Here is a 72,089-nt window from a genome sequence, read left to right as displayed (position 1 = left end):
CTCTGAATCGTAATCGAATCTAATCGTGAGGTGCCTAGAGATTCCCACTCCTACTTCAGACACACACATAAAACAAAAATTTCACCCGGCACTTCACCGAGTGAAGGGAGTGGATCGGTGACCATCTCCCAAGAGCATTCCTCCATCCCTGGGTGAACCGCTCACGAACACCGCTTCTGCAGCCGGCTCCACACTGAGACCTGGGTGGAGGCTGCTACGACGGTCCAGTGGGAGTGGAGGCGACTGCAGGCAAAAGCCCTCTGTGACGAGCAGGCGGAGGATCTGCCACCGGCATATATGGGTGGAGGCAGCAGCAGGCCGCCGGGGCAGGATGTGCCAAATGGCCTCGATCTGCTTCTGGGCGGCAGAAAACTGCTGGGCAAAGTTCTCTACCGAGTCGCCGAATTGCCCAACCTGTGAAATGGGAGAAACCGAACCTTGTCCGCTTCTCTCATGTCAGCCAGGTTAAGCCAGAGATGGCGCTCAAGGTGGACATCACCAGACCGATCCCGCGAGCTGCAACCTTCGTGCCCTGGAGGGCGAAGTCGGTTGCAGTGTGAGTCTGGGCCTGGTGGACCTGAAGCAACGCCATGGCATGCAGAGATGAAGCGGCTTGCCCACAGCCTTTGTAAGCCTTGCCCGTCAGAACAGACGAAAACTTACAGGCCTTAGAGGTGAGACGAGGATCCCCCTTCCACAAGGTAGTGGTCGCTGGACACAGTTGCATCGCAACAGACTGCTCCACTGGAGGGATAGCCTCGTAACCCTTCACCGCTCCCCCATCAAGTGTAGTGAAAGGGGAGGACCTACTCAGGTGTTTTCTGGCAGAGAAAGTTGACGTCCATGCCCTTGTCAACTCCTCATGCACTTCAGGAAAGAAAAGTACACGGTGGTACAAAGGTACGGATTACCCGTTACTGAAATCCTCAGGTCACCCAGCCCAGACGGCACTACAGGCTTCTTCTGGGAAGGTAACCCAGAAGAATCACTGTACAACTCTTGTGACCATCAGAGGGGGACAGAGCCCTACCGCACCCAGAAACGCACGGATGGAATGGCATCTTGAAAAAGACGCAAACTCAACTGTGTTTCCCTTCTAGACATGGGACCCGTCACCAGTGCCGGAGCACACAGGGAATGACCACGGCAACACTAGATCAGCGAACTGAAATAGTGAAGCACTCACTTTTCCGCCCTCAACTTCCCGTCAACACTCAGAAACACAGAAATCTGCTTGCTGTAAAAAAGCAGTTGAGAGCTTAAAAGCTCGCGATCACCGCTGCACTGCACTGTAGAACGTCTCGGTTACGTATGTAACCCTCGTTCCCTGAGTACAGGGAACGGAGACGTGTCGTCGGGGGAGTTCCCTGACGAATTGGGATCACGCTAGGGAGACCAATTGCCTTCGAGTGAATTAAAACGAGCCAATGAAAATTGGCATGCAAGATTTGCATTCCGCGACCCGCCTACCAGCGCGGGTATAAAAGGCGGAAGTAAACATTGCGCAATGCTTTTCGCTGAGGAGCCGAACAGTGTCCAGTCCTCCGCGAAGGTACAGCGACATGGCGAAGGGACGACACGTCTCCGTTCCCTGTACTCAGGGAATGAGGGTTACATACGTAACCGAGACGTTCCCTTTCGTCCTGGGAACTCCGACGTGTCGTCGGGGGAGTTCCCTGACGAATTGGGATCCCTAATAAAGCGCCATGGTGCTGGCCCCTTCCAGCGCCCGGCTAAGCTACCCTGCAGCAGTTTCTTGAAATAAGTTGCGGGAGCTAGCACGGGAACCACACTGCTGTTCCGCAAGACCCGCACAGTGGACATTGGATAACACTGGGAAAGCGTTCCCCAAGAGAGGGGGAAAGCTGCGGAAGGCCCAGCCTGACTGACCAGGAATACACATATGTACTAGCCCAATGGGGTAGTGAAACATATGGCAGTCCCTGAGGTGGTCCCAATCCAAGGGAAATGGGAGCGCACTCAACAGGGATGACGAACGAGTCCGTCAAGGGGAAGACACTGCTAAACTGCACGTGGCAAGATGGTTCACAGTAGAGATCACTGGAGCACCCAGTCTACTAACAACTCCTCACTAGAGGTAGCAGACCTGGCGCCGGGCAGTCCGCCACGCCCAGCACCGGAGGGGTGAAGGAGGAACTCACGAGGCTCACCAACGTAGGGCGCCATACGGAGCAAGAAAGCACGTATCCGCTGTTCGAGGCGGAGTGGCGTAGCAAGCCGACACAACTTATTCCCTCGACCCACTGGCCGTAGCCAGAACTCGGGAGGAAACAGGTTCCACACGAAGGCTATAGAACCTAGCGAACGTGTTCGGTGTCGCCCAGCCCGCAGCTCTACAGATGTCTGTCAGCGAGGCGCCTTGAGCCAAAGCCCAGGAAGCGGCAGCACCTCTAGAGGAGTGAGCGCGCAACCTGGGAGGACAAGGCTCACCCAGAGACTCATATGCTCGGGTGATAGCATCCACTAACCAGTGGGCTAACCTCTGCTTGGAGACGGCCTTCCCCTTCTGCCGGCCTCCGTAACAGACAAAGAGCTGATCTGAGGTTCTGAAGCTTTGCGTTCTGTCAATATAAACCCGCAGGGCGCGGACAGGACAGAGAAAAGCTAGGGCTGGGTCTGCCTCCTCCTGGGGCAGCGCTTGCAGGTTCACTACCTGGTCCACGAAGGTAGTGGTAGGAACCTTGGGCACATATCCGAGCCGGGGTCTCAACACAACGTGAGAAAGGCCTGGCCCGAACTCTAGGCACGATTCGTCGACCGAAAAAGCCTGCAGATCCCCGACCCTCTTGAAAGAGGCCAATGCCAACAGGAGCGCTGTCTTAATGGACAGGATATTAAGCTCTACCGTCAGCAAAGGCTCAAAGGGAGGACTTTGAAGAGCTCTAAGTACCAGAGCAAGGTCCCAAGAGGGTACCGAGTGCAAAACACGAGGTGGATTTAACCTCCTGGCACCCTTAAGGAATCTCGACCAGGTCGTGCTTCCCCAAGGACTTACCTTCCAGTGCATCGTGATGCGCGGCTATTGCGGCGACATACACTTTGAGGGTGGAGGGAGACAGTCTTCGCTCCAACCCATCTTGCAGGAAGGAAAGCACGACTCCGATCGGGCAAGTTCGGGGGTCCTCCTGACGGGAGAAACACCAATCGACGAACAGGTTCCACTTCAACGCATAGAGGCGCCTCGTAGAGGGGGCTCTAGCGGAAGTGATGGTGTCTACCACTGCCTGTGGCAGACCACCTAGAACCTCCGCGTCCCGTCCAGGGACCAGACATGGAGTTTCCAGAGGTCTGGACGCGGGTGCCATAGAGTGCCCCGTCTCTGAGAAAGAAGGTCCTTCCTCAGAGGAATCGGCCAAGGAGGGGCTGTCGCGAGGAGCATGAATTCGGTGAACCAAGTCCTGGTGGGCCAATACGGCGCCACAAGAAGGACCTGCTGCTCGTCCTCCCTGACCTTGCACAGAGTCTGTGCAAGAAGGCTCACTGGGGGAAACGCATACTTGCGCAGGTCCCGGGGCCAGCTGTGAGCCAGGGCGTCCGTGCCGAGGGTCCCCTCGGACAGGGAATAAAACCACTGGCAATGGGTCGTGTCCGGAGAGGCAAACAGGTCTACCTGTGCGACTCCGAAGACACTCCAAATCAGCTGGACCGACTGGGGATGGAGTCGCCATTCTCCTGGCAGGGGAGGCAGCCGTGAGAGCTCGTCTGCCCCACGGTTGAGCTCCCCTGGAATGTGAATGGTACGAAGCGACCTCAGATGCTTCTGACTCCATAGGAGGAGGTGGGAGGCGAGTCGCGACATACGACAGGAGCGTAGACCACCTTGATGTTTGATGTACGCAACGGTCGCAGTGCTGTCCGTACGGACCAGTACGTGCTTGTGTCTGAGAACCCCTTTGAGGCGACGCAAGGCTAAGCGTACTGCCTGCAACTCTAGGCAGTTGATATGCCAATGCAGTTGAGGCCCTGTCCACAGACCTGAAACTGCATGCCCGTTGTACGTGGCCCCCCATCCGGTGGCAGAGGCATCTGTGAAAACCACAGCATGCCTGGAAACCTGGACTAAGGGCACTCCGGCCCGTAGAAACGCAGGATCCGACCACGGGGAGAAGGTTTGGCGACAGTGCGGGGTCACTTTGACCCGGAACGTGCCGCTGTGCCACGCCCACCTCGGGACTCGATCGTGAAGCCAGCGCTGAAGCGGTCTCATATGTAACAGGCCGAGCGGCGTTACTGCGGCTGCGGCTGCCATATGCCCCAGGAGCCTCTGAAATTGTTTCAGTGGAACCGCTGTCCTGCCTCGAAAAGACCTGAGGCAGGTGAGCACTGACTGGACGCGTTCCTCCGTGAGGCGCGCAGTCCGGGCGACCGAGTCCAGCTCCATACCGAGATAAGAGATCCTCTGCACGGGGCAGAGTTTGCTCTTGTCCCAGTTGACCTGAAGCCCCAACCGGCTGAGGTGCCGAAGCACCATGTCCCTGTGATCGCACAACACATCTCGCGAGTGAGCTAAAATGAGCCAGTCGTCGAGGTAGTTGAGGATGCGAACGCCTTGTTCTCTCATGGGAACAAAGGCCGCCTCCGCGACTTTCGTGAAGACGCGGGGTGACAGGGCCAGCCCGAAGGGTAGGACTTTGTACTGATACGCCCGACCCTCGAAAGCAAACTGAAGAAACGGTCTGTGTCGAAGGAGAATCGAGACGTGAAAGTACGCGTCCTTCAGGTCGATCGCTGCAAACCAATCCTGGGGACGGATGCATTCGAAAATGCGCTTCTGCGTGAGCATCTTGAACGGGAGTTTGTGCAGGGCCCGATTCAAGACCCGCAGGTCCAGGATTGGCCGTAACCCACCGCCTTTCTTGGGTACAATGAAGTAGGGGCTGTAAAACCCGGACCTCATCTCGGCAGGAGGGACCGGCTCGATCGCGTCCTTCGCCAGCAGGACATCGAACTCTTTCCGCAAGACAGGGGCGTCCATCGACCGCACACGGGTAAAGTGGACGCCTCTGAACTTGGGAGGCCGGCGTGCAAACTGAATTGCATAGCCGAACCAGATGGTGCGGATGAGCCATCGGGACGGACCCGGAAGCGCTTCTAGCCAGGCTTCCAGATACCGTCCCAATGAACCCACCCGAACCACCGGCGTACCCGCGGAGGGGCAGCGAGGTGGAAGACAGGGACCCGGCTCTGGTGGCGTTGTAGCGACCGAGAGCGGGGGTCTGGGTGCGCCTGACACCAACCTGCTTCCACCGAGGGGCAGACGGCAGAGAAGGCTCGTGGGCGTTCTGCTGCGGACTGCCCGGTGGCGAGGGGAGGGGGAGAGACGAGGAACGAGGCCCTGACTCCTCGTATGCTGGTCTCTGCGCCTCCGGGCCCAGCTGCAGACCGGAGCGACGCAGCTGAGGCTGCGTCACTGCTATCTGCAAGCTGGGGAGAGGGGAACGGGAGTGGTGCAGCTCGGGGGCGGCACGCACTGCCATTCTGACCCTCTCGGACGGAGGAAACTGGTCTTATTATACTGCCAGTCTCGACCGTGAGGGGAAACGAGGGACGAGGCCCGGGGGCATTGAGTCCTGGTTTCCCCTCACCCAGCGAGAGACGAGAGTGACAAGGCCGTAGCCCTCACTGCCATCTGAGCGCTGGGGCCCGTGAACGACTCAGAGGAAGTGGACTGCTCAAACTTTGGGTACCGCTGATTACTGGATAACCAGCGGCGGAACAGAAACTAAATTCTCCACCCGGCCCTCCCCCGGGGGAAGGAGTGGTGATGACACGCACTCCCAAAGAGCAGATCGTCACATACTCTGGGTCGCTCCTCTCAGGGTTGCTTCCCTTCCCTTGGGAAAAACAAACTCCGAGCGGGCTGGTTTTAAGGTGCTTCTGGACCACCAGTGTGGACATCGTCTAACCGAGGGCCAGCGCTGTGACTAATCACGGTCAGTCACTAAGCACAGCTCAACCCCGAGTTAGAACTACGCACGTGCAGTGGTAGTGAGAGAGGAAAAACTTCTGCAGATTTAGGCATGTTTGGCTTGCCATATTGGCACCAAAACGCTTCCATACTGCCAAAATTCTTCACACACATCCAGGCGCTTTAGAACAGCCCAGGAAAGTGTGGCTGTTAAGTCTGAATCTTCAGCATGAGAACACGACATTATAGTAGGAACTCAGCATCATTTTCAGAGTATAACAGCCCTCTCTCCGATGTAGCGATCGACATCTGTCCTCCCTGGGGCCCCGAATGAAATGCTTGGTCCCTCATGAGAAGGACCAGAATCCCATCCGAAAGCCTCGACGGCACACGGCACGCTGAGCGGCTCAAGCCTTTACGAGAAAGGGGAGACGAGCAGCACGCCGACGTGGTCATGCACTCCTGAGAGAACATGAACCACCCACGAACGCAGTCTCAACACACTGATTAGGCATGTGAAACAGTGATCGCGGCCGTCAACCAGGCATGCAAGATAGTGAACGTGGCCATCGCTTCGATGACACACGGCACGCTGGGCGCTCAAGCCTTCAGGCAAGGCGAACAACGTGCCGACGTGGTCATGCTCTCATAAGAAAGCATAAACCACCCACGAACACAGTCTCAGCATGTTTGCGATGCGCTAGAGGAGTGAGTGGTTCGTGCTCACTGAAACCCTCAGATCACCAATGTTATTCGCCAAAGTAGCCCTCCTCTGGTGCACCAGAAGAGAAACTAGATCGGGAAATAAGCAAAGGGACTCACCTCATAGAGGCACGCGAGTTTTGATCTTGACCACGCATCTTGAGCGCCGAATGACGCGCGCTGGGTTGCCGTGACAACCCGCGCTGTCAGCCGGCGCTAGACGGCACACGGCACGCTGAGCGGCTCAAGCCTTTACGAGAAAGGGGAGACGAACAACGTGCCGACGTGGTCATGCACCCCTGAGAGAACATGAACCACCCACGAACGTAGTCTCACACACGGATTAGGCATGTGAAACAATGAACGTGGCCGTCAAATAAGGACAGGGAACGATCGCATCCAGAAACACACGAGTGAAACGTCATCCTGAAAAGGACGCGATCTTCACTCGTGTTGCTCTTTCAGGAAGAAAGTACTCTCTCTATCGTGCTGAAGCACACAGGGACCCAACGCGGCAACACAGCGGGGAAACTGCAAGCCCGCTGTGCGCACTCAACCGTTTACCAGCTGTGAAAACAGCTTTTGAATTAACAGCATATAGACGCAGCCGGCAGACAGGAACCGCGCGGTCACTGAAACGCCATCTCACCAACACAGAGAGATCCCCTCCCGAAACAGCAGACTCGTAGCAGTAAGAAAAATACAATCTTAAAGCTCACTCACTCAGAGAGGACACAATCGGTCGGCTCCGAAGCTAAAAGCATTGCGCAATGTTTACTTCCGCCTTTTATACCCGCGCTGGTAGGCGGGTCGCGGAATGCAAATCTTGCATGCCAATTTTCATTGGCTCGTTTTAATTCACTCGAAGGCAATTGGTCTCCCTAGCGTGATCCCAATTCGTCAGGGAACTCCCACGACGACACGTCGGAGTTCCCAGGACGAAAGGGAACAACTAGCACCGGGAGTCTTTCCAGAAGAACACCGACACACTTGATCGTTGTATAACAAGAGCACTCTTTAGAGACACAAAAGATCGGCTCAGAAGCGAAAGACAACTAGTGCCAGCATCCACTTCCGTATTTATACTCGCGCCACGGGGGAGGAGTGTGTGATGCATTTCACGCACGCCAATGTGCATTGGCTCGTTTTACCAGTACTCGAAGATGACAGGGTCCCTGGCGTGATCCCAATCAGTCAACACGTCATCTACGTCGAACGTGATCGACTGAAAGGGAACCATGGTTAATTTTCATACGATGGAAATACAAATTTACGGAATAAATCCGGCGTTATGCAAAAAAAAAAAAAAAAAAAAAACTCACGTGACTTAGCCTCAACAGAGGATGTGACTGATAACTAGTCTCATTGGAATCATAGGGGTTGTTTGTAATAGCCTATTTTTAATAAACGGCTAACAACTATCCCCACCCCAAACAGCCATAACATAGCTATCTGTTTTAGCATGTGAGTTTGGAGTTAGAATAAATACAAAGCATCAAATTAAACTAGAGAAACAGTTACTACAGGGCATGTAAGTTAAATAATTGCATCTACAATTCAATGATTGCTTGGCAAAAAATAATCTTGATGAAAAATTACTTTCTTACCTAAATAATTTTTTTTGTCATAAAATGTACAAATATGCTCTCAGTTTGTGCAATTTCTCCTGTTATCTCAAAAATAAGATTGGAGTGTATGATATTGATAACGTCACCACAGCTCTTTTCTGACCTGTCAAATGGACAGTTTTACATCTGACCCCATGTTACAACTCCCCGTTCTCCCCTTTATAACAGAAAACATCCACACATACTGTGTAAAAGAATTTCCTCCTTGAGGTGAATTGAAAGTAATCTAACCTAATACTAACTCCCCTGAAAAAAAGTGACTTTCACTCCTTTTGTGCTCATAGTGTAAAAGATGTAATGTACAATAAATTGTAATTATATTAAATTACTAGAATGCTAGACCTACAAAATGCTATTAACATATTTCTCACTACTGTGACTTTCATTCCACACCCACCCAAAGCAGATTTTCCTCAGAGTAGGTACACACAGTTCCTGGTAAGAATAATTTTTTTCTGTACACACAATCCTGCTTATTTTAAGTCACTAAAAGCTGTGTCCTGTATTGACGATGATGAATATAACTCTAATATTTATTATTACTATTAGAAACTTTAAAAACAAAATTTGGTTTTGTCCACTTATTTCTCTGCTCACTCCCAGCAGCCAGAAAGTCGATTACTTGTACCAAGTTAATTGGACACCAATATTATACAGTGAATAGCAGTGTACAAAAGAACAAATTTCATATTTTTCCTTTTAACTGTTTTTACTGAGTAACAAATTTCCTAAAACTTCTGTAATGAATCAATTCAAATATCAACTCATAAAGCCCCATTTGTAATAGCTATTCTATTATTTAATTTGATCAATCACAATAATATTGTGATTACAGTTTCCAACTGACTCTATGCGATTGTGGATAGTTTGTGTGATGTGTGAAATTACTTGGCAGAGTATGATACTCGGTTACTAACGTAACCTCGGTTCTCTCTAGAGAGGGAACGAGTATTGCGTAAGTTTAGCTTACGCTACGGGGAAAGATTCATCTTCTCGAGAAATTGAAGCCAAAAAATGATCCTTAATTTTGTATTCATTGTCAACACAGTGCAGCAGCTAGCAGACCTAGAGCAAGCCATCTCGCGTGCTCATTGGCTTCCCTGCGGGCAACTGCTGCAGCCTACCAGTGAGCCCGGCGTGACGTCACGCCCAATGAAGGGCGCCCGCGCCTTCATAGCGTCACAGCCCGCCGGAATGGGCGTGGCTTAGCTTATAAAAGTATGGGCTGTAGGCTGACTTCTCTGGTTTTTCGTCGACTGAAGCGAAGTCGCACGGCCGGTTACGCAATACTCGTTCCCTCTCTAGAGAGAACCGAGGTTACGTTAGTAACCAAGTATCGTTCTCTTACAAGAGGTTCTTTCGTATTGCGTAAGTTTAGCTTACGCTACGGGAACACTTTGTCAACGCCGTGCGCGCCAAGCATCCACCATGAGACCCCGAACTTTCAGGGGAAACCCATAAGTGGAAAAAATAAGGTGGCCAGCCACGCGGGCCATTACTTGTACATAAGCACACATAGGGAATACAGAGCAGCGCGCCGGTCTGTATAGGCACATGGCACATACCCTACTAGTGCTGATCAACCAGGACAGCTGAGTCACGTGAGAGTGATCTGAGCAGGAAGATCTGAGCAGAATACACCTCTCCTTCAAACTGACAAAAGTTTTGCCTGCAAGGCAGGAACTTCTAGGTTATAACACCTGACAAAGGTAGACGGAGAGCTCCAGCCCGCCGCTACACATATGTAATGGATAGAAATCCCACTGGACCACCCCCATGACGAGGCCACGCCTCTCGTGGAATGAGCCCTGATGCCCAGAGGGCATTGCAGACCTTTTGAGCAGCTGCTATAGCATCCACTATCCATCTGGACAGGCTCTGTTTCTAGGAGGCGAGACCCTTGGTGCGCCCACCAAACGAAACAAAAGCTGCTCTGAACGCCTGAAGGAGGCGGAGCGCTTAATGTAAAATGTCAGCGCCCTGACAGGGCAGAGGAGATTCACCTCACCTTCGCTGTCAGATGCTGGCAGAGCTGACAGCGAAATAACTTGCGCTCTGAATGGAGTGCCCATCACTTTAGGAACATAGCCATGTCTAGGTCTGAGGATGACTTTAGAGTCATTTGGCCAGAACTCAAGACACGACGCGCTGACAGACAGCGCATGGAGGTCCCCCAGACGTTTTACTGACGACAGTGCAGTCAGAAAGACAGTTTTCAGTGATAGATATTTCAACACCACGGAGTCTAGTGGTTCAAATGGAAAGGCTTTCAGGGCCTCAAGGACCAATGAAAGATCCCACATAGGAACCGACGGGGGGCGCTGCGGGTGTTTCATCCTTCTAGCTCCTCTAAGGAAGCGGATGACCAACTCATCTCTTCCCAGTGACTGGCCGTGCGTCGATTCTGCGAACGCTGCCACGGCCACCACGTATACTTTGAGCGTGGATGGGGACCTCCCCTTATCCAACAGCTCTTGTAGGAAGATGAACAGATGCGCCACCCCGCATGTCCGTGGGTCCAGACCTCTGTCGGTGCACCATCCGGAGAACACCGACCATTTAGACGCGTAGAGCCTTCTCGTGGAAGGAGCTCTAGACTGCGTGATCCTGTTCATCACTCCTTCTGGCAGGGCAACGAGTACCCGTTGATCAACCATGCGTGCAGAGACCAGCGCTCTGGATGGGGATGCCAGATCGCGCTGCGAGCCTGAGAGAGGAGATCCGCCCTCACCGGAATCGGCCACGGAGCTGTAAGTGACAGCCGTGCTAGTTCCGGGAACCAAATCTGATTCTCCCAACGCGGTGCTATGAGGAGCACCGAGTGGCGCGTTTCCCTGATTCTCTTGATCACCTGTGGTAACAGAGAGACCGAAGGGAAAGCATATAGCAGGAGGCTGGGCCAAACCTGGGCCAGCGCGTCCTCGTCCTTTGAGAAGAACGTCGGGCATTGAGCGTTGTCTTTTGACGCAAATAGGTCAACTTCCGCTCTGCCGAATAGGTTAATAATTTCTGGACCATTTGGGGGTGCAGGGACCATTCCCCTGGGGGAACATTGTCCCTGGACAGCTTGTCTGGGCCGTCGTTCAAATGGCCAGGCACATGTGCTGCCCTCAGCGAACGCAGGTGCATCTGAGACAAATAAGGAGGTGTTCCGTCAGATTGCAGAGATTTCTGGATCTGACACCGCCCTGACGGTTTACATAGGATACCACAGACATGTTGTCTGAGCGGACAAGAACATGTTGGTCCTGTATGAACGGGAGGAAGCGCTTCAGCGCGTCCTCGACCGATATCATTTCCAGACAGTTTATGTGAAAACACTTCTCTTGGTCTGACCACTGGCCGAAGACCGGTCTGCCCTCGAACAGCGCGCCCCAACCCGAGTTGGACGCGTCTTTCGAAATGACTTTCCGATAAGAGATGGTTCCCATCATCACTCCCTGCTGGTACCAGTCGGCTACTAACCAGGGCTGCATAGCCGCTATGCAGGTCTGAGTCACTCTGATTTTCTGGCCGCCAGAAACCCAGGCTCGGCGGGACGCGCGAGCATTCAACCAGCGTTGGAGCGTGCGCATGCACAGTAGGCCCAGCTGAAGCACCGCTGCAGCTGATGCCATACAGCCCAACATCCTTTGAAATGTTTTCAAAGGGAGAAAGCTACCCTTCTGGAAAGATGCGGCTAGGTGACGAACACGGCGCGCGCTGGGTCGATAAACGAGCTGTCATGGTCACCGAGTCCAGTTCTATTCCTAAAAGGAAATTGACTGGCTGGGCAGTAATGAGCTCTTGGTCCAGTTGACCGTGAGACCCAAGCTTTCCAGGTGACCCAGAAGCACTGTTCTGTGAGATAGCAGTTCTGTCTCTGACTGTGCCAATATCAGCCAATCGTCCAGATAGTTCATTATTCGCAGCCCCTGACTTCTCAGGGGGCCGAGCGCCGCGTCCATGCACTTCGTAAATGTACGGGGTGCTGGGGACAGGCCGAACAGCAGGACGGTGTATTGATATACCTGACCATCGAAGGCGAATCTCAAAAATTGCCTGTGATGGGGTATTATCTGAATCTGAAAATAGGCATCCTTCAGATCTAGAGAAATAAACCAGTCCCTCGGGCGAACGTGCGCGAGGATTTTCCTGGTCGTAAGCATTTTGAACGGTCTTTTCGCAAGCACTTTGTTCAAATGTCTCAGATCTAGGATAGGTCTGAAGGCTCCGTCCTTCTTGGGTACGAGAAAATATCGGCTGTAAAAACCTGACTCGCTCAGAGAAGGTGGTACCTTTTCTATAGACCCTTTGCACAGCAACTTTTCTATTTCAGCTATTTCTGCGTGAAGTAGGTGTGCTACTTCAGCATTCACTATCGTCGCGGTCCGGGCTTGAAAGCGCGGGGGACGTCGAATTAATTGAAGTGTATAGCCCTGCTTTATTGTGCTCAGCACCCATTCTGAAATCCCTGGGATAGTTTCCCACGCAGCTATGTGAGCCGCTAGGGGGCGAATGGCCTCCGGGTTCAGATCGTCGCCATTTGCGGGCTTGTGAAACTGAACCGGAGCCGAAAGCGCGGCGCGCGCGCTCTCGGTTCTGGGCAATGGCTGCTCGCTGAAAACCGAAACCGGCTGATTTATGTGAGATGTCCCAATCATAAGGGATGGGGAACATTCTTTTTTTCACTTTTTGACGCGCGAGCAGCGCTCAGGGCGGAAAAGCTTCCTGTAAGCGTGAGCGCGTGTGCGCGGGCACGAGACTTACAAGTGCATTTGACGCCCCGATCATAATGGATGGGGAGCATCTTATTAATGCCCTGCGTATTGTGATAACACTTAAACGCGTGGGCGTAGCCCGGGGGGAGATTTGTGTTAGAAAGTTTGAACGCTCTCTGGCTGGACATTCATAACCTGCTTTTTTGATCGTGTAACAGAGTGGGCAAATAGTGGGCACAGACCTGTGGACATATTTTTACATTCAACACTCTAGCGGCTTTTCTGCGCTTTATGAGAGTGTGCTCTGTCAGTGACACGAGATTCGAAGTGCTTGTGTGTAGGGGTGAACACTGGGAAGGGCACTTTCACTATACTTAAAACACCGACGGCGTGAGCCGGACCAGACATTACTCTTTTTAGATTTCTCTGGGTTTTCACGGCGTTTGTGTGCAGGTGAGAGGGTGAACAAACCGGCTCGTTGGCTGCTAAATGAACCACTGCAGTAGCCTGTTTGAAGGAGACTGACAAGGAAATAATTTTTGACGGCGGTCCGGCCGCAGTGGGACACGCGCGTCTTTACTCTCTCTTTGTTAGGAGGGCTTCGTGTGCTCAGACTTCAGCGTGATCTTCTGCCGAGGCCCTCTGGGGGGCGGCGGTCTGTGACGGCTGTCTGAGCGCGACCTAAGGCGGCCGCCCTGACGTCGCTGCGAAGGCTGAGGTGGCTGGAGGCTGTTCTTTTCTTTGTCTCTCGCGAGAGTTTCCCTCATATCCGCGAGCTTCAACCAGAGGTGCCTCTCTGTTACAGTCAAAGCGGCCATGGCTCGTCCAATGGCTTGAGCTGCGGTTTTAGTGGCGTGGAGAGAGAGATCCGTCGCACTTCTCAGGTCTGTAACCGCAGCTGGATCCCGGCCCTTCTCATCCCATTCACGGAGGAGGTCGGCTTGCAGGATCTGTAGCACAGCCATCGAGTGGAGAGCAGACGCGGCCTGGCCGGAGGCGGCATATGCGCGGCCGACCAAGGCGGAAGTGGGTCTAAAGGGTTTGGACGGGTGGCGCTGACCATGACCGCCCTTGCGGAGGGCGGGCAAAGGTGCGCTGCGACCGCCTCTTCCACAGGCGGAATAGCCGTGTACCCTTTTTCGCTGGCACCGTCCACTTGGGAGAGCGACGCAGAGGCCTGGGACTTAAGTCTCGAGGAGAATGGTGCGTTCCATGACTTCGTCAGCTCCGAGTGAAGTTCTGGCAGAAATTGAGCGGGCCTGCTTGCTGAAGCTGCACGGCGGCGACTTTGAAGGAAACAGCCGTAGAGCCTGTTCGGCGCGGGTTCCTTTGGCAGCGACCACTCGAGCCCGAGACGGTCAACAGCTTGCGTAAGCAGGCGCATCAGTTCCGCATCAGCTCCAGCGCGGGTACGGGTGGATTCCTGGATCGACGAGGAGGCGAGTGAAGCGACCATTCCTTGCTGTCTGATGCCAGGATGGAGCAGCAGTCTCTCGTGGCGTGTCCCTCGGCCTCATCCTCAGATGCGACGGCAGTGAGGCTCATGAGCGGTAGCTGCGCGTCGGTGAGGGGGGGCAGGGAAGGCGAAAGCGAGGCTCGAGGGAGGTTCTCCGGCGAGCGCGTTGCTCTGGCCACAGGTTCCGGCTGTCTCAAGGAACGGCGCTTCTTCCTGCGCGGTCCCACAGAGGGCGGAGTGATTGCTGCGGTCTTGAAGGCTTTGAGTCGAGCCCCCAGGGTCGACAGCGGAATCGCTTCACAGAGTTCGCAGCCCCCGGACGCGAGGGCGAGCTCTGCATGTTCCAGGCCCAGGCAGAGAGCGCAGATCAAGTGGCGGTCTCCGGCGCTGAGCGGGGATCTACACGAGCTGCAGGAAGCGCGAGGCATCTTTAAAAAGACACTCGCTGGTATTTTAGAATAGGTAGCAAGGTAAAGGATACGTCGCCGGATAGCGTAGCTCGCATGGATGGCTGAAGGTGGCGAAGACGGCCGGCTTCCTCAGCGCTGTCCTAAGCTGGCTGTTCGCTGTTCGACGGCGGCGGTGGCTTCTCTCAGATCCAGCGTGAAGTGACGAAAAATCAGAGAAGTCAGCCTCAGGGCTCTACAGTGCGACCATTTTGCTCGCATATGCCCCTAAAAATCGATCCGTGCGAACCGGAAAAATTATTTACGAGCACAATGTGCGAGTAACTACCATAATCGAAAACGAGACGATAACTAAATAAAAACTAGTTTTGAATGACAAAAACTATGACGAAAATCTATTGACATTTTCGTCAACGAATAAAAACTAGACAAAAATGTTAGATAGTGACGATTTGTGAAGCGATCCAGTCAGAACTGATGTCCTGCGTTTGTAGATGCGCATATTTGTCCTGTAGTAGGGACGTGCTGCTGATCTACCACCGGCACACGGGTTCACATGCGCTGCATGTCTCATAAAATATTAAAAAATGTAAACGTCTGGGAGTATGAGTAGAGCAGTCATATAGCTCTGAATAAGAGTGACGACGACGCATAGTTTTCTGTGCGCACACACCCGACTCGAAGCGTGCAGCCACACACACTCAGACACACACACACACACACAGCGCGCGAGGACTAAAATTAGCTTTCTTTCGTGTCTGAATGGACAAATACACAACATTATGTCGAAATTTCCGTTTTGGAGAGTATTCACGTAAACTGTGTCGGTTAAGTCTTAAACAGTTTTGAGTGTATCGGATGTGCATCAGTGCAATTGGATCCGCATGTCATTGGACATGATTCCATGTCTTAATGTGACAGTGAGTAATAAACCTAATGCAGTCTGTGTCCTTAATATTGATCAAGCAACAAAAGAAAAAGAGAAAAGCATTCACTGCTCGTTAATAGCTTTAATAAGGATTCATTATATTTAATTCATACAAATAAATATGTCTGCTGCTTGAAATAATAAAGAATGATGTATGCAAGTAGTTTTAAAGAATGCATATATCATTCATTGAAAGAAGACTATTCTACTTTAGGAAAAGGGGTTTTATTTAATTTTAAGATATGTTTTTAAGTCACAGTAGTTAAGTCTGTATATGTATTGCATGTTCAAACTTTAAAATCATTCATATTAACAGGTTAATAGATGTTTTCTCCGGGAGTATGTGGGTTTGGACATTTTAGAGAAATTCTAAATGAATGCATTACAATTGAACTAAACCCATTATATTTTAGTCATCTGAATTGTTTTATTTTTAGTCTAGTTTTAGTCGACTAATACTAGTAAATACTAATACACTCATTTAAACTAGTTTCTCCTCCATGTTGTGGAAAAAGAATCTGCAGTGAAAGATACAGATTCACAGGTGTGCCGATGTGCTCCTCCTCCTGAGAGCAACATGTTCCCCTTGTTGTGTTTTACTAAAGTGATTGTAAAGTGTGATTTATACTTCTGCATCAAATCGGTTTCACACCATAGTTGAACAGAAAGAGAAGGAGCACACACGTTTTGTTATATATATATATATATATATATATATATATATAAACAGTCAACATTATATGTAAAATAAACAGTCTGTTAAACTCTGTTACTTGAACATTTTTCACTGCGCTCCAAAATGTCTTTGTGTGCTCCTTGTTTTTTTCATTTAGGAGCACATGTGCTCCTTGGGAAAAACCTTAGCGTAGAACCCTGAGCCTACAACCCCTACTTTTATACGCTAAGCCACGCCCATTCCGGCGGGCTGTGACGCTATGAAGGCGCGGGTGCCCTTCATTGGGCGTGACGTCACGCCAGGCTCACTGGTAGGCTGCAACAGTTGCCCGCAGGGCAGCCAATGAGCACGCGAGATGGCCTGCTCTAGGTCTGCTAGCTACTGCACTGCATTGACAATGAATACAAAATTAAGGATAATTTTTTGGCTTCAATATCTCGAGAAGATGAATCTTTCCCCGTAGCGTAAGCTAAACTTACGCAATACGAGAGAACCTCTCGTAAGAGAACCACCCTTGCTGTACCTGTTGCTGGTCACCAGAGGCTGGGAAGGACGGAAAGGCGGCCCATATACAATGGGTTCTTTTGGCACTAAAGAAAAGCTGTTAGTAGGGGATGTAAGCTATTACAGGCGCCATCTCCTGTGGGCAACCAGCTAATTTGTAGAATAGTATTTGCTTCCATTCTGCTGGCGTTTCTGGTAGTGATTTTCTATGACTAGTAGACATTTTGACCTCATCGAGAACAACTCATTGAGCAACTTCCTCCATAGAAGGGAGTTGTTTTTTGGGCTGCTCTGACCAAGAATATTGCCTGTTCATTGATTCACGTGTTGGATGGACACCTGAGGTGATTACAGGAAAAGCGGAAGACACAGAGGACAGTCTCTGAGGAAAAGACAAAGAACGGATCCTGCTGAATCCCTGCAGAGCTAGACAAAAGGACATTCACTTATTAGTTCTAGTAAAACAAGTTTACACAGTAGTTGACTCATAAGCCTTATCAAGTAATCACAGATTTAGTTTGTAACATAAAGAAACTCTTGATGCTTTTGGATTTCTAACAAGATTTTTTTTTTACAACAAACAAAATATAAATTATTACATGCATTTAGACTGCCCTCATCTGGACAGTATCTGTAAATGCTCTATAGAGACATTGCCCTTATTTTAGGTTAGGTGAGGTCAGGGTTGTTTCGCTACTGGGGTTGGTTGGCACTGGATTAATACTGTGGTTATAATTAGTCATCATGATTTATAATTAGACTGTCACAACATTTTTGAGAGTGGTTACAAATATTAATAAATATGAAATATCAGTTAATAGAGACATGTAATAATTAAAATTATATGTATGTAATTGAATTCTATATAATTATAATAAAAAACATTAGACATTATTCACATTTAATCACAACCCTAACCCTTAACTACTGTACAAAAGTCTATACTCAGTTTGGGAAGGTGGGGGGACTTCATTGGAGAGAAAAAAAAGTCTTCAAGTCATAAAGTAAGCTCTGAACACAATATCCAAATTATTATCTAAAAAATTCTGACATTGCCTCTGTCCAAAAAAAAAATGCTGTGTTCTAGTGTCATCATTAGAAAATGATGATTGAGGTGGGGATGGGGTTATTTCAGCACTTACCTCTAGTTAAAAGCACTTGACTAGTTAATAAGTGTAAGACCTATCAGATTGCTAATGGTGTCTTAATAGGGTCTGTGTGTTGCAAACATGGTGGAGTGAGAGCTATATTTAAAATGAGCTACGTGCAGAGTAAAGAAAAGCTACCCATAGTATTTTAACAATTTGTGAAGAACAGAATTATTCGGACAGAATAAAGACTAGACTTGTTGACACTGTTCAAATATGGTATGCCAATGCAAAATCACATAATTTAAGTTTAAAATTTAGTATTTGTTGACTCAATTTAGAACTTATTGACCCAATGTGTATTTGTATTACACTGAAGGTGTTCCATTTCAGGACAGGACCAGATAGAAAGCAGAGTAGAGTAACATTAGCAATATGGAAATACCAGACAGAGAACTGTGGTAAAATTGGTAAAGAAATGCACATAGAGAGCACAGAAAGCATTAATTGAGACAGAGCAGATGGAAATATTTAATAAAGGGAGAGATCAAGAAGTGCAAGGGAAAGAATAAACAAGAACAGTAACATTGTTCCGATTGATATTTGAATTAGTCAAAAATTAAAATGTTAAAAGTATTCTGTACACCCATCTTTTGTTTTCTGCATTTGAACAGTCTGCTAAATACAAATAAGAATGAATTAGAGGTTTGAAATTATTGCAAAGGAAACCCAGTCCAGGGGGAGATCTAGTATGTTGATTTGGAACTGTAGCCAAAATGTAGCACCTAATGCTTTTAACAATCATTATTTCATTGGTGCTTTTCCTGGCCACAAATATCAGAAATTCCATTTCACAATCCAGGGCCACTTGGCATAATGAGAAAATGTTATCAGTTTTTTTTCTCTACAAAATACAGATAAAAAAAATGCAATTGTCATTCACGTGGAAATCAAAATAAAATTGAAAAAACTAATCAAATCTAATCAAATCAATGTATGCTATAAATTGTAGAAATGTTCTATTATGTATAACATTCTTATCTTGTGCATTTATCTATAAAGTATCATTAAAAGGGTCATTACATGAGGAATCAAACTTTGATCCTTTGACATTGTACATTGTTCAGACCACAACAAATCCTCCTAACTACAAAAACGTCTACGGTTACGTATGTAACCCTCGTTCCCTGAGTAGGGAACGGAGACGTTACGTCGGATGACGACGAATGGGGTTTCGCTTAGAACACCTATCGACTTCGAGTATTACAAAACGAGCCAATGGCAAAGAAATGCCATGGGTCTGCGGACTTTGCATAGCGTATCTCCGCCTTACCTCGTGGGTATAAAAGGAGGACGCCAGCAACATGCAGATATGTTTCTTCGCTGAGGAGCCAAGACTGAGCTCAGGCGATCCCCGCGGTACAGCGGAAAGTGGCAGGCAGACGTAACGTCTCCGTTCCCTACTCAGGGAACGAGGGTTACATACGTAACCGTAGACGTTCCCTTTCGTTGTCACTCCGAGTTACATCGGATGACGACGAATGGGGTTACCAGTCTAATCACGCCACCTTCTCAGCTGTCTTCCAGTGCCCTGTGTAAATCGAGATCCCTGTCAGCCTGGACAAAGGACTCCATTTATCACAGGAATACCAAAGTACACTGGGAAGCATATCCCGAGCTTAGGGGAAGTATGCAATTAATGCCAACCCAGAGGGGGGGGACTTAGAGAATACACATATGACCCGAAGGAAGCATATGGAAAACACTGGGGTGTCCAGCCGCAGGTGGAATATTTCAACCCCAGGGGTGGCAAGGTGGCTTGCCAAGGGAAAGACACATGCTCAGAGAGGCTTACAGTGGAAATACACATGTGGGGGTCGCTCAGAGGAGGGACCGTGCACACGGGAGGCACCTAGCCGAAGCACAGGCAATAGACACTGGCGCCGACGTCAGGAGTGCTGGAGGAGCTCAGGGCTTTCAGGAAAGCTCGCCTGAGGAAAATATCGCACGTATCCAGTCCGTGGAGTGGAATGGCGAGCAAGCGAAGACACCTGAGCGGGTCCGGTACTAGCTGGTTGAAGCGAGTACACGAGAGGACACAGGCTCCACTCGGAGATTATAGAATCTGGCGAATGTGTTAGGTGTCGCCCAGCCTGCAGCTCTGCAGATGTCTGTTAGCGAGGCGCCATGCGCTAGAGCCCAAGAGGACGCCACACTCCGGGTGGAGTGGGCAGTCACACCAAGGGGGCACGGTCGACCTTGCTGCTGGTATGCCAAAGCAATGGTGTCCACTATCCAGTGAGACAACCTTTGCTTGGAGAGAGCCTTTCCCTTCAGCTTCCCACCATAACAGACAAAGAGCTGGTCAGAGGTCCTGAAACACTGCGTTCTGTCTACACAGGCGCGGAGAGCGCGTACTGGACAGAGCAGTGCCAAGGCTGGGTCTGCCTCCTCCGAGGGCAGCGCTTGCAGGTTCACCACCTGGTCCCGAAAGGGAGTGGTAGGAACCTTGGACACGTATCCAGGCCGGGGTCTCAGGATCACGTGAGAGGAAGCCGGCCCAAATTCCAGGCACGCTTCGTCAACGGAGAATACGTGCAGGTCCCCAACCCTCTTGATGGAGGCCAGTGCAACCAGGAGCGCTGTCTTCATAGACAGGAACTTAAGCTCGACTGATTGCAGGGGCTCAAAGGGAGCATTCTTCAGGGCAGTTAGAACCACTGAGAGGTCCCAAGAGGGAACGAGAGGAGGCGAGGCGGATTTAGTCTCCTCGCTCCTCTCAGGAACCTGATGACCAGGTCGTGCTTCCCCACCGACTTACCTTCAATGAGGTCATGATGTGCGGCAATGGCGGCAACATAGACCTTCAGGGTGGACGGCATAGCGGCCCGGTGTGGGGGCAAGGTCATAACCGCACCCTGACAGAGGAGCCCAGGGAAGGACCAGCGTTCCACGGGGGCCTGCTCTGTCAGGGGTCTGGCGACAGAGGGGGACAGGGGCGAAGCGGTCCGTGGACGGCACGCCGTGTCAACCGCCTCTGGAACAGAGGGGGACGAGGAGAGCACGGCTTGTGGGCGGCGCTCTGTGTCGTCCGAGAACTCTATATGCTCAGAGACGAGAGAGTCAGTTCTTTCTGAATAAGGATTCTTTGCCAGCCCTCCACCGGGGAAAGGAGTGGCCCTGCTACCAACTCCTGGAAGAACTGAGTCTCATCTCTGAGCAGCCCATCTCAAAAGTGCCGCTAACCCGGTGTTTAGCGGGGGGCGGGGCTGGAGAGGGCTGTGGCGTCCCAGCTACGGTCTTCCAGAGCCAGGCCCGGGTGAATGGGCGGGGTTGGAACCGTAGGAGGGTGCCTTCGGCGGTGGGCAGACTGAGGGATCTGAGCGGACGGCGGGGCCGTCGGGCAGAATAACCTCAATCTGCTCATGGGCGGTTGAGAACTGTAGGGCAGAAGCACTCAACTGCACCGCCGAAGAGGCCGACTTGGGAGATGGGGGTGTCGAGCAGACGGGTCCACCCGACATCGTGCACCTCAGACCGGTCAGCCCCAGAATGGTGAACATCACCTGACTCCGAGAGCGTACGGCCACTTTCGTCGCTCGGAGAGCAAAGTCAGTGACGGCGCGCAGCTCACTGAAGAGCCTCGGGTCAGTCCCGCCCTCCTGCATGTCAATGAGCATCTGGGTCAGGTAGACCAGCAGAACGGTCATGGGATGCAGTGAGGCGGCTGCCTGTCCTGTGGCACTATAGGATTTCGCCACAGATTAGTGTAGACGAAAAGAACTACAGGCTTTGGACGGGTGCTTAGGATTGCGCCGGGAAGCACTCTGAGGACACAGTAGCATGGCAACAGAGCGTTCAACCGGGGGGACCCCAGTGTACCCATGGGCAGCGGCCCCTGAGGGGAGGAAAGGCGGATGAGACCAACGAGCGGACCCGTGATCTCATCATGCACGTCCGGGAGGAAAGATATTGGGGTTTGCCGTGGACGCGGGTCGGCGGCCTCACCCAAAAACCAATCGTCCCGGGAAAGCATGGCCGTCATCTCCGGATCAGACTCAGGCACAACCGTATGCACACCAGAGGGTGGCAGCTGTGAGGAGTCGTCATTTCCAGAAGAATCAAGCCCACCTAGTGATGCTGCTACAGACACAGCATCATCCTCTGTAGCTTCAAATGAAAACACACGGGCCACCCCTTTTTTTTTTTTTGGGGGGGGTAGACTCGTGGAATCATCAGTTCGCTAGCGGGCACCGTCATTAAAGAGGGGGGCTGGGGTCGCGGACACAGAGTCGGCTCCTTGTTCCAGACCAACACCCTCAGGTCACCCTGGCCACCAGCCGAAGATCGGGGGGTGGATGAGGGGACTCTCACTCTTGCGAGTTCACCGAGTCTCGACCTATATATGACGCGATGATCACGTTCCCAGAGAGAACATGAGTCATCCACGAGCGCTGTTCAAGCATGATCAAAGCCCAGCACACTAGACAGTGCTCGTGCCCATCAGAGTCCGATACCAGTCCGCTGCAACCAGAAATGCACGGGCGAGCCGTCTTTAAAAAGACGTGCCGCGTGCGAGCTCTTTTAAGAGAGGAGAAAAAAAACTCTGCGATGTTGAAGCACACAGGGAGACACACACACACTGGCAGATCACTGCACAGATCAGCAGGCACTGTGAGCTCGCTGCAGATCGCCGTCACACCAACATCGGAGAGAGAAGCTCGTCTCGTAGAGCGAAGTCAGAGATGACTGTGGAGTGAAGAAATATTCTTGGCTCCGAAGCGAAAACATATCTGCATGTTGCTGGCGTCCTCCTTTTATACCCACGAGGTAAGGCGGAGATACGCTATGCAAATTCCGCAGACCCATGGCATTTCTTTGCCATTGGCTCGTTTTGTAATACTCGAAGTCGATAGGTGTTCTAAGCAAAACCCCATTCGTCGTCATCCCACGTAACTCGGAGTGACAACGAAAGGGAACAGCCTTTTTTGAATCTGCCAAAACAAATGTTTTTCATGTATATTCTATTTTTGTGTGCCAAAAAAATGTTACTAACATTACTAACATTAAAAGTGAATCAAGAAACATTAAAATAATATAAAAAGCATGTCATGACCTAACGTTGTAAAATTATTGGTTTCCATTGCTTACCAGTGTTTGACTTTTTGGCTGAAAACTTTGGTCTTGGAGTCACTGGTAATGCACATCGTGAAGCATATTTATTATTCATGGGTAAAGAATACCCTGCAAAAATATTGGCCCCAGTGCTACCAAGAGCATTGGAGATGTTTCTGGGGCCATCATACATGGACTGCCGTTTCCCATCTAATTGTCGTGGGACAATAGTTGCCTCGTTTGATGTAGACTGATGGACAAATGGAAAACGTACCTCTCCAGTGGCTTTAGGTGGCTTTAGAACTGGGTGTGAACCTTTGGAAAAACTATTTGGGGATGGAGAGAATGTTGTAGATGGCTCATAAGCGAGGGACTGGGTCTGAAAACTGGGAGGGGGTTGATACGTAGTTTGTTTAGACTCTTCATGGGAAACTGCTTCCTTAGCCTCTAGAGTGGAGTTGTAGGTAAAAAGTGAGGAGTTCAGTTTGTAAGGCTGATGTTTCATGACGTCCAGAACATTGAGATGTTTGGGTGGTGGATTCATCTTCTCCTTGCTTGCTTTAGGCTTTATCTTTGGACTAGTTGAAGGAGGGGGTTGTTTAACTGCTGCAAGAGGATAAAAGGGGGACAAAATAGGATTGTAGGACAGTGGAGGTGGGGCACGGACATTAGAAGAGTATTTCCAAGTGCTTGGCATTGAACGTGTTGGCGATGAGGATCGTGCCTTGTTGGCTCGCACAGTCTTATCGTCCACCACAAATTTTTTCATACGGGACTGTCTACGAGCAAATAGTTCAGCTCCTTTTCCCTTAAGGTTCAGCCCCTCAGAATCACCTGTATCTAATGAATACCCTTTAGGAGAAGCTGATGGAGCCTTAGATGCCTGAACATATGTGCCCAGGTGTTGGGGTGGACAGGAAGCAACAGAGTTACCATAATTTTGTGACCTTGATGTTTTAAATGGGTAAGGACCAGCATGGAGTGAATCTGGCTTATGTGCCTGATGTGGTTTTTGAGTCCAGGCTAATTGATGCAGATCTGGTGAGTGGGATGGAACCCAAGCAGGTGATGTCTGCTCTGATATCGGTTTAGATGATAATGGGGGGCGGGCTTTTCCAGGAAGCTGTAGCTTTGGTGGGCTTTGTCGGGGTACTGCCTGTACCTGCGTGTGCCCCATAACTGAAACTGAGCTTGATGCTGCAAGGGGACTCCTAGAGATAGCACAGCCCTCTGCAGACCAGGGAGGGTGAGCTGGGTTGATAACAGGTTTGGGTAGGACAGGTGGAGGGGTTTTCTGCTTGATCTTTGGAGCTTGCATGAAATTGCATGCTTCAGCACCCAGACTGAGACAGTCCTCTTCTGGAACTGACTCTGTTAAGGACTTCTGATCTCCTTTCTTTTGAAGCAGGGTCATTTCTTTTAAGTCTGTCTTGCTTGCCCCTCTCCTTTTAATTTCTGGTAGCATCCCCCTTTTAATTGCAGGTATGGCAATACGTTCATCACGTGAAGCAATGATGTCTGATGTGGGGGACCAAACTTGTGGGGTTGTCTTTACTGGAACATTAACTTTGAATATGTTTTCAAGTTTCTTAGGTGTTGGGCTTGAGACACCTCTGACTGCTGAAAAAGTTTTTTGGTCTTGATTATGACCACCAAGAAAGGGCTTAGCAGTTCTGTTGGGAACAAGGGGTCTGGGAACAGCCAAACCTTGGTATGGATCCAGACCATTCATACCATTTGCATATTGTGGCAACATCTGTTGCTTAATTGGCTGCTCTTGATACTGCTGTTGTTGTCTTTCATAGACATCTTGTGGGGCTTGTGTACTTTCTTCTTGCGGAGGACACTTTACAATTTCACCTACTGGTTCCACAATTGCATCCACTGGTATGCCTTTTCGTCTCATTTCCTCTTGTTCTTCAGAAAGATCATCCATCCTTTGACGCCTCTTGGCAAACATAAAGACTCCCTTGCCTTTTGTCTGTGGAAGATGCTCCATTTTTTCCAACTTATACTCGGCCTGTGCTAAAAATTCGGATGTAGCTCAAAACAGTCCGTTAGTTCTGATCAGTCGTCTTCTCAGAATATTTTTTTTAAAGAGCGTGGCAATCTTATGTCTTGATTTACTTTGTTGTGTACAATCTCATTCTTGTCCTGAAATCTGTATTCTTGAAGATGTACCGCAACTAACCAATGTGAACCTTCTGACCCTTCGTTTGCACTTCTTGAACATCAACACACCCTTGTTTTGGCAGCAGTAAAAGGCAAAGCGTTATGTTTATTTTTAGAGTTGGTTACTTTGTCCAGCTGTCTCACTGACTGTACCTCACTCCGTCTTAGTCCTGTGAAAGAAAATTCAGGGCAAAAAAATATATAAAAAAATAGCATAAGAATGAAAATTCATAACACAATATAGGAATTATTTAGAAATTCATACATTAATGCATTTGAGAAAACATGATGCAGCATGGGCTTATAGACTACATACACAGTGCAGGTAAATTCAGTAGTCAGTTCACCTTTTAGTACTTAATCCTGTTCTGTAAGCACACCATTCAGCATTTTTGGTGAGGGTTTAACCACATTCTTAACACATGAGAAATTAAAGAAGTGACAACCACAGTTACACACATTCAATGCAGTATATACGGAACTGAAGTGAATAACTAATTGTTAATTATGCATTTAAACGTGTATCAAAGTTGTCTCTCTCTTCTGTAAACGTGGTGCAATAAATCACAGGGAACAAGGTACGTCTTGACTCATTAGTGTTGCCAGATCTTGCTAGAAAACGTAAATAAGATTAAGCCCATAATAAACTTATTTCCAAATACCAAAATAATGCAACCTGCCAAGTCCAAACAACACGTCCAAAAGTACTTAATAAACGTTGGTTATAATAAGTGGACATGGCAACACTTAAAGAGCATGCTCTGCGAAGCAGCCTGTCACTCATAAACAAAACAAGGCGGCTCAGCCGATGGTGGTTTAGTGAACATAATGAGTCTTTGGTCGCTGTAATATTACTTTAGTAAAAAAATAACGGATATCAAATGATATCGATATCATGAGATGCCAGAACGTTGCTATGGTTAACACAGTGTCAATCATCATAGTTTTGAGAGTGAGTTCAGTTCTACACACACACACAAAACATCTCGGGTTATGACTGTAACCCTTGTTCCATGAGAAAGGGAACGAGAATTGCGTCTAATGACCCTTTGGGCAGGGAACGCCCTTAGCGTAACGCATCTGAAGTATGAATGAAACTAATCCAATCCTGATTGGTGTTGCGTCATGACGTAACATGTGATGGCATACACGGAAGCTACAAAGGAACGCCGGCACACAACAGAGTTAGCTTCTGCCATGAAGAAAGTCGCTCCCAGGCAGGGGAAGGCGTAGTGAAGGGACGCAGTTCTCGTTCCCTTTCTCAGGGAACAAGGGTTACAGTCGTAACCCGAAATGTTCCCTTTCGAGGGAACTCGAAACTGCATCGAATGACACTTTGGGGGAACGAGTACCCACTATGCCACAACACGCCCTGCCTGTCCTAGTGTGAAGCTGCTCAAAGGCACACTTAGGACGAGAACACAAGAGTGCCAGGACTAGACGGAATGTCCAGACTGTAAAACCTAATAAAGGTGTGGGGGGTGGCCCATCCTGCTGGGCCCCCAAGAGGAGGGCTCTAGAGTACGTCATGCCTCTGGTTGAATGAGCCCTCACGGCCAAAGGTGAAGGCAAATTGCGCACCTGGTAGGCTATAGAAATAGCTTCGACAATCCAGTTGCTGATGGTCTGCTTGGAAGCGGGAAGTCCCTTCTTGGGTGACCCGAAACACACCAGCAACTGGTCTGAATTCCGCCATGAAGAGGACCTCTGAATATATAATTTAAGAGCTCTGACAGGGCAGAGCAGATGAAGTCTCTCCTCATCCACCGTCACGTGAGATAGAGGATGAAAAGCCCAAAGAACCGTAGGCCGTGCCACATTAGATGGCACCTTAGGCAAATAACCCGGCCTGGGATGTAAGATGGCTGTAATGTAGTGAGCGCCTGGAGATCTCCTTCCCTCCTCAGAGAAGTAATGGCCAACAGAAAAAACACCTTTAGGGAAAGGTTCTTGGCCTCAGCCGACTCCAGTGGTTTGAAGAGGGCCTCGCCCAACCCTTCGAGAACCACCTTCAGGTCCCATGTGGGAACCCTGGTACGAGCCGCAGGCCTCATCCTCCAGGCCCACGGAAGAAATGTACAACCAACTGCAGTCTCCCCAGAGGCCCATCACCCAGAGGAGCGTGGAAAGCCGTAATGGCAGCCACGTACACCTTGAGTGTAGACGGGGTAAGACCAGCTGAAAAGCGATCTTGGAGGAACTCCAGAACTGAAGCCACTGGGCAGTTAACTGGATCCACCTCACGCTCTCTACACCAATTGGTAAAGACATTCCAATTTATGCCGTACAATTTCCTCGTGGAGGGAGCTCTAAAGTTGAGTATGGTCTCCACTACTCCAGCTGTTAGGCCGGCCTCTAGGTACTGTGCCACATCAGGGGCTAGACCCACAGTTTCCATAACTCGGGCCAAGGGTGAAATATTGAGCCCTCTGCCTGTGTCAGCAGGTCCCTCCTAAGGGGAATCTCCCACGGAGGGCTGTCTAGGAGCGATACAATGTCTGAGAACCATACTCGTGCCGGCCACAACGGGCCTACCAGCAGTAGACTGATCCCTTAGCGACAGACCCTCTCTAGAACTCCCGGGAGCAGAGCGATCGGGGGAAATGCATACAGACGCAGCCTCGGCCACGTCTGCACCATGGCATCCAACCCCAGCGGGGCTAAATGAGAGAGGGAGAACCACAGTGGACAGTGGGTCGTCTCTCGAGACGCGAATAGGTCCAATGGTCCAAATGGGCCGAACCTCTGACATATTGACTCCACCACCTCGGGGTGGAGTCTCCATTCCCCGGGCCTCAGCCCCTGTCTCGACAGCATGTCTGCTCCCTGATTTTGACTCCCTGGGATGTATGTTGCTCTTAGAGATAACAGCTTCCCCTGGGACCACAGGAGGATCTGATGCGCCAGTCTGCAAAGAGGGCGAGACCTCAGACCCCCCTGATGGTTTATATAGGCCACTACCGACATATTGTCCGACCTCACAAGGACATGATGACCTTTGAGGTCCGGCAGGAAGCTCCTCAGGGCTCGGAACACCACCAACATCTCCAGGCAGTTTATGTGCCAGGAGGAATGATGGTCCTGCCATAGGCCTGTCATAAAGCGGCCGTCCATGACCACGCCCCAGCCCGTGAGGGAGGCGTCTGTCGAAACGGTTTTACGGCGACATGACGCTCCCAATACTGGACCTTGGGACAGAAACCAAGCTTTTTTCCACATAGGTAGGGAACGAAGGCATCTGCACGTAACCCTGATCATGCGGAACGGGTTCATAATAACGGGTAGCCCTGCTATTTTTGTCTCGTTTTCGATACCCTGAAGCAGAGGACTGGCAGGGAAAAATCGAAAAACAATTTTTGATGTGCAGAAGGAACACTGTATGGTCGCAAGCCTGTGGGGCAGACAGAGCAGCGTGCGTTTGCTTCTCCTCATTTTAATTCCTCAGAATTAAATGCAGCCATAAACCCTGTATAAGTGAAACACGGTCTGAATGGTAGGCTGAATTTAAATATCTAACTTCCATAAAGTCAGATAATATTTCATCATTTTAATTTCTTAAAATTATGCAGCCATAATTACCAGACAAATCTGTTTTTTGTTATACGGTCTCGTAATCTACACGCTGCCTCAGCAAACGCGAGATTCGAGTCGTTACAATATATTTGGCTTTCATCCCTCAAGAAGAAAGTCAACAGGTGCGAGGCTGAAACATCCGACAGTGCACGGATATACGCGTCGAGATATTTCTCAATGAACAGCTGCCAGCACCCTCAGGAGCTGAATGTGAATGCCTCGCACTCAAACAGTATTATTTCACAGATCGTGTCCTTTTCATTGCAGACCCGTACTCTACGCGTTGCCTCTGCAAGCGAGATTCAAGTCGTTCACAATATATTTGGGTTTTCATCTCTTGAGAAGAAAATCCACAGACAACAATTTAGGTCTTGCTGAGGTTGGGGCGCGTGTGCCTGCCCAACATAAAGTGCCTCGGTAAGATGTCTTCTGGAGATCGGTAGCTAATCGGCAAGATGTCGGGAAGATGGTGGCATTAGAATGATCGCCGACCGTGAGCCAACGTAAACCCAAAATGATCGCCGACCGTGAGCCAACGTAAACCCGAAATGATCGCCGACCGTGAGCCAACGTAAACCCGGAATAATTATTATGACCTATGCGGCACAATCCCACTAGAGCGAGGAAAGCATTCGGTCGCCTCGCTCTCCCATTGACCACTGGAACAGCTGATTTTCAGCTGAGTCGCTGGAAACGTTACAGCATGCTTACTTACTTACAAATAATGCTTACTTATTTGTTTAGGCTAACTGCTGTCAGATTGTGTTCCAAGGACACAAGTTCAACAACACTCAGTTTATGTGATGTGTTAATCATAACATTTCTTCCCTAACAATTTGACATGTTGAGAAGTAGGCAACTAGACCACTTGCATGCGTCCTTATTTTTGAGTTGCCAGGTTTTATGACAAAAAAAGCTTAAATTTGATCATACACAATCTGACAACCTGGGAAATATCAGTCTAACAGAAAAAAAGAATGAATCAGGGATTTTAAAATGAAGTTTGATGGTCATGCAAATTAGGCTACAGGAGTTTTCCAGGAGAAATAACAAAACAGGAGGGCACCGGGAGATGACCTTGAAAATGTATTTTTTACTTTGTTTTTCCAAAAGCAGTATAATTTATTTTAACACTCCACAAATCACACATAGAAAACTACAGGTGAAACTCGAAAATTAGAATATCGTGCAACAGTTCATGTATTTCAGTAATTCAAATTAAAAGGTGAAACTAATATATTTAGTATATATAACTATATACATATGCATGATTATACTTTTCAGAGGGCCGACATTTCTGTATTTAAAATCCTTTTATATTCTAATTCTAATTTTCTGAGATTTTGAATTCTGTTTTTTATAAGCTGTCAGCCATGATAATCAAAATTATAACTGTTGCACAATATTCTAATTTTTCGAGTTTCACCTGAACAACAAAAATAAGAAATTCCCTCCAAAATAGTTAGTCAGTTTAAATGAAAAATCAGTCCAATCAATTATTTCACTTAAGATGCTTGCTCGCCCCGCCTTTGCCGTCCCCATTCCTGTCCCTGCTCAGCCGCAGCCAGTTCGTCACGCTCATTTCCACGTCAGCCTCAGTGGAATTTTGTTGGGCAGGATTTCGTAACACAGCACCTAAACAAAACAAAAAAATAAAGCAATAGGGGGAAAAATAAGACAGTAGCACAAAAGTCTATATCTTTGTTTGATTGTTTCTATAAAGACAATTCAGAAAAGTCAGAGCATTTTACACACAAAAAAAAAAAAACTTAAGACATTTGGTTGAGAATAGTCTGAGGACAGTATATATAAATATCGAGAACAACTGATATAAATACAGACACCACATAGGGGTTGAATAGTGACAGAATGTTGCTTCAACACATTGTAGGACTTGCTCAGGAGTACCTCATGAATAGGCCGTGATTTAAGGCCTGTCTTCCAAAAGGAGCCTTTCAACAGCTGGGGATAGTACAGGAAGAGAATATACAAAATTATACAAAAAACAATTAACAAGCAGTGCTCATAATACAGTAGTTTACTGACAACAGCCGAGAGAACCTGCCCAAAATACCTGTGCATCCAGCAGGAGCTGATCTGGCAAATATCTGACCTGTGGAAAACAGAAAAAATATAGGTGTTAACAAAAATACAAAGTATGAAATGTGTCTTTTTTTTAATATGACTGTGAGAGAGAGAGAGAGAGAGAGAGAGAGAGAGAGAGAGAGAGAGAGAGAGAGAGAGAGAGAGAGAGAGAGAGAGAGAAGGAGAGAGAGACAGACAGACAGACAGATAGTCAGAGAGACAGAGACTTCCTTTAAAAGCGCCAAACCGCACATCTGACAGATGAGAATTTGTTCCATATCAAAAGTAACCTTCTCTGTCAAGTCCAGGGGTCTCCAACCTTTTTTTCATTTGAGAGCTACTTTTTAAAAAAGATAGTGGCCGAGAGCTACTCATGTAATACAATACTTTAATCTCTTAAATAATGTCTCATAACTCTCATATTAACAACTATCTAAACTGTTTTAGACGTAAAAGAGTTTTTGTAGGCCCATATATCACCCTTAAATGTCAGAGAAAAGAACAGAATCAGAGATAATTTTTTTTTAAAGAAAATTGTACTTTGCATATTATACATTTATTCATTTAACTGACTCTTTTATCCAAAGCGACTTACAATTGCTATATATATCAGAGGTTGCACGCCTATGGAGCAACTATGGGTTAAGTGTCTTGCTCAGGGACACATTGGTGTCTGACAGTGGATTCGAACCCGGGTCTCTCACACCAGAGGTGTCTTATCCACTGTGCCATGACCACCACCACACCAGTATATTTTATTATACTGTAAAAACAAAACATAATTAGGCTATAGTTGATTTTATAGTGCATCTTAACTAGAGATGAAATGGCATGGAAATTTCATTTCATGATTATAGTGACCAAAATGATCACGTTATCAAAGAATCCTGTTAAAAAAAGTACTAATACTACACAATAAAATCAATTCACCAAGTTTTATGTCAAAAACCAGCAAATAACAAATATAATTAGCATTAATATGCACTTTTTGTTTACATAAACATTAAAATAACAACATTAAAAATGATGGCCAGATTTTAAAGGAGTACTGGACATGTTCCCTTTCAAGGGAACTTCGAGCTGCGTCAAACGCTGCGGGAACGCCCCTGCGTTGTGCGTCATGAAGCACGTATGGAATCAGCCCAATGGAGAGATGAAACGTCATAGGCGGGTGACGTCATCGACCAGGAAACTATAAAGCACCCCAAAAACACAAGCGCATTAGCTTCTGTGCTTTCAGTCGCGCTACATGTGAATCTGTCCCTGTGTGATATTGTCTGTCTTACATACCCTGCACCACACAAACAATTTATCCCTATATATATATATATATTGAGAGATTATGGCGGACGAACAGCAGTTTAGAAAGTGTGTTCCTCCCTGCTCGCGTTATTTAACGAGCGGGGATACACATGATCTTTGTGTTGTTTGTTTGGGAGTTCAGCATGCCCAGTTTGCTCTCGAGGGAGCAGACTGTGAGCATTGCGAGCGTTTGCCGTTAAGGACGCTCCGCTCCCGCCGATCGCTCTTTGAGGAGAGCGGTTCGGTGCGCGCTCCCCGCGGTTCGGGTCCCGCTTCTGCCGAGGCAGAGTGGCGGCGCTTATCGTGGGGATCGCAGATGGATCTCACAGCGGGGTTTGAGACGGGCTCTGCCTTATCTCTCCCTTCACCTGTGAGATCCAGTGCCTCAGTCCCGGGTTCGGAAGCACGCGCTGCGGTTTCTTCCGCTCGGGCTGAGGCACCAATGCTGCAGCTATCCAGTTCTGAGGAACTTGATGTTGTTAGTGTTGAGGGAGATGTGGAGGATTCGCCACCCCACACTCCTGAGAGTGATGAGCTTATGGAGGTGTTAACAAGAGCTGTTGAAAAACTTAATATTGAATGGCCAGTGACTAGACAGGAGTCTGTTTCTAAATCAAAGTTGGATGAGAGATTTTTGCCGTCACGTGTGCAGCCTCCACGCCGGTGCCTGCCGTTTTTCCATGATCTCCACACCGAGGTGTCGAAATCATGGAGAAAACCGGTGTCATATAGAGTGTTTAGTCCCCAGACTTCAACATACGCTAATATTATGGGAGCCAAGGCTCATGGTTATGGTGCTTTGCCTCGTGTGGAAGAGACGCTTGCGAGCCATCTCTCCCCCGAAGCAGCATCATCTTTTAAGGCACCGGCATTACCCACCAAGCCTTTAAGAAACACTTCGGCTTTGGTGGGTAAAGCATATTCGGCAGCAGGTCAGGCTGCGTCATGTCTGCATACTATGTCAATCTTGCAGGCATACCAGGCTGATCTGCTAAGGGACATGAGTGAGAGTGAGGAGGTCAGTACTGACGTAGTTCGCAAACTGCGTCAGGCTGCTGATTTATCCCTGCGTGCCACCAGAGAATCGGCCAAATTAATGGGTCGTTCTATGGCAGCTCTGGTGGCCGCAGAAAGACATTTGTGGTTAAATCAGACTAATATTAAAGAGAGAGAAAAAGCTTTTCTTTTAGATGCTCCTCTTTCTCCCATGGGGTTGTTTGGTGATGCTGTGAATTCAGTTATCGATAAATTCCAAGAAGAAAAGAAACAAACTGCAGCTTTTAAAAAGTTTCTTCCCCTTAAAGTTCATGTCCCTGGGGCTGCTGGGCGGGAGCAGCCCCGGCCGTCTTCGAGCTCATCACATAGAGCGCAGCAGAGGCAGAGTGTCGCGTCTCGTGCTCCCCCTGCTGGACAGTGGGCTCAGCCGCGACACTCTCAGCCGAAGCCTTCTCCCAGTAGAACTGATCTGAGGACAGTTATATTGGCTAAGAAGGCTTCGGCTAAGAAGAAGTCCTGACGCCAAGCCGTTCAGGATGCTGAGGGTGGTCCCCACCGAGGCGGAAAGGTGTTCACCTCTTTTTACGGTGCCCATTCCTCCTCGGTGCCCTCAGGGGCTCGTTCTGCCAACCCCGCCTTTATGCCGGGGCACAGACGATCCCAGCGAGCGCTTTCCCGAGGGACGCTCGCTCCCTCTGAGGAGGGTCTCAGAGCGGTCAGACCAGTTGTTCCCTGCCGGTGCGCCGTTACAGGGCGCTGCGTCTGCTGCTCAAGTTACACCAGAGGCCAGTCTCGAGAGGCTGGTACCCTTAGTAGAATTTCTGGCAGAGTGGAAAAGCCTTCCAAAAATATCTCATTGGGTCCTGCAGACAGTAGAAAAGGGTTATGCTATCCAGTTCAGGTGTCGTCCACCAAAATTCAGAGGGGTTCTGCACACAGTGGTGGGCCCCGAGCAGGCTCTGGTATTGGAACAAGAGGTGAAAACGCTCCTTCAAAAAGAGGCTATAGAACGGGTTCCTCCTCCCAGTTTGGAGTCAGGTTATTACAGCCGATATTTCATCGTTCCAAAGAAGGATGGGGGGTTGCGTCCAATTTTAGACCTGCGCATATTGAATCGCTCGGTAGGGAAGCTAAAATTCAAGATGCTCACTATCAAGCAGATCGTGTCTCAAATCAGGTCCGAGGACTGGTTTGTCACGATAGATCTGAAGGACGCATACTTCCATGTGTCCATCCTTCCACAACACAGGAAGTTCCTGAGGTTCGCCTTCGGGGGCGAGGCGTACCAGTACAGGGTTCTTCCGTTTGGCCTAGCTTTATCTCCCCGCACTTTCACGAAATGCATGGATGCAGCACTAGTGCCTCTGAGGCTTCAGGGCATTCGTATTCTCAATTACATCGACGATTGGTTGATTTTAGCTCAGACCGAGCAGATGGCGGTTCGGCATCGAGATGTCGTCCTCGCTCATGTCAGAAAGTTGGGGTTGAGGCTGAACGCAAAGAAAAGTGTATTATCTCCTTCCCAGAAGACCACTTTTCTGGGTGTCGTTTGGGATTCGGTATCGATGCGGGCGCGACTCTCTCCGACCCGCATCGCTTCGATTCTCTCAGCTGTGAAACAAGTGAAGCTAGGCCAGCTACTCACTGTCAAGCAGTTTCAGAGACTGTTGGGTCTGATGGCAGCAGCGTCCAACGTTATACCTTGCGGCCTGTTGTACATGAGACCGCTACAGTGGTGGCTCAGGACCAAGGGATTCTCCCCGAGGGGAAATCCGCTCCGCACGTTCAAAGTCACGCGGCGCTGCCTTCGTGCTCTGGTCATGTGGAGAGAAACTTGGTTCCTATCCAAAGGTCCTGTGCTGGGGGCTCTTTGTCGTCGCATAACGCTAACGACGGATGCTTCCCTCACAGGGTGGGGGGCGGTCATGAGTGGTCGCCCAGCCCAAGGTCTGTGGCAGGATCATCATCTTTCGTGGCACATAAATTGTCTAGAGATGTTGGCTGTGTTTCAGGCTCTGAAACACTTCCTAACAGACCTGAGAGGCCATCATGTGTTAGTTCAATCAGACAACACGTCGGTGGTCTCTTATATAAATCATCAGGGGGGCCTGCGGTCTCGCCGGCTTTACAAGTTGGCCCGTCAGATCCTCCTGTGGTCCCAAGGGAAGCTACTATCTCTGAGAGCAATGTATCTCCCTGGGTATTTGAATGTGGTAGCAGACTCCCTGTCGAGGCAGGGGCCGAGGCCAGGGGAATGGAGACTCCACCCCGAGGTGGTGGAGCTCCTTTGGTTGAGTTTCGGTCGCGCCGAGGTGGACCTATTCGCTTCCAAGGAGACCACTCATTGTCATCGGTGGTTCTCCATCACTCTTCCAGCCCCCCTGGGGTTGGATGCTATGGTGCAGCCGTGGCCGAGGTCACGTCTGTACGCCTTTCCCCCGATTGCTCTGTTACCAGGAGTTCTGGAGAGGGTCCGCCGGGACGGGGTCAGTCTACTACTAGTAGCCCCGTTCTGGCCGGCCCGAGTATGGTTTGCGGACCTGATTTCTCTCCTGGACGGTTCTCCTTTGGAGCTCCCGGTCAGGAGGGATCTACTCTCCCAGGCGGGGGGCACGATACTTCACCCCCGCCCAGAATTGTGGAAACTGTGGGCTTGGCCTCTGAGGGGGCCCAGCTCATAGACTCCGGTCTCTCAACCGAGGTTGTTGAGACCATTCTTAACTCCAGAGCTCCATCCACGAGGAAGCTTTATGCCTTGAAGTGGAAACTTTTCACTTCTTGGTGTGGAGAACACCTGCAGGACCCAGTTAACTGCCCAGTGGGTGCAGTGCTGGAATTCCTGCAGGAGCGCTTCTCCACAGGGTTATCCCCCTCCACACTAAAGGTGTATGTGGCGGCACTAGCTGCTTACCACGTCCCTTTCAGTGGAGTTTCTCTTGGGAGACACCCGCTTATAACTCGTTTCCTCCGTGGCACTTTGAGGCTGAGGCCAGCAGTTCGTACGAGGGTGCCGACTTGGGATCTGGCCATTGTATTAGAAGGTCTTTCCCTAGCTCCTTTTGAACCTATCGAAGAAGTTACCGAGAAGTTTCTCACTTTTAAGACTATCTTTTTGCTTGCTATCTCTTCACTAAAAAGAATCGGAGATTTGCAGGCTCTGTCGGTTTCACCCTCGTGCCTGGAATTTGCACCTGGCATGGTTAAAGCTTTTCTGCATCCTAGACCAGGTTACGTTCCTAAGGTTCCTACTAATATTGTTAGACCTACGGTTCTGCAGGCTTTCTGTCCTCCTCCATTTATGTCATCGGACCAGGAGAAACTTAATTCACTCTGCCCTGTTGGGGCATTAGACGCTTATGTCCACAGAGCTGCCCTGTGGAGGAAATCAGAACAACTTTTTGTATGTTTCGGGCCACCCAGGAAAGGGTGTCCGGCGTCTAAACAGAGAATGAGCAAGTGGGTGGTTGAGGCTATCTCACTTGCTTATGAGTCGGCTGGCCAGCCTTCACCTTTGGTTGTCCGAGCTCACTCTACCAGGAGTATGGCTGCTTCTAAAGCTCTTTTGTCGGGGGTTTCCCTGAGTGATGTTTGTGATGCGGCTGGATGGTCTTCACCGCATACTTTTATTAAGTTCTATGACCTAGACTTAAGCTCTACCCCTGGGGCACAGGTGCTCTCGTCCTCTGTGCGCTAGTCTCACATGACGGTCATTTGGTCCTATGGCGACGTGGGTATTCGCGTTCCCGCAGCGTTTGACGCAGCTCGAAGTTCCCTTGAAAGGGAACGTCTCGGTTACGTATGTAACCCTAGTTCCCTGATAGGGAACGAGACGCTGCGTCGCTCCGCCATACTCCCGGCACTCCCGTTAGCGCTTCCTTCAAGCCTATCAGAAGCTAATGCGCTTGTGTTTTTGGGGTGCTTTATAGTTTCCTGGTCGATGACGTCACCCGCCTATGACGTTTCATCTCTCCATTGGGCTGATTCCATACGTGCTTCATGACGCACAACGCAGGGGCGTTCCCGCAGCGTTTGACGCAGCGTCTCGTTCCCTATCAGGGAACTAGGGTTACATACGTAACCGAGACGTTATCTACTAGCCTACAAGTTCAAATAAAATTTTGACAAAAAAGATTTATAAAAAGAAACCTTGCATATTTCAGCCTTTTAATCATTTTTATAAAAAGAATGAGTCAAAAAAGATAAATTACTGACATTTACAATGCACATTAGCTTATCTTTTATTATTAATAGTACAATTCGGTCCGATTTCCCGTGGCGTCTGTCGTTGCTATGCAACAATGCACTGCGCTCTCCACAATGACAAAGAAGTTTTAGTAGCTAATGCATTTTTTCATCTCACTGCGCCTGGAAGAAATGAGCGCGTCGCTTCAATTATGAGCTTCCTACATTTGAAATAACGAACTTGAGCGTGCAAAAGACGCGATATGTGAACGGACCCTTGGCGAGTTACCTCCAATCAGGCCACGAGCTACTGGTAGCTCGCGTGCGATGTGTTGGAGACCCCTGTCGGTGTCATTGTCCTCTTTGTCCGCGATTTTTCTCTGCGTGAGAAAATGCAGTGGTCCAATCAGTAGTTAAGAGCCTGAACTTGCTTATAGTAATTCGGAAATTAGTGCACATGAGTGAAAAAAAAAATACAGCACAGAAGAATGTCTAATTTAGCGTGAAATTTGTTGAGCGAGAGACCGTGAGATTGAGGCTTAATGCGTGAGTGTCACGCCAGATGCGTGAGAGTTGGCAACCCTGCCTCTAGCCTAGCATAGCACAGAGTAAGAAGTACAGACACATAAAACACATCATACACTAAAACATGTCTTACTTTGAGGGGTCCTGTGTGGAAGGCCTGGGCGGGATAGAGGGGTTTCACGACACTGCGTCATGTTTGTGTTCACAGACACTTGAAACACAAAGATTAAAAAGGTTAAAACAAAGATGAATGATTCTTTCAGGTAATCAGTGTCAGATCATATTGGATTCAGTCAGAATGACTGTATGAATAAGGGGAGCCTTTTTGCACAGCCTAGCCTACACCAAAGAACAGGCGTCAACTGTGATAGAGAGAGAGCGTTAGCTAGCCACCATGCTCTCGGGTCAAACTAACTTGACTGTATGTAGTTTTAGACTAAGACAGCTAGTCTGATTGCAGGAGAACAGACTAGATGACTAGATTAGACTGGAGTGGTCATGTAACCGCACTGAGTGTCTGTGTGTGACACAGCTTTAATTGTTTACAAAGTTATTTAACAGACTCTGTTCTGTGTCTGCGTGTTAAATAACTTTTTCAGGAGAGCACATAGAGGGAATGCATTAACGTCACTTTCCCGCCGGAACACGCCCCCCTCAGCCGGACTGAGTGGCAGAAGAGCTGCTGCGTGACTGGATTTAATAGGGGAAACTGCGAAAACGCAAGTAAAACAAACGATTATCAGTTTAAACTAAAGATTGGACTCAATATAGTGTTCCTTACAACTTACTAAAGATCCAGTGATCCATGGATATTAACATGCAGCCAGGAATCGTGTTTCCTGACATTTATATGTGCCTGATTTCGACACCAGGGAAATACATACAGCAAATTTGCCTGTGTACGCTTTATATAAATACAATATAGGCAGGTCTAAATTCAGGAGATCACTTATATCAATGTTATATATAACATCATATCGTCTAGACTTAAAACTTGTATAGTTTTTTGTCAGTGTTTATTTAAAAATGTCAAATTATACAGAATATACACTGGTAAATATTTGATTGATGAGTTGTCACTGCAATATATATCAATACAATATATAGAGAATGATTTTACCTCTAAATTCAGCATATTGACACAAAAATGATAACTGCAAATCCACCTTATCGCTGCCTGGAGTCCAGTTGTTTCTATGAATTGCAGCAATCTATTTGCTTCTCTGTTCTGTAGCTTTAGGTAGTCTGTAAAAATATACCTCATATTTCTTGTCAAATCTAGTTGTACAGTCAGTCTCAAAGCTCTTTCCCGTTTTAGACGCGTTTTGTGTGTTTTTCCGCAGCATTCACGCTGAAAACCAATGCTGCCGCTCAGTCTTTTTGCCACTTGTGGGCGTAACCGCAGTCACTCCGGCCAACGGTGACGTCACGTGCATTCCCTCTATACCTTCATCACTGGGTGTGTCTTGCTCCCAATCATCTTGTGGCACAAGGAAATACAGAAAAAGGCCCGTTACACAAAGAACAGTATCACCCAGGTCCAAGTAACAGAGCTAAACCAGTGACCCCACAGCAGTGGTTCTCAAACTTTTTCTGTCATTTTTGTCATTCCCTATTTTGTATACGACTGTGCTGTGTGTGCTGTGTATTGTGTGTGTGTGTGTGTGTGTGTGTGTGAGTGTGTGTGTGTGTGTGTGTGTGTGTGTGTGTGTGTGTGTGTGTGTGTGTGTGTGTGTGTGTGTGTGTGTGTGTGTGTGTGTGTGTGTGTGTGTGTGTGTGTGTGTGTGTGTGTGTGTGTGTGCCTGTCTCAGTGTGTTCTCCATCTGCATGCTAAATAGCTTACGTTCAGGAGAGCCCAGCCCTTCATATTCGGCTTCCTGCTGCCAATTAACAGTTGTCACTATGAAATGATAAAATTCGATGGTGAAACTGCCAAACAGGAAGTAGGCTTTTTGTTCTCAAACTTATCAAGTGCGCTTACAGCCACAAGTTTAAAGACCCAATGCATCACATATTTTACGGAAAATTACATTCAGTTAGAAGAAGGTCCTCATTAACTGATGTAATCACTTAAATGGAAAAATACATTAATGCTGGTTACACACAGTTCGGTTTCTGCTTTTCTTGCACATCAATGATACATCTTTATCAATAACGATTGAAAAATGTCCGATATAGTGCACAAAAGTCGACAATTGGGAATTTACATCATTAAAAGAAGTCTTTGAGAAGTCTTTAGGTTAATAACTTTGTCTTTGAGGTTAATTAAAACACATACTTACTGTACAAAGGCAAAGCCACTGTGTAAAATGGCCCTGAAAAGAGCCTTTGGGGTGTATGTAGCTCCTGTTGAGAAAAAGAAGAAGCATAAAAAGGAGTAAAATATATTACAAATCCCTTTAATTAATATGCACTCTGTTTTAATTTATCTTTATTGACTAAACCAGTATCTTAAGAACATGGCAAATCAGAACTGTAGGATGACTTCTAGATTGATCACTTACAAAAATCAGATGAAAATCGACCACTGAAAAAACAGGAAAGACAATTATTCTATTTTGTTTACATTACAAAGGTTAATAAAGGCTATGTTTGATGAATTGGTGTGTGTCCAAAAACACTTACTTCACTTACTATCACTTTACAACTTCATAACCACTTCTTTGTCGGACTGTCTACAGTCTACAGATGCGCTTGTAGGCCTACTAAACTGAGCTCTTTGATTGACAGGTCGACTAAAATTAACGTTGACATAGAGACGCACAACAAAAGAGCTGCCTTTAATTTTAAGCATGTCACTTAGACAAAATCATTAAAAATGCCTTCAGAGTGTAAGGGTTATTATTAAGGTAAGTTATTATTATAAAAGGACATATGTAATTTTTGTGAGGAAAAAAGACAGTCCGTCAATTTTATGACCGTTTATTAGTTTAACCTGGCTGTTTAATGTTAACTTACCTCTCCTCAGACTGAAAGAGAAAAAACGAGTTCCCCTCATGTGTATAAATACTGTCTAAAATAACTCACTGAAAATATTTAATACGCGAACATACTGTTAACAGTCAGTAACTAAAGTCAACAAGTTAATAACAACTAACCAAGTCTAAAAAATCCTCCGGGGCCAATTTCTGTCATCCGTTTATCGAAAACATTTCTCAGAAAACTACTCGGTTACTATCGTAACCTCAGTTCCCTGAGAGAGGGAACGAGTATTGCGTAGCTATACGCAGTGGGGAAACTCCTTTTCCTCGATTTACTGAAGCCTATATGTAAAACGCATTTGCAGCTGCACAGCTAGCACACTGAGCGTCTGGCCCGCTCATAGGCTGTGCTGCAGCAACTGCACATCCAATGGCGCGGGCGACTCTGATGTGCGACCAATGAGCTAGCCCAACGTCAGAGCCCACCAAGGGGTCGTGGCCTATCCTATATAGACCCCCGAATTAGCCATTATAGCAGGTTTATACGACTGAAGCGACAACTTCACCAGTTACTATAGTGCTGCCGGCTACGCAATACTCGTTCCCTCTCTCAGGGAACTGAGGTTACGATAGTAACCGAGTAGTTCCCTTTCGGACGGTCACTTCGTATTGTGTAGCTATACGCAGTGGGGACGCCATGCAAAACGCCGCACCCTAAGTAACTGGTTGCCCTGCAACTCAGGACCTAACAGCTAACAGAACAAGCCAGAACCCAAAAAATATATTTATATACATAACAGACCAGACACTGTCGGCCTAAGCGGCCTAAGCGGGTTATATATATATATATGTATATGATTATGCACAGTAATCTTTGTAGACAAGACCAGACACCGTCGGGTCTTAATCATACCGAAAGTACCTTCGCCTGCAGGTAAAGGCACCTCCATATTATAGAACTTCATAAATGTGGAAGGCGAGGACCAGTCGGCCGCCTCACAAATATCTTGAATGGGAAAACCCGATGACCAAGCCCATGACGAGGCCATGCCTCTAGTCGAGTGGGCCTTGACACCTATAGGGCAAACCTGACCCACTGATGTATAGGCCATAGAAATGGCATCCACTATCCATCTAGACAGTCTTTGCTTCGTGACTGGATCACCCTTAGATCGGCCACCAAAGCAGACAAACAGCTGTTCTGACTGTCTAAAAGACGCAGAACGCTCCAGATAGATTCTCAGCGCCCTGACAGGGCAGAGAAGATTAACCTCCCCATCCTCAGCCGAAGGGGGAAGGGCTGATAGCGTAATAACTTGTGCTCTAAACGGCGTTGAGAGCACCTTGGGTACGTACCCATGCCTAGGTTTGAGAATGATTCTGGAGTCATCCTTCCCAAACTCCAAACATGCAGGACTCACAGAGAGAGCCTGCAGATCTCCCACTCGCTTGATAGATACCAATGCCAACAGGAGAGAAGTCTTCAGCGAGAGTGGTTTTAGATCAACCGACTGGAGCGGCTCGAAAGGCGGTCCCTTCAGGGCCCTAAGGACCTTGCTTCAGAGATAGTGCTCAAGATTCTGTCAGGAAGGTCCCCGGGTACCCGTTTAGGGGCCACACATGGAGGGCCCATAAATCGGGTTGGGGCTGCCATATCGTTCCTTTGGCCTGTGTGAGGAGATCCTTCCTCATTGGAACAGGCCAGGGGATCGTGTCTGACAACTGAACCAGCTCCGGAAACCACGGTCTGGATTTCCAGAGAGGAGCCACCAGAAGGACTGGGCATCCGCTCTCCCTGACCCATTCGATGACCTGTGGGATCATCGAAACGGGGGGAAAAGCATAAAGGGGCAGCTGGGCCAGGGATGAGCCAGCGCGTCCCTGTTCTTCGAGAAGAACACCCTGCAGTGGGTGTTTGCTCTCGAGGCGAAAAGGTCGACTTTGGCCTCGCCAAACATCTCCCATATCAGACTGACCGTCTGAGGGTTCAGGGACCACTCGCTTAGGGGAGCGTTGCTCTCAGAGAGCTCAGACTGGCTTGTGCCCACAGGAGGAGTTCCCTCGCCATAGCATGCAGGTTGCCTGACCTGATGCCACCCTGGCGATTTATTTAGGCCACCACTGACATATTGTCCGTATGGACTAGGACGTGGTGACCCCTGATGTTTGACAGAAAAGCTTTCAGGGCCAAACCAACTGCTTTCATTTCCAGACAATTGATATGTAAGCTCTGCTCCGTGCTCGACCAGAGGCCGGAGGCAGGCTTGCCCTCGTGCAGTGCTCCCCAACCTAGGTTGGACGCGTCTGTAAAAACAACCTTCCTCCTGGAAACTACCCCCATGGTCACCCCCATGTGGTACCAGTCCTGTGCCCGCCAGGGAATCAGTGTTCTTAAACACCCGTGATTCACCATAATGTGCAGGCTGTTTGACTGCCATGCATGGGTTGGCACACGGCATTTCAGCCAGGGCTGCAGCGGGCGCATGCGCAGTAATCCCAAGTGAAGTACTGACGATGCAGCTGCCATTAGACCAAGCAGTTTCTGAAATTTCTTCAGAGGCGCGCACTCGCGCGCCCTGAATGCAGCCGCCAGTGTCTGTATAGAGAGCGCGCGCTCTTGAGTGAGCCGCGCTTTCATTTTCACCGAGTCTAAAACTGTGCCCAGAAAGACAACAGTCTGGCTGGGGGTCAGTTTGCTCTTGGTCACATTGATTTTGAGCCCCAGGTATTTTAGATGTCTGAGAATCAAATCCCTGTGAACTATCAGTTCGTCTCTCGACTGCGCCAGCACCAGCCAGTCATCGAGATAATTCAGCACGCGCACTCCCTGACTTTTCAGTGGGGAGAGCGCTGAATCCATACATTTTGTTAATGTGCGGGGTGCCAGGGACAGACCGAACGGCAGAACGGTGTATTGATATGCACTCCCCTCGAAGGCGAATCTCAAGAATGGCCTGAGACAAGGGTCGATCTGAATAAGTAAAATACGCATCTTTCAGATCCATTGTAACAAACCAATCGCCCGGGCGAACTTGCGCGAGAATTTGTTTGAGTGTTATCATTTTGAAAGGCCGTCTCGCGAGAGCCTTGTTCAAATGTCTCAGATCTAGTATGGGTCTGAGTCCGCCGTCTTTCTTTGGAATTAGAAAATAGCGGCTGTAAAACCCCGAATACATTAGCGCGGGAGGGACTGACTCTATCGCTCCTTTTGCTAATAAATTCTGAACTTCGGTGCGTAGCACGTGACCCACGCTGCTTCTCACTGACGTCTCGATAACTGCCTGGAATTTCGGGGGTCTGCGAGCGAATTGGAGCAAGTAGCCTCGCTTTATAGTGTTTATAACCCAACTCGACACACCGGGGATGGCTTGCCAGGCCATGGCCCGTGTGGCTAGGGCATGACACACTGAATGGGACGGGCCGCCTAACATAGGGGGACCTGATACCCTTATAATATGATTTGTGCACATGCTGAGTCTTTGACTGACTATACAGGCTTTTGCCCAGGGGGAAGTCAGTGTTACAACTGGAAGGGGGCCACCTAGTGAAGGGGGACCGTGAACCTGTGTGTTGTGATTGTGAAACATGCTCTTTTTGTGCTTTATTTGGGGCGCCGTGAAAACGGCGTTTGTTTGCAAAGGACAGGAACCATCCATCCAGCCGACTACGCGGCGGCTCCTCGGGCGTGGTCCACTCTAGCTCGAGGTCCGCAACAGACTTCGTCAGGATCCGAAGCATTTCGGCGTCGGAGTTTGTCCTGGTCGCTGAACCACTAGCCACAGACTGAGAAGCGGTGACAGGGTCGAGAGAGTCCGGCCACTCATCCTCCGAAGCGGCGATGGACAGGCTGTCGTTGCACTCGAGAGATCCGCCGAAGGAGACGAGGCCCTCCACGTGGGGGGGAGGGTGCTGGTCTCCTACCAACAGTACCAGTGATGTCGTCCGAGTAGGAGAAAGTGAAGCACGTGGGAACGCGGCCGGCATGCGTTCACCAACTTCCATACCCTCCGGTTGCCGTTGGCTGCGACGCTTCTTCTTCCTTGGAATAGACAGCGTGGCTGATGGGGCATCGCCGTCTCGAGAGATAGCTAGCCGATTGCGCAGCACGGAGATAGGCATGCTTTCGCAGGCTACACATCCGCCGGCAGAGAGTGCATTCTCCGCGTGGTCGATCCCCAGGCAGGAAATGCAGCTCGAGTGTTGGTCTGCCTCGTGCAGACGGCCTCCGCACGTGGCGCAGGCTGAACGAGGCATCTGAAATAAAACACAAAGCTTTCGAACAAAAGGCTGTCGCCGGATAGCCACAGGTGAGACGGCATCAGGAGTCAACGGCGTGCAGGCGAAGTCTGCTGAAGAGAAGCTCACTCAGGCTGAAAAGGCTTGTGCGACGGCGAATAACAGTAGAAAGCTCAGGGACATGTGTACTGTCGCTGAAGGAGTAAAAATCTGCTATAATGGCTAATTCGGGGGTCTATATAGGCTAGGCCACGCCCCCTCGGTGGGCTCTGACGTTGGGCTAGATCATTGGTCGCACGTCAGAGTCGCCTGCGCCATTGGATGTGCAGTTGCTGCAGCACAGCCTATGAGCGGGCCAGACGCTCAGTGTGCTAGCTGTGCAGCTGCAAATGCGTTTTACACATAGGCTTCAGTAAATCGAGGAAAAGGAGTTTCCCCACTGCGTATAGCTACGCAATACGAAGTGACCGTTCGAAGCGGAACTCAATGTTTTTCTAACAAAAGAATATTTTTCAATAAAAAAATAAGTAACAAGTTACACAGAACAAAATAATCACATACTGGCCTGAAAATTGTGTGTTTGAAATGGATAAGCATAACTTACTGATCACAAGAGAGTCCGTTGCTACCGAGGCGATGCTTTTGTGTAGACTTGATCACGTGCATAAAAACGTGCACTGCACGCGCCACCTAAACGCCCCCTTGGTTAAAAAAAGGCAATATTTACTTTTGTTTGTTTGTTGGGTATTATCATCATATAAAACAAATTGTTGCATACGGATCTACACAAGCTCAACATACTTTCGCCTTTACATCGCCGGCTTGATGTGGACCTGGTTGCGTAGATCTAGTAGCCAGCAGCATTTGTAGAAAAAAAGAAGCGGGATCGGCAAAATGGTTCCTCGCGGTTCCTCTGCCGATCTCCGGAGTGTGCATGAATTAGAGTGGCTGTAGACCCATCCCACCGATAGTTTACCCACCTAAGTTTTTCTGGTGTGCAGGGGAAAACCCCTTCCGATACTTTGCCGCTGGTGCCCTCTAATTGCCAACGTTGTAAGACTGAACGTGCTGTCTGGGTCAAAGGGCGCGAGACTGAAACACCTGAAAACGCACGGCTATGCGCGTCGAGATATTTCTCATTGAACACAGCCAGCACTCTCAGGAGCTGACTGTTCATGCCTCACACACACACAGAATCTTTATTGCAAAGTAGACCCGTAATCTACGCGCTGCCTCGGCAAACGCGAGATCCGAGCCATTAGATTCTGTATTGCAATGTACGAGCTTTAATCTACGCGCTGCCTCGACAACGCGAGATCAAGTCACAGAATCTTTATTGCAGAGTAGACCCGTAATCAACGCGCTGCCTCGGCAAACACGAGATCCGAGCCACTATAGATTCTGTATTGCAACGCAGACATTTAATCTACGCGCTGCCTCGACAACGCAAGATCCCAGTCACAGAATCTTTATTTCAGAGTAGACCCGTATCAACGCGCTGCCTCGGCAAACGCGAGATCCGAGCCAGAATGCAGAATGCAGACCTTTATTTAGGACAATTCTTATGGGACAAACAACACCAAATAGGACTGACAGTTTGACACAGAGCGCTTGCTGAAGAGCAAAAAGCTAACTCTGTTGTGTGCCAGCGTCGCTTTGTAGCTTCCGTGTATACCGTCACGTGTAACGTCATGACGAAACACCAATCAGGATTGGATTAGTTTCATTCATACTTCAGATGCGTTACGCTAAGGGCGTTCCCCAAAGTGTCATTCCCTCGAAAGGGAACTCTAATTTAGGGGTTTCGCTCCCATATTTAAAGGGCTAGTTCACCCAAAAATGAAAATTCTGTCAGTAATTACTCAACCTCATGTTATTCCAAACCCGTTAGACTTTCGTTCATCTTCGGAACACAATTTAAGATATTTTTTGATGAAATCTGAGAGCTGGCTCACTCCATCATAGGCGTCTATGTAATTTCATTCTGCTGGCCCAGAAAAGTTAGTAAAAACATTGTTAAAATAGTCCAAGTGACTGCAGTGGCTCAACCTTAGTTTATCAAGCGACGAAAATACTTTTTGTGCGCAAATCCCCCCAAAAATAACAACTTTATTCAACGATTCAAGACGAAAGTCTTACGGGGTTGGAACAACATGAGGGTGAGTAATTAACGACAGAATTTTATTTTTTGGGTGAACTAACCCTTTGAATGTGGTTGTCACTCCTAACATTTGTGTATGTGGCCATAGTGCACCTTGAAATTTGCATAAGTTATCTCATATGTAATTTCCATACTGTGTTTAGACACTAAGTATTATTTCGAAGTATTGATAAGATAATGTACTATCATGAAATTTCAATATTATATTGTTTTATTGAAGTGCAGTTTAGATAAAAACATTTAAATTAAGTGAGGTCTTTTATCGTCTATTAGCTTACAATGATAAATCTCTCTGTTTAACTCAATAAATCCTTAAAAACAAGCCTCACACAAGCCTCAGTAGAACATTGTTAGCTGGGTTAGTTGAAACTCTAACTTTCGGTCTAATCATTTTTAATTCACTAATTTAAAATTAATACGACAATTCACCAAGACGTCACAACACTAATAGACGTTCCCTTTCGAGGGAACTCGGACTGCGTCGATTTACACTTTGGGGGGAACGCCCCTCAGCGTAGCGCCTCTGAAGTATGAATGAAACTAAGCCAATCTCTGATTGGTGTTGCGTCATGACGTAATGTGTGACGGCATACAAGCGGAAGCTATAAAGGACGCCGGCACACATGAGATGTCAGCTTTTTGTTCTTCAGCAAAGCGCTCTCTGTTTGGGCCCTCCAGTGGTGGTTGAAAACCAAGGGGTTCTCCCCGAGTGGGGACCCGTTCCGCATGATCAGGGTTACGCGCAGATGCCTTCGTTCCCTATCTATGTGGAAAAAGCTTGGTTTCTGGTGTTGGGAGCATCATGTTGCCGGAAAACCGTTTCGACAGACGCCTCCCTCACGGGCTGGGGCGCGGTCATGGACGGCCGCTTTACGACAGGCCTATGGCAGGACCATCATTCCTCCTGGCACATAAACTGCCTGGAGATGTTGGCGGTGCTCCGAGCTCTGAGGAGCTTCCTGCTGGACCTCAAAGGTCATCATGTCCTTGTGAGGTCAGACAATTTGTCGGTTGTGGCCTATATAAACCATCAGGGGGGTCTGAGGTCTCGCCCTCTATGCAGACTGGTGCATCAGATCCTCCTGTGGTCCCAGGGGAAGCTGTTATCTTTAAGAGCAACATACATCCCAGAGCGTCAAAATCAGGGAGCAGACATCCTGTCGAGACAGGGGCTGAGGCCAGGGGAATGGAGACTCCACCCCGAGGTGGTGGAGTCAATATCTCAGAGGTTCGGCCCAGTGGAAGTGGACCTATTCGCGTCTCGAGAGACGACCCACTGTCCACTGTGGTTTTCCCTCACTCATCCAGCCCCGCTGGGGTTGGATGCCATGGTGCAGACGTGGCCGAGGCTGTGTCTGTATGCATTTTCCCCGAACGCTCTGCTCCCGGGAGTTCTAGAGAGGGTCCGTCGTGACGGGATCAGTCTACTGCTGGTAGCCCCATTGTGGCCGGCCCGAGTATGGTCCTCTTCATGGCGGAAGTCGGACCAGTTGCTGGTGTGTTTCGGGTCGCCCAAGAAGGGTCTTCCCGCCTCCAAACAGGCCCTCAGCAACTGGATTGTTCATGCTATTTCTTTGGCCTACCAGGTGCGCAGTTTGCTTTCACCTTTGGCCGTGAGGGCTCATTCAACCAGAGGCATGGCGTCCTCTAGAGCCCTTCTCGCGGGGGCCCGAATCCAGGATGTCTGCGATGCAGCTGGATGGGCCACCCCTCATACCTTTATTAGGTTCTATAGCCTGGACATTCCGTCAACACCTGGCACTCTCGTGCTCTCGTCCTATGTGTGCCTGTGAGCAGCTTCACACTAGGACAGGCAGGGCGCGTTGTGGCATAGTGGGTACTCGTTCCCCCAAAGTGTCAATCGACGCAGTCCGAGTTCCCTCGAAAGGGAACGTCCTCGGGTTACGACTGTAACCCTTGTTCCCTGAGAAAGGGAACGAGGACTGCGTCCCTTCGCCACGCCTTCCCCTGCCTGGGAGTGCTTGCTTCATCACAGAAGCTGACATCTCATGTGTGCCGGCGTCCTTTATAGCTTCCGCTTGTATGCCGTCACACATTACGTCATGACGCAACACCAATCAGAGATTGGCTTAGTTTCATTCATACTTCAGAGGTGCTACGCTGAGGGGCGTCCCCCCAAAGTGTCAATCGACGCAGTCCTCGTTCCCTTTCTCAGGGAACAAGGGTTACAGTCGTAACCTGAGGACGTTCTTCCGGGTGGCAAAAGCCGAAGCGTTCCTATGGCAACACTAGTAAATTGCATGGAAGGGAGACACACCGTCGGCAGTAGTCTAATCTACATTTCAACAGTTGATTTAAAAAACAGACGTGGTGGAAATTCAGACATAATTAACATGATCATTAGAGCTTAGATTCTTTGATCTAGAAACATGCACTCCGAACGCAAAAGAGTGCGACGCGGGACTAGATTTGATCGCCGAGTGCGAGCGCGGGCGGAATGCACTCACTCTGTGTGTGCGGGTTGCGGGAGAGTAAAACGATTTGCGGAACTCCCGCAAACTAGAAATATCTATGAATAAAACATATAAAAACTAATACATTTTTATTCATCTGTTGCAGAAAAGCAACAAGAACAACTAAAACAAAATAGAAATGATTTACAGGCCTGAGTTTCTTTTTATAACATGTTTGCAGCGTTGAGCGATGTAGCCAATCACAGACATATGTGTTGATTTCTTGAACGCAATGGCCAATCAGAAGCATCTAAGATAGTCTCCCCTCACTGCTCAAAACTGACTTTTTGTTCAGAGCTGAATTCTGTATGCTGGCAAATCCTCTAATTATAACAAACAAAGTGTATATATTATGAAAGATTCATTGTGCAGTCAGCTTCATTGATAATAACAGAGATGTGTGAGATCGCGATGAACTGATGTCAGCTTTTTAGGAATTATTAAGAGAGCTCACACTTTGAGCGCATTCAGTCATGCCAAACCATGCACGCAGTATCTGCTTGCTTGATGTTATAACAGTGGTTTGTGTGTTATTATTTAATAACAAATAATTAATCAGGAGCATTTTATGCTGATGTGTATGATGCCGACACGTAGGCTAACTTGAAAGCATTTGGAGGTAGGCTACAGAAAAAAAGTCTATTTGCGGGCGGGAGCAGGACAAAACATAAATGTTGCGTGCGGGAAAAAGTAACATAGAAAGTAGTTGAGAACGTCAGTTATAACGACCCACGTATTAAAAATGGTTGGGTTTAAATCGGGATCATAATTACAGTTAATGTGTCGGGCCGGGAAGCGCAAAGAAGACAACATGCACTACTTTTGACGACGTCCACTCGCTTTAACCTCATCACCCACAGGTTCCGCTGGATAGATTTACTTTTTTCTGAAGGAAATCGATAAACCCTACACCTTTTGCTGTATATCTGGCGGCGCAACCCCAAACACAACACGTTTTCGCCATCGTTTCAACTTTGATCAACAACAATGATTTTATAATGTAACCGTTTACAGTAGCCAGCTGGATCTCTTCAGTTGGTCAGTAGAAGCCGCTCGCGTTCTGCCACCCGGAAGTATCTTGGTGCCTATTGTTTACAAACATTCTGAATTGCCGTATAGTTTGTTTTCACATGACGTCACTTCACTGCGTTGCCATGGCGATACATATAGATGGAGGGCAGGAAGTGATTTTTTTATATTTAGGAATCCCTATAACAAACTCAAAATGCCTATGTTTTGCGTCGTTTATGGTTCCTCAAAGCGATCAAACCACGAGGAGTTTTTGTTGTGTGCCAAAATTTGTTGTTCATAAGGGGGAAAATACAAGAAATTGACAGAAAAACATCGGAAAAATTGCCTTGCAAACCTACGTCTGCGGTCGGGAGGAGCCGAATGGGAAAATGCCCGTGTGTGTCAGTGATCACTTCATCAAAGCTGAGTTAATACAGCTTATGTGTCTGTTTGTGCAACATACCAGTCTTTGAACTTTGTAAAGTCAAAGTATGTCTGTGAGACGAGGTAGTTGCTGATATCTACCGCCTCAATGGCAGGCAAATCTTTCAATTCAGTTGAAAATCGGTCCTCTTCATAACGTAAGGATCACGTCCAACATATGTTTCGATTTTTGGTTTATATATTTCTCTTGTAATAGCGTCTAAAGTAGTACAGTATGGACTTTCCTCCATCTCGTCCATTTCGCGTTCTTCACTTCCTGCCCTCCATCTGAATTTCACGCGTCAACACAGTCATGTGACTGCAAACAACCTATTCCACCAATTTTGTCTCTTATCAGACACATTTAAATCAAAACAATTCTGACTGCATTAATACAGCTTTAAAAAAAAAAGCACAAGGCAATGTCTCAAGTTGTTCTGGAGAAAATTGAGAAAATCTATCTTCACGACTTTGTGACTGTAAAAAAAAAAATATATATATATATATATATATATATATACATATATATAATTTTCTAATGCTGACATTTAGCCTTCTAACATTATATTTAGTCCAAAGCACCCTGACTTTCCGAAAGCTTTTTTAGGTTAACAAACATTGCAAGAGGTCATAAAACCCCTTAGCTAAAGTGCTTATCTGTGCAAACTGTGTCAGTGCTACTGCTAACACTGAGGTGGGGTGGAAGGACTATGAAGGGAACAAGTGAGTAAGTAAAATAGCAAGTAAAAGAGAGAGGAGGGGGGAGAGGTGGGGGGGGAGGGGTTCCACCATTTAATGGAGTCAGGGCTCCTCACCAAGGGATCGTATGACAAATCTCTACAGACACATGCTGGTGGCTATCAAACCAGTGCCTTGAGGACAACTGCACTATTGCACTATTATTTAAGAAGCTCTAAAATGCTGTTTAAGCATATGGCGTGCCTCATCCATCCAAACCATTAACAGTATTGACAAATGATGATCAATTTAAGAAAAAAAAAAATCTAAATTGAACTAAATTCACTTTCTGCAGTGTTCTAAGTGCATATTAGACAGCTCTCCACATCCAACAGCAAAACCGAACAATGCTTGAGTGTTTCAGTCTGTGAGGAAATTTCTGTAAGTTTATGAAATATCAGCATAATCAGACGATACGTTGCCTAGTATAGCAAGAGAAGCCCAGTGTGAAAACCCTATTTCAGAATTGGTTGGTTATTTCTGTCCAGGCACTTTAACAGTCAAGACATGCTCATGCAAGCAAGTACCTTACAAACCAGCCAAATTATCAAGTTACAAATATACTTTTAATTAATATTTAATATTGTTATAATTATATTCACCCTATTAGAGGTATGCAAGGTTCAGTATATAATGCATTAAATTACAAATTATTTAAAATTTCTTTCATTACATAACATTAGATAACAGTTGAATAATAACCATCATTGGAGAGGGGAAGAAAAAGAAAAACACAAACAGATATAGACAAAGACAGCCACTGAAGGACAGATTTGGAGAAGATTTGTCTTACGTTCCTTTCTTGCTTGGTGTCTGCTGAGTCTGGTCGGTTTCCTTCAAGGAGCCAGTGCCCCACCACTCTGCCTGCTCAGCACCCACTTAACATACAAGGAGGTTGAACACCTCTCCCTCCTCCTCCTCATCCTCTCCTGTCTCCTCCTCTTCTTCAGCCTTTTTCCCTTTAGTTTACAAGGAATCAAAAAGTTCCTGCTTCAAGATCTCTGGGTTATATGAGAACCTAAAGTAGAAGAGGATTTTCCACTTGAGTTTGTTGTCGTGTTCAGATATGGGGAGGCAGGTACTTTGAGAAGGGTCCATATCAGTCTCTTCAGTGTGAGAATGGGGAGTTCAGTTGCTCTCTCACATCAAAATATGCTGATAGAACCATCATTTAAGTGACCAGAGAGATGCTTGGTAGGGCTCTTGATGCTTGATAACACTTTCTGTTTCTCCACAATGGATCCATGAACACAAATAGCTTCCGTTGTAGTATAGACATCACTCACATGGACATCCATAAAAACATTGAATATACAGTATAATATAAATTGCCTTGCTATTGCAAGCAAATATTCATTGCTTGATTTCCCCATATTACAAGTCAAGTCACCTTTATATAGCGCTTTTTACATTACAGATTGTTTCAAAGCAGCTTTACAGTGATAACAGAAAAAATAATGCAACAGAGTTTGTTTTGGCTGTACAGCAAATCTAGAAGAAAATAGTGTCTTAGTCCAGCTTAAGTAAGTTCAGTGATGGTTCTGTTGTATTAAAAGTTATTAATTTAGTTAATATATCTATAGACCTTATGTACCCTTTACAGCGCGGCGCTCTTTGTCTTTTGCCTTCTGTTTTTTTCACTGCGATCTTACATATTTATGAATGAACAACTCGTTTCAAAATATTTCCCAGTCTACTGACATTTGTTAAGACATCTGCTTTAAACATTACAATGCTCATGATAACTTTTGTTACCTTTACAATAAGTAAATCCACTTCACCAGTTAATTACTCCTCGACAGCGATGCCATTGAAATACACAGAGCGACCGAGAGAAACGGAAGTTCAAAGACAATATTCTAAAGATGGCTGCGTGCTTGTTTCTCAGGTGCATAAGGTCTATACAGCCGCTCTGGAGAAAACAGTGATGTCATCGTCCAGCTCAGCTCCCTTTCAGTCGATAACAATAGACGTAGTCTTTGTCGACTGAATGGGATCACACCAGGGAGCCAGTCATCTTCGAGTACTATTGAACGAGCCAATGAAATTGGCGTGCGTGATTTGCATCACACACTCTGCTCCCGCGGCACGGGTATAAATACGGAAGTGGATACACGCACTAGTTGCCTTTCACTTCGGAGCCGATCGTTTGATGTCTCTGAAGATTGCTGTTGTTTACAACGAGCGAGTGTGTCAGTGTTCTTCTGGAAGACTCTCCCAGTGCTGGTGGTTTCTACAGCATGAGTGCAGCGTCTATCACAAGCTTTGAGCTCTCAACTGCTGTTTTAACAGCAACAAATTCTAAAGGTTTGTGTGTGTTGACGGCTGGTAAGATGGCGGAAAAGTGAGTGCTTCACTGTTTCAGTTCACAATGTTGCCGCGGCCATTCCCCTGTGTGCTCCAGCACTGGTGATGGGTCCTATTTCCTGAAAGAGCAACACGGGTGCGTTTGCTTCTTTTTCAAGATGTCATTCCACCTGTGCGTTTCTGGATGCGGTCGTTCCCTTTTCCTCTCTGACGGTCACAATTGTTGCATCACGTGTTTGGGCTATATATTTGTGTATATAAATATGTGTGTATATATATATATATATATATTTATATGTTCAGCACGCTGAGGCAGCTTTTGTGGATGGCTCATATTCTCATTGCGGGAATATGACTGTCGCAGTGTTGAGATCGAGGATAAGATGTCGATAGCAGCATCGGAGGGTGAGCTGGCCTCTGGAGATGACGACTCGAGATTATCTCCCTCTGGGAGTGTAACATTGCCCAAGCCAGATCCAGAAATGTCAGCTATGCTGAAACGGGCCACTGAGGTTGCTGGGCTCGAGTGGAACTCCACCGTGTCCCGTTTAGTCTCAGTTGGAGGATTGGTATCTCGGGGCGGGCCGCGCTGGTTCTCAGCTCGCCGCCCCAGTGCTTTTCTGTCCCGAAGTGCATGGAGAGCTTATCAGGTTGTGGACGGCACCTTTCTCTGCCAGAAACTGTCTCACTACCCTTGATGGAGGAGCGGTGAAGGGTTGCGAGGCTGTCCCTCCAGTGGAGCGGTCTGTCATGACACAGGTGCACCTGTGTCTGGCGGCCGCTGCCTTTTGGAGGGATCCTCGTCCACCCCTAAGGCCTGTGAGTTTTCGTCCGTTCCGACGGGCAGAGTTTACAAAGCCTATAGGCAAGCCACTTCCTCTCGCGTGCCATGGCGCTGCTACAGGTCTGTCAGGCCAGAGCACCCTTGGACATGCACGAGGGTAGCCCAGACTGTGCGCTCATAGGTGAGCACCGCACTGCCCCGACCTCGCCCTCCGGGGCACGAGTGTTGTGACGTGCACGATCGGTCTGGCGATGCAGAAGGAATAAGCACAATCTACTGCAACACAGCCATAATATAGGGAAGTTTATAGGAATATAGGAAGTTTTATCTGATCTCTTTTTGAGATCTGAGACTCTTTTTGTTGTTGAATAGAACTTACTATTTTCTAAGTATACATGCAGTATCTCTCACACATTCTTTTTGAGACACATTACTGTAAGACAACAGAAAAACTAAAATATCTGTTAAGTTAGGAGTATAATAGGATCTAATAAAATTAATAAACTAATTACAATTATTGTTTTTTTCATTTTGCAACATATTTCACCAGTATTCCAAAAGAGCTCAACAAACCATCCATAGCAGTGGAATACACAGACTTTCTGTTGTCTAAACTGCATAACCCTAAAATGTTTGTGACTTAAGGAGTCAAAATCCAGGTCCAGGCATGCACACATGTATTTAGTGATTTCCAATATCATACAAATTCACCAAGTCACAGTGAGACTAATGGAGTGCATTCATTCCTCTCCCTCAATAGGGAATCTGCAGTACTGTCTGTAAAGCCATCAGCTCTCCTGCTCTCTCTAGAAGGAATGGTATTCACTGTTTGTGTCTAAATGTTAAACTAGCATTTGTGTCCTGGAAGCCAAACACAACAGTGTGGTGGATGTTTTCCATATTGTGTGCTCTGTAGTCCATATTTTCTCCTCCTGCATGCTCCTTGCACAGTCGTATTGCCATTTATGTCCCATTCCGCAAACACAAGCATGAACAGAGATAAAAAAATATATTTGTTTGGGGATATGATTAATTATATAGTAATTATCACCTAGTTGTTTGCACCATGTGACTAAATTTTACTGACCTATGTACGGTATATTATTATATGCATAAAATGCATTTGCTCATTGTCTTTCATATTGCAATACTGAGATGACCGTCATGCGGTCCGCAGTTGGGGTCATAAAAAAAGTTGCCTGCACCTTGTATTACCTGTCCGACGAGGGTAGACTACATAAAACAGCCACCGCTTTCAGTCTCGATCAACCGTGTCAATAATAGTAAGGGAAGTTTGTGAGGCAATAGCTGTCCACTTAGGTCCCATGTACATACCACTGCCCACATCCGAAGATTCTGTGCAGCAACTAGTGCAGAAATTTGAAGAAGTGCAAGGCCTCCCTCAATACATAGGTGCTTCGGATGGCACACATGTGGAAATAAAGCAGCCATCTGTGAATTCCACAGATCATGTCAATAGAAAAGGGAGGTTCAGTTTGAACATCCAAGCTACCTGTGACTATAAGTATTTTTTCATTGATGTGATAGTTAAATGGCCTGGGAGTGTTCACGTCGCCCGCATTTTTGCAAATTCCACACTCAATGGCCATCTGAGAGATGGAAAAATCCCACCATGTCCCAAACAAATAGTTGAGGATGAAGAGGCCATACCAGTGTACTTACTTGGAGATCCTGCATACCCTATGCTCCCATACCTAATGAAAGAGCATGCGAATGGGGGGAACCAATGCTCAGGAGCAGTACTTCGGTCTGTCTTTGTGCCGTGCACGGATGGTTATCGAGTGCACGTTTGGGAGGCTGAAAGGCCGGTTTGGAGCTCTGAGAAGAGCAATGGAAATTAACCTTAATGACCTTCCCTTTGTCATATATGCTTTCTTCGTCCTGCATAATTACTGCAAGGTTGCTATGGACACTGTGGATGACACCAGGGTTACCGAGGCTATTCAATATGACCGGGACAATGAACCTGATAATCCACAAACTGTCAGAGAGGGAATGTCAGCTAAAGGGAAGAGGGCCAGGAGAGTCCTGACACAGTTTCTTGACCCATAAAGGGACCTCAAGTGTGTGTGTGTTAAATAAGTTTAACAAACATGTTGAAGTAACCTAGTCTGTTTAAATTTATACATTTTAGTACAGGCTAATGTTTAAGGATTCTTGTTTATATTTTTGTTCTTTGTATGATACTCAACAGTTTTGTGGGCCAGGTTTACAGTAACAAATGGTCAGTGGTTTCATAGTTGCCCCAGCATTATTCACTGTGAGTCTTATACAGCTACAGACACAAGTCTGAATGCTTTTCAACCAGTTTCAACACAATAATTGTTTGTCATTGGGGCATTAAAAAGAACAAACACTGTACAAATCTGTACTGCTTGATGCTTATAACTTGGAAGTATTACAAACCAATAAATGAAACAGCATTCAAGTAACATTTCCAAGAGGCTTCAAGGTGTTACAATACAATTAACAAATTGTACATCTGTTCAAAAAATAGGGCATACAAACAGTGTTCAAATTAACATCAAAGAGCTTGGAATTCAACTGATCTCAATGGTATGAAAAAACATTGCCAAGGTAAATATAACACTAAACAAACAAAAAGTGCAATTTTTGTAAACTCTTATTGCAGCTGCTAAGACATCAGACAAGCCTTTATACTTGCCTTTAAAAGTGCAATTTGTGTAAACTAATTGCAACTGCTGAAACATTAGACAAGCTTTTATTCTTGCCTTTTTACATTCAAAAAGTAGCCGTAACCTGCAGAAACAACCGAAAGGACAGAGTCAAATTTTGACTATTCTTTCTTGAAATGTGCTTGGGTGTACAATAACTGCCTGCCCTATGCCCTCAACATATGTGAAGGACAAATCTGCAGTGTTAATGGTAAGTGGCATTACATTGTGTGTGTGTGTGTGTGTGTGTGTGTGTGTGTGTGTGTGTGTGTGTGTGTGTGTGTGTGTGTGTGTGTGTGTGTGTGTGTGTGTGTGTGTGTGTGTGTGTGTGTGTGTGTGTATTCTATTGCCAGAGGAGTTTTGTGAGAATACCTGATGTATTGGATTTGGCAGATATGAGTGTTTTGATGGCATATGGCCTTGCTGGGGCCCGTTCTTCGTACGTTGCTTAAAACATCCGAGATCAAACGAGACATCCAAGATAATATCATCATGCTCATCACGATCCGGCTAATTAGGTTCTTCGAACACTCCTGCCGGTTATGATTAGTATAGCTGGATTGAGTTATCTGAGATAATCGCGCGTTCATGCGCTAGGTTAAAAGGGGATATGTATCGATAGTAGAAACATTGATCAGCAACGCTGCTATTGGCTGCTCACCGTGGCCAAAGAGCGCGCTTGGTTTTTTTCTCCACAGAAGAGCAAGAGTTATTGCTTGAAGGATATGCAGAATTTGATAACTTAATTAAAACACCAGGGAACACCTCAAAGCCAAGAGAGAGGGCTGGCAAAACGTAGCAGACAAATTAAGTTTGTAGTTAGATGTTTTTATCACTTATTAAAGTATATATTTTGATATTTTAATAATTTCTAAATAATTAATAACTTTGTTCATTGTAATGTCAGAGTCACCACCCACTACTAGAACATGGGAACAAGTAAAAGTGAAGTACTAATATTCTACATAATAGTAATTTGTACTAACCAATCTCTTTTAAAAAGGCACTGTTAATAAATGTTTGCCTGTTTATAAAAGCAACCAAGAAAAAGGCTGAGAAAAGAAAAAGAAAAAGAAAAGAAAAAGAAAAAGAAAAGAAAAGAAAAGAAAAACAAACAGGTGGTGGTCTTGCACCCCCACATTATACCCAGGCAGAAGAGCTGACCCTTGGGTTGAGTGTGAACCTTGTCGAGGGCATCCCTGGGTTCAGCTCTTCCTCAGACCCACAGCCAGAGGCCTATGGCGGGCCGGAAGGTCCAAAAATAGGACGAATGACTTGTCGTAGGAAGTCACTATACTATAGCCACTAGCTACTAACTTTCCCACTGATAGGCCAGCGGTGGATCTGTATATGTACTCTCCTCACATAGCGGGCGACCCATTCTCCTCAGCGAGCGACTCACTTTCCTCAGCGAGCGACTCACTCTCCTCACTCAGCGAGCGACTCACTCTCCTCACTCAGCGAGCGACTCACTCTCCTCACACAGCGACGGACTCACTCTCCTCACACAGCGAGCGACTCACTTTCCTCGGCGAGTGACTCACTCTTCTCACTCAGCGAGCGACTCACTCTCCTCACACAGCGAGCGACTCACTTTCCTCAGCGAGCGACTCACTCTCCTCACTCAGCTAGCGACTCACTCTCCTCACACAGCGAGCGACTCGCTCTCCTCACACAGCGAGCGACTCACTCTCCTCACACAGCGAGCGACTCACTCTCCTCACACAGCGGGCGACCCATTCTCCTCAGGGAGCGACTTACTTTCCTCAGCTGGCGACTCACTCATGTAGGCTGCGTTGACCTAATATTATAATAAAATCTTTACCAATATAAAATACTGTGGTGGTGCAATAACTAACAGTAAAGTGGGAAGTCATTTATTCTGAACCAATAATCTTAAATTGACTCTCATTGGATTTTTTTTTTTTTACATTTATAAAGGCAATTTCCCCCTAACTGTCATCTTTCATGTCAAATTCTATACATTTTAAGTCACTATATATTAGCCTGGTTAAAACCAGACCCTTCCAGGGACAGAGTGGGGACACTTTTCAGCCCGGGAGTTTCAGGCCTAAGACCGGCCCACTTTTTCCATGATGGTGGAAATTGCATGAATAAAAGCAACAGTTCAGCTCTTACTATTGTGTAGTTTTTATTAATACCATGGTTCAACAAATAATATAAAGGTTAAATAATAATTACTAAATTAAGCTGAGAAGTTAACAAAAAATATTCCACTATTCCACAAGAATTGATAAATTAACAAAAGCATACTGCTCTTTCTCACATTAAATAGCTTTAATTCATATTGTTTACTCTGGTATCCTCTAAATGTCAGAGAAAAGAACAGAATCAGAGATTTTTTTAAAAGAAAATTGTACTTTGCAAATTATACTGTAAAAACACATAATTATAGTTGATTTTATAGTGCATCTTAACTGAAATGGCATGAAAATTTCATTTCATGATTATAGTGACCAAAATGATCACGGTTATCACAGAATCCTGTTCAAAAAGTAGGCCTACTAACAATAAAATCAATTCACCAAGTTTTATGTAGAAAATCAGCAAATAACAAATATAATTAGCATTAATATGCACTTTTTGTTTACATAAACATTAAAATAACAGCATTAAAATGATGGCCAGATTTTAAAGGAGTGTCTTGCGACATGTTATCTACTAACATGTAGCCTACAAGTTCAAATAAGTTTCGACAACAAAGATTTATAAAAAGAAACCTCGCATATTTCAGCCTTCAAATCATTTTTAGAAAAAGAATGAGTCAAAAAAGATAAATTACTGACGTTTACAATACACATTAGCTAATCTTTTATTATTAATAGTAAAATTCGGTCCGATTTCGTGGCGTCTGTCGTTGCTATGCAACCATGCACTGCGCTCACCACAATGACAAAGAAGTTTTAGTAGCTAATGGATTTTTTCATCTCGCTGAGCCTGGAAACATTTGAAATATGACGAACTGGAGCGCGCAAAAGATGCGATATGTGAACAGCCCCTTGGCGTGCTACCTCCAATCAGGCCACGAGCTACTGGTAGCCCGCGAGCGACGTGTTGGAGACCCCTGAACTAACGTGACAAAATGTAAAAAACAAAAAAATCCTCGACCGGCCCAAAAGTGAAGCGGCCCACCGGGAATTCTACCGATTTTCCCGATTACCCACCCCGGGCCTGGACCCTTCTCAGTCGTAACTGAGTTAGGGTCTGGGGCAGGTTCATTCACAGCTCATTTCCAAAGGGGCGTCACCAACGGACGTCGCTCAAATGCCTCTGTAAGCAATTGCATAGACCTTAAAACCAATCAGATCGATCCTAATCTTGTAAAGCCCGCCTCAACGTTTGTGATTGGTGCCTCGATTTGAAGAGATTGGAAACGAGTTTGAATGGGCTCTTCGCCAGACTAACTTGCAGAGCAAATCTCAATTTGCCGGAAGTTCGTCTGGGTTTTCCCAGGCTAACTATATATGGCTTTTACCAATCAAATTGACTAGTATCAACAAAAAATATTTTTACCCACTGCAGAGAAAACAGAATCTGCATTAGAGGTGGCATTTATAAAAAATATATATATATATATCCAAAACAAGCATAAAAAACATTGTTTAACCACTTTAAAATAAAACACCGTAAAGCTTCAGTGGATTTTATCAATTATCTTCCAAATAGAATATTCTGAAAAAGTGACTTTCCATTTTTGCTGATTCACATTGGTATCAAAATAGGTAAAACACATTTCATAGTTACATTACATACACCATTATGTTTTTGTATATATCACATTAAACACTAAACAACCAAGATAAATATATGTCTACCTCAAATGTAACATTGTAGCCCATCTGTACATCCGTATCAGGGGAAAAAACATTATCTCTTTCACTGTAGAGAAAGATGCATGTAGGCTACACAGGAAAGGTAACCATGAAGACACTGAATTTGACAAAACACAGCTGTCATAATAATCACAAATACACTTACATTGCTGTAAATTAGTTTTTATGAATGAATAGCTTGCTCTAACTGTTGCTCTCTTTGTCAACAACACACGCTTGCACCCCCTGCTGGTGAGAACGACTAACAGCAGATGGAGATTATGCTCGGTAATCTACTGCTTTTCTTGCAGTTCCTGGATGTCAACGTCTCGGTTACGTATGTAACCCTCGTTCCCTGAGTACAGGGAACGGAGACGTGTCATCGGGGGAGTTCCCTGACGAATTGGGATCACGCTAGGGAGACCAATTGCCTTCGAGTGAATTAAAACGAGCCAATGAAAATTGGCATGCAAGATTTGCATTCCGCGACCCGCCTACCAGCGCGGGTATAAAAGGCGGAAGTAAACATTGCGCAATGCTTTTCGCTGAGGAGCCGAACGGTGTCCAGTCCTCCGCGAAGGTACAGCAACATGGCGAAGGGACGACACGTCTCCGTTCCCTGTACTCAGGGAACGAGGGTTACATACGTAACCGAGACGTTCCCTTTCGTCCTGGGAACTCTGACGTGTCGGAGTTCCCTGACGAATTGGGATCCCTAATAAAGCGCCATGGTGCTGGCCCCTTCCAGCGCCCGGCAAAGCTTCCCTGCAGCAGTTTCTTGAAATAAGTTGCGGGAGCTAGCACGGGAAACACACTGCTGTTCCGCGAGACCCGCACAGTGGATATTGGATAACACTGGGAAAGCGTTCCCTCAAGAGAGGCGGGAACGCTGCGGAAGCCCCAGCCTGACGGAGGAAGGCCAGGAATACACATATGTACTAGCCCGAAGGAATAGTGAAACATATGGCAGTCCCTGAGATAGTCCCAATCCAAGGGAAGTGGGAGCGTACTCAACAGGGACGACGAACGAGTCCGTCAAGGGGAAGACACGGCTGAACTGCACGTGGCCTCATGGGTCATAAATAGTAGTGATCGACCGATATTGATTTTTTATAACCGATACCGATACAGATTATTTGCATGTGTATGTGCCCGATAACCGATATGCAGAACCGATATTTATTTACAGTTATACTTCTGTTTTTGGCACAATTATTACAACACAAATGAACTGAACAAACCATTTTATTTATAACAATCACTCCCTCCTTGCATACAAAAAAAAAAACCTTTATATTTATACACAAATAAATAGAGGGGTCTGAGTCCAAAAAATAAAGTGCACTGTTACTAAGTGTCTTTGTTTAAAAATAAAAGCTTTGATGAGGTAAAAAATAAAACACAAAAACTATTCTTACATATTTGGATATGTTTATTTGTTTTCATAAATGGTAAACTAATCAAATTACAATAAAAACATTTATATTATTACATTATATAATTTATATCTAAATTATACATATCATTTATAAGCATCAGCAGCAACAATGTTAACAATAGGCAAAATAAATGTTAAAAGTCTAATGTTTTCATATGGAAGAATGGCAAAAAATAATTGACAGGGGAGTCATATCACCTTTGCAGAAATGTAATTCATTTTAAACAGTTTTAGAAGGTTTATGTGCCGTTTAATAGGTTTAAACTAAGAGTGAGGAATAATTCACTGGGTAATATTAATTCACTGCATAATATTAACTGGAATAGCCTATAACATCAGGAAAGTAACAAACAAAACAGCATATACATCATTGCATTTTCCAACTAGTATGTTATTAATTATTATTAATATTTTTGTCGGTCTAGATCATGAAATGCTTTATGACAAAGTGCTGTTTATCGATGCATTTACATAACTATAACATTAGGCTATAGGTTACTCAACCGCGATCGCGCGTGCAGATAATAAATAATTAATTTCCACAAAGCGGTATATTTAGATGTGTATTAGAGAAATAATTGCTATGTAGTAAATGATAATATAATCTAGGGTGTTTAAACAAGATAATCTTGTCAAAAGTTTCATTCAGTGGCCGTGCTTGAGCATTCCTGATCATCAACCCAGTGAGTGCTCAGCAATATGAACGAACTTTTTTTTCAAGACTAATGGTGAGCAAATACAACAGATAGAGAATTAAATTCAGCGCTTTTATTTTCAACATGCACTCATTCATGTCTGTTTTATTTAATTAGTGTAAAGTTACGTCTTTATTGGGGAAGGACATGACGGATTACGCTACGTGGCTCAATGAGTTCGTCTCAATTTTTTAGAACCAAGCTGCATAAATAAACTATATCAGGCATTTATGTCTCAAATCTCATTTCTGCATGCATGTCTGTTATGTTAAATAAAGTTGAATAATTAAAGCAAAGCAAGTAGAACATATACTTTACGTGTGCACAGAGTTGTTATTGACCGATCTCCTCTGATGCGGGCTGCAATGGCGGAATACTCAAAACGGCCACAAGATGGCACAGTTTATCGGAAAATCCGATATTACAAAACCGATTCCCGATTATGGGAAAATACTTAAATATCGGGAAAAATATCGGTAAACCGATACATCGGTCGATCACTAATAAATAGAAACCACTGGAGCACCCAGTCTACAAGCAGCTCCTTACTAGAGGTAGCAGACCTGGTGCCGGGCGGTCCGCCACGCCTAGCACCGGAGGGGTGAAGGAGGAACTCACGAGGCTCACCAACGTAGGGCGCCATACGGAGCAAAGAACGCACGTATCCGCTGTTTGAGGCGGAGTGGCGCAGCAAGCCGACACAACCTATTCCCTCGACCCACTGGCCGTAGCCAGAACTCGGGAGGAAACAGGTTCCACACGAAGGCTATAGAACCTAGCGAACGTGTTAGGTGTCGCCCAGCCCGCAGCTCTACAGATGTCTGTCAGCGAGGCGCCTTGAGCCAAAGCCCAGGAAGCGGCAACACCTCTAGTGGAGTGAGCGCGCAACCTGGGAGGACAAGGCTCACCCAGAGACTCATATGCTCGGGTGATAGCATCCACTAACCAGTGGGCTAACCTCTGCTTGGAGACGGCCTTCCCCTTCTGCTAGCCTCCGTAACAGACAAAGAGCTGATCTGAGGTTCTGAAGCTTTGCGTTCTGTCAATATAAACCCGCAGGGCACGGACGGGACAGAGAAAAGCCAGGGCTGGGTCTGCCTCCTCCTCGGGCAGCGCTTGCAGGTTCACTACCTGGTCCACGAAGGGAGGGGTAGGAACCTTGGGCACATATCCGAGCCGGGGTCTCAACACAACGTGAGAAAGGCCCGGCCCAAACTCTAGGCACGATTCGTCGACCGAAAAAGCCTGCAGATCCCCGACCCTCTTGAAAGAGGCCAATGCCAACAGGAGCGCTGTCTTAATGGACAGGATATTATCTCTACCATCAGCAAAGGCTCAAAGGGAGGACTTTGAAGAGCTCTAAGTACCAGAGCAAGGTCCCAAGAGGGTACAGAGTGCGAAACACGAGGTGGATTTAACCTCCTGGCACCCTTAAGGAATCTGATGACCAGGTCGTGCTTCCCTAGGGACTTACCTTCCACTGCATCGTGATGCGCAGCTATTGCTGCGACATACACTTTGAGGGTGGAGGGGGACAGCCTCCGGTCCAACCCATCCTGCAGGAAGGAAAGCACGACAACGATCGGGCAAGTCCGGGGGTCCTCCTGACGGGAGGAACACCAATCGACGAACAGGTTCCACTTCAACGCATAGAGGCGCCACGTAGAGGGGGCTCTAGCGGAAGTGATGGTGTCTACCATCCTGTGGTAGACCACCTAGAACCTCCGCGTCCCGTCCAGGGACCAGACATGGAGTTTCCAGAGGTCTGGACGCGGGTGCCATAGAGTGCCCCGCCTCTGAGGAAGAAGGTCCTTCCTCAAAGGAATCGGCCAAGGAGGGGCTGTCGCGAGGAGCATGAGTTGGGTGAACCAAGTCCTGGTGGGCCAATATGGCGCCACAAGAAGGACCTGCTCCTCGTCCTCCCAGACCTTGCACAGTGTCTGTGCAAGAAGGCTCACTGGGGGAAACGCATACTTGCGCAGGTCGCGGGGCCAGCTGTGAGCCAGGGCGTCCGTGCCGAGGGTCCCCTCGGACAGGGAGTAAAACCACTGGCAATGGGTCGTGTCCGGAGAGGCAAACAGGTCTACCTGTGCGACTCCGAAGACACTCCAAATCAGCTGGACCGACTGGGGATGGAGTCGCCACTCTCCTGGCAGGGGAGGCAGCCGTGAAAGCTCGTCTGCCCCACGGTTGAGGTCCCCTGGAATGTGAATGGCACGAAGCGACCTCAGATGCTTCTGACTCCATAGGAGGAGGTGGGAGGCGAGTCGCGACAAACGACGGGAGCGTAGACCACCTTGATGGTTGATGTACGCAACGGTCGCAGTGCTGTCCGTACGGACCAGTACGTGCTTGTGTCTGAGAACCCCTCTGAGGCGACGCAAGGCTAAGCGTACTGCTTGCAACTCTAGGCAGTTGATATGCCAATGCAGTTGAGGCCCCGTCCACAGACCTGAAACTGCATGCCCGTTGTACGTGGCCCCCCACCCGGTGGCAGAGGCATCTGTGAAAACCACAGCATGCCTGGAAACCTGGACTAAGGGCACTCCGGCCCGTAGAAACACAGGATCCGACCACGGGGAGAAGGTTCGGCGGCAGTGCGGGGTCATTTTGACCCGTAACGGGCCGCTGTGCCACGCCCACCTCGGGACTCCATCGTGAAGCCAGCGCTGAAGCGGTCTCATATGTAACAGGCCGAGCGGCGTTACTGCGGCTGCAGCTGCCATATGCCCCAGGAGCCTCTGAAATTGTTTCAGTGGAACCGCTGTCCTGCCTCGAAAAGACCTGAGGCAGGTGAGCACTGACTGGACGCGTTCCTCTGTGAGGCACGCAGTCCGGGCGACCGAGTCCAGCTCCATACCGAGATAAGAGATCCTCTGCACGGGGCAGAGTTTGCTCTTGTCCCGGTTGACCTGAAGCCCCAACCGGCTGAGGTGCCGAAGCACCATGTCCCTGTGATCGCACAAAACATCTCGCGAGTGAGCTAGAATGAGCCAGTCGTCGAGGTAGTTGAGGATGCGAACGCCTTGTTCTCTCATGGGAACAATGGCCGCCTCCGCGACTTTCGTGAAGACGCGGGGTGACAGGGCCAGCCCGAAGGGTAGGACTTTGTACTGATACGCCCGACCCTCGAAAGCAAACCGAAGAAACGGTCTGTGTCGAGGAAGAATCGAGACGTGAAAGTATGCGTCCTTCAGGTCGATCGCTGCAAACCAATCCTGGGGACGGATGCATTCGAAAATGCGCTTCTGCGTAAGCATTTTGAACGGGAGTTTGTGCAGGGCCCGATTCAAAATACGCAGGTCCAGGATTGGCAGTAATCCACCGCCTTTCTTGGGTACAATGAAGTAAGGGCTGTAAAACCCAGACCTCATCTCGGCAGGAGGGACCGGCTCGATCGGGTCCTTCGCCAGCAGGACATCGATCTCTTTCCTCAAGACAGGGGCATCCAGTGACCGCACACGGGTGAAGTGGACGCCCCTGAACCTGGGAGGCCGGCGTGCAAACTAAATTGCATAGCCGAACCGGACGGTGCGGATGAGCCATCGGGACGGACCCGGAAGCGCTCTAGCCAGGCTTCCAGATAGCATCGCAATGAACCCACCCGAACCACCGGCGTACCCGCGGAGGGGCAGCGAGGTGGAAGACAGGGACCCGGCTCTGGTGGCGTTGTAGCGACCGAGAGCGGGGGTCTGGGTGCGCCTGACACCAACCTGCTTCCACCGAGGGGCAGACGGCAGAGAAGGCTCGTGGGCGTTCTGCTGCGGACTGCCCGGTGGCGAGGGGAGGGGGAGAGACGAGGAACGAGGCCCTGACTCCTCGTATGCTGGTCTCTGCGCCTCCGGGCCCAGCTGCAGACCGGAGCGACGCAGCCGAGGCGGCGTCACTGCTATCTGCAAGCTGGGGAGAGGGGAACGGGAGTGGTGCAGCTCGGGGGCGGCACGCACTGCCATTCTGACCCTCTCGGACGGAGGAAACTGGTCTTATTATACTGCCAGTCTCGACCGTGAGGGGAACGAGGGACGAGGCCCGGGGGCATCGAGTCCTGGTTTCCCTTCACCCAGCGAGAGACGAGAGTGACAAGGCCGTAGCCATCACTGCCATCTGAGCGCTGGGGCCCGTGAACGACTCAGAGGAAGTGGATTGCTCAAACTTTGGGTACCGCTGATACAGCGGCGGAACAGAAAGAAAAATTCTCCACCCGGCCCTCCCCCGGGGGAAGGAGTGGTGATGACACGCACTCCCAGAGAGCAGATCGTCACACACTCTGGGTCGCTCATCTCAGGGTTGCTTCCCTTCGCTGGGGAAAACAAACTCTGAGCGGGCTGGTTTTGAGGCGCTTCTGGACCACCAGTGTGGACATCGTCTAACCGAGGGCCAGCGCTGTGACTAATCACGGTCAGTCATTAAGCACAGCTCAACCCCGAGTTAGAACTACGCACGTGCAGTGGTAGTGAGAGAGGAAAAACTTCTGCAGATTTAGGCATGTTTGGCTTGCCATATTGGCACCAAAAAATGCTTGCATGCTGCCAAAATTCTTCACACACATCCAGGCACTTTAGAACAGCCCAGGAAAGTGTGGCTGTTAAGTCTGAATCTTCAGCATGAGAACACACCATTATAGTAGGAACTCAGCATCATTTCAGAGTATAACAGCCCTCTCTCCGATGTAGCGATCGACATCTGTCCTCCCTGGGGCCCCGAATGAAATGCTTGGTCCCTCATGAGAAGGACCAGATTCTCATCCGAAAGCTTCGACGGCACACGGCACGCTGAGCGGCTCAACCTTTACGAGAAAGGGGAGACGAACAACGTGCCGACGTGGTCATGCACTCCTGAGAGAACATGAACCACCCACGAACGCAGTCTCAACACACTGATTAGGCATGTGAAACCGTGATCGTGGCCGTCAACCAGGCATGCAGGATAGTGAACGTGGCCATCGCTTCGATGACACACGGCACGCTGGGCGCTCAAGCCTTCAGGCAGGGCAAACAACGTGCCGACGTGGTCATGCTCTCATAAGAAAGCATAAACCACCCACGAACACAGTCTCAGCATGTTTGCGATGCGCTTGAGGAGTGAGTGGTTCGTGCTCACTGAAACCCTCAGATCACCAATGTTATTCACCAAAGTAGCCCTCCTCTGGTGCACCAGAAGAGAAACTAGATCGGGAAATAAGCAAAGGGACTCACCTCATAGAGGCACGCGAGTCTTGATCTTGACTGCGCATCTTGAGCGCCGAATGACGCGCGCTGGGTTGCCGTGACAACCCGCGCTGTCAGCCGGCGCTCGACGGCACACGGCACGCTGAGCAGCTCAAGCCTTTACGAGAAAGGGGAGACGAACAACGTGCCGACGTGGTCATGCACTCCTGAGAGAACATGAACCACCCACGAACGTAGTCTCACACACTGATTAGGCATGTGAAACAATGAACGTGGCCGTCAAATAAGGACAGGAAACGATCGCATCCAGAAACACACGAGTGAAACGTCATCCTGAAAAGGACGCGATCTTCACTCGTGTTGCTCTTTCAGGAAGAAAGTACTCTCTCTATCGTGCTGAAGCACACAGGGACCCAACGCGGCAACACAGCGGGGAAACTGCAAGCCCGCTGTGCGCACTCAACCGTTTACCAGCTGTGAAAACAGCTTTTGAATCAACAGCATATAGACGCAGCCGGCAGACAGGAAACCGCGCGGTCGCTGAAACGCCATCTCCCCAACACAGAGAGATCCCCTCCCGAAACAGCAGACTCGTAGCCGTAAGAAAAATACAATCTTAAAGCTCACTCACTCAGAGAGGACACAATCGGTCGGCTCCGAAGCTAAAAGCATTGCGCAATGTTTACTTCCGCCTTTTATACCCGCGCTGGTAGGCGGGTCGCGGAATGCAAATCTTGCATGCCAATTTTCATTGGCTCGTTTTAATTCACTCGAAGGCAATTGGTCTCCCTAGCGTGATCCCAATTCGTCAGGGAACTCCCCCGACGACACGTCGGAGTTCCCAGGACGAAAGGGAACGTAGAATTTACTGTTGAATTTGTGGAAGCAAATTTGCCAAGTGAAATAAAATGGACCGAAAAATGCCTGTTGAATATTATAGGTTGTATTTTTAATCAGTTTGAATATTTTGGAAGCGAAATATGAAAGGTGAATATTTTTGATTAATGAAAATGTGTTTGAAATGTTTTGAATTGAAATATTCACAGTTTACATATTCAACCATGTTGAATTTCAGCCCATAAAAATGCAAGCCCTAAAAATACAATGCAATAATGGTTTATGCAATGCATTTTTTTTTTCAAGTAGGGCAATTCAACAGGCTTTTTTGTTTCAAAAACTTTTGGCATCATATAACTGGCAGCTGCGCTAACTCAAAAAGTTAAAAAACTTATAAAGTTGACTTCAATTTCTAAAACTTATCAATACAACTGGAGTTAAAAAACAATTTAATATAACTTAAATATTGTTATCAAAAAATAATCTATTATAAGCTGAAAGACAAAAAGGTTATATAATACGCCCGCTGTGTGAGGAGAGTGAGTCGCTGAGTGAGGAAAGTGAGTCGCCCGCTGAGTGAGGAGAGTGAGTCGCTGCGTGAGGAGAATGAGTCGCAGAGTGAGGAAAGTGAGTCGCCGCTGAGTGAGGAGAGTGAGTCGCTGCGTGAGGAGAGTGAGTCGCTCGCTGTGTGAGGAGAGTAAGTCGCTCGCTGAGGAAGGTGAGTCGCTCACTGAGGAGAATGGGTCGCCCGTTGTGTGAGGAAAGTGAGTCGCTCGCTGTGTGAGGAGAGTCAGTCGCTCGCTGAGGAGAATGGGTCGCCCGTTGTGTGAGGAGAGTACGTATACAGACCCACCGCTGGCCTAGTCAGTGGCTAGTGGCGTTAGTATAGTGACTTCCTACGACAAGTCATTAGTCCTATTTTTGGACCTTCCGGCCCGCCATAGAGGCCAGGAGCAGAACACCTTCACTGCTGGTAAATGAACTTTAAATGATCCTAGTACACTGTAAAATAATTTGTTGCTGCATTAAATTAAGTAGGCCTATAATCCAAATGGCTGTCCAGTCATATCAGCTGTTAAAACTTGAGTAGCAATGAATTGCTTTGACTTGTGAAAGTCTACATGACTGTGAAACTACATAGTTAACGTAAAAAAAAAAAAAAATTGTTGCCATGAGTTATTGATCACATTTCCACCCAGTGTACTTCATTGTAATGAAATTGTGTTTTCCTCTTTTGTGCAGTATTAAACAATACACCAACACTTTTATGTGTTCCCAAGCAAGTGGCTGAAGCATGTGCAGTAAGTGGACTTTTTCTAATGCTACATAAAAAAGGGAAAAAAGTAGCTACAACACAATATATATTATTTGCAGGCAAAAGATGACTTGATCACTGGCTTTTCTTTACAAAGAACAATTCAAATTAAAATCCAGGAACTAAGCATATTTGTCTTGTCTTTTATTAAACATTAATGAAATGTTTTATATTTTTTCTGATGGTGCAATGTTGTGTAATATGGCCCATGCAATGTCACAGGCCCTGTCAGGTGCAACCCTCAGACTTTTCAGATACTTTAGTTGGCTAAAGTTCACTTCATTTTGTGCCCTTGTCCTGGCTAGAGCTGCATTGTAACTGGTCTATATTTAGTCCTCAAAGGGACTAAGTTAACAGCATACGTGAGACTGCATAGCTAACCACATACAGCTGCTAGCGCAACTTGCATAGAAATTCTCCTACCACCTAAATCGCCTAATTAGTTATAGCAGATGTGCTCATTAATACCATACAAACAGTAGGCTACAGTTCTTTTAAAATGTGTTTTTAAAATTGTTCCAATCTTATGGCCATATGCAGATAATGTTGTAACTCATTGTTTTTTTTAAAGTAACTGGGTAAATGCGATATTCAAATAGCCTAGCCATTTAGCTGAGCTCGAACAATGCACGGCAAATTTAAAATCTTGCATAATGAATGATGTATTTCTGTAGCCTATACTGATTGGACGACGCTCATTGAATGAACGATAAATGTGTAACGTGCACGCTAAGAGATTCAGTTTCACAAAAGTTTGACAACATTTCGACATTGGATTTCAATTGCAAAGGTACGATTTTTACTACTCGATGCTGTTAGACTCGGACCCTTATTTTAAAACATTCACAATGTTAAATTATAACCGTGATTAGAAGGCTAACTTTATTTTAGATCAAGTTATTTTAAGAAACGAAACTAAATGAATTAGTTTAAAGTAGCCTACACATGAATAAAAAAATGACCATATTTTCTTTATTAGTGCAAATTGTTAGTTTTGTGGTGAACAATTCATCCATACAAGTCAATCCACACAAAAAAGATATTTGGCTTTGTAATCTATAATCCAAATCTAAATGCTCCTCCC

The 72,089-nt window shown here is 47.4% G+C and overlaps 1 protein-coding gene and 2 long non-coding RNA genes across 4 annotated transcripts; all 3 read right to left on the bottom strand.

The window, feature by feature from the left end:
• Positions 1 to 17,056: 17,056 nt before the first annotated feature.
• synpo2b (synaptopodin 2b) lies at positions 17,057 to 52,804 on the bottom strand. 2 transcript variants are annotated; one of them, XM_077232422.1, is made up of 3 exons: positions 52,726 to 52,804; positions 23,408 to 25,475; positions 17,057 to 17,348 (listed from the first exon to the last, which is right to left on the bottom strand). In XM_077232422.1, exons 2-3 carry the CDS (start codon positions 25,130 to 25,132, stop codon positions 17,175 to 17,177), a joined length of 1,899 nt encoding a protein of 632 aa, XP_077088537.1. In that variant the 5' UTR covers positions 25,133 to 25,475; positions 52,726 to 52,804; the 3' UTR covers positions 17,057 to 17,174. The 2 variants fall into 2 exon arrangements, with proteins under 2 accessions (XP_077088537.1, XP_077088536.1); XM_077232421.1 differs by lacking the exon at positions 17,057 to 17,348 and having other exon boundaries at positions 23,046 to 25,475.
• On the bottom strand, positions 30,281 to 38,252 carry LOC143740164 (uncharacterized). The gene is made up of 3 exons (XR_013204783.1): positions 38,102 to 38,252; positions 30,953 to 30,991; positions 30,281 to 30,840 (listed from the first exon to the last, which is right to left on the bottom strand). It is a non-coding gene; the product is annotated as an uncharacterized LOC143740164 (long non-coding RNA).
• Positions 39,483 to 46,117, bottom strand: LOC143740163 (uncharacterized). Its single transcript, XR_013204782.1, has 5 exons — positions 45,927 to 46,117; positions 45,730 to 45,826; positions 40,473 to 40,495; positions 40,251 to 40,314; positions 39,483 to 40,037 (listed from the first exon to the last, which is right to left on the bottom strand). It is a non-coding gene; the product is annotated as an uncharacterized LOC143740163 (long non-coding RNA).
• Positions 52,805 to 72,089: the final 19,285 nt, after the last annotated feature.

Source organism: Siphateles boraxobius, unplaced genomic scaffold (assembly GCF_051911475.1).
Source record: "Siphateles boraxobius isolate OS27281-9 unplaced genomic scaffold, OSU_SipBor_1 17, whole genome shotgun sequence".
Lineage (NCBI taxonomy): Eukaryota > Metazoa > Chordata > Actinopteri > Cypriniformes > Leuciscidae > Siphateles > Siphateles boraxobius.
Note: the sequence above shows the minus strand (reverse complement) of the source record. Positions and strands in the feature narration are given on the sequence as shown.

What these genes read in the sequence shown, in the direction of transcription:
- synpo2b (XM_077232421.1), bottom strand. Translation starts at nt 25,132, where the DNA reads ATGGAGCATCTTCCACAGACAAAAGGCAAGGGAGTCTTTATGTTTGCC.